Source organism: Vigna umbellata, chromosome 7, assembly GCF_029865625.1.
Source record: "Vigna umbellata cultivar VRB3 chromosome 7, Vumbellata_1.0, whole genome shotgun sequence".
In the NCBI taxonomy this organism is placed as follows: domain Eukaryota; kingdom Viridiplantae; phylum Streptophyta; class Magnoliopsida; order Fabales; family Fabaceae; genus Vigna; species Vigna umbellata.
In genome coordinates this window covers 26,415,795-26,481,180 of record NC_142171.1, presented here as the reverse complement: position 1 = coordinate 26,481,180, position 65,386 = coordinate 26,415,795, and the positions used below count along the sequence as shown (strand labels likewise).

The 65,386-nt window shown below is 31.5% G+C and overlaps 3 protein-coding genes and 2 long non-coding RNA genes across 8 annotated transcripts; 1 reads left to right on the top strand and 4 right to left on the bottom strand.

Moving 5' to 3' along the window:
- Positions 1-7,296: 7,296 nt before the first annotated feature.
- On the bottom strand, positions 7,297-9,531 carry LOC124828032 (putative RNA-binding protein C1827.05c). 2 transcript variants are annotated; one of them, XM_088094025.1, is made up of 8 exons: positions 9,344-9,529; positions 9,119-9,233; positions 8,989-9,044; positions 8,340-8,387; positions 8,160-8,257; positions 7,811-7,880; positions 7,613-7,723; positions 7,297-7,501 (listed from the first exon to the last, which is right to left on the bottom strand). In XM_088094025.1, the coding sequence occupies exons 1-8, from the start codon at positions 9,425-9,427 to the stop codon at positions 7,454-7,456; spliced, it is 630 nt and encodes a 209-aa protein (XP_087950151.1). In that variant the 5' UTR covers positions 9,428-9,529; the 3' UTR covers positions 7,297-7,453. The 2 variants fall into 2 exon arrangements, with proteins under 2 accessions (XP_087950151.1, XP_087950150.1); XM_088094024.1 differs by lacking the exon at positions 7,297-7,501 and having other exon boundaries at positions 7,512-7,723; positions 9,344-9,531.
- A 3,722-nt stretch (positions 9,532-13,253) lies between these two features.
- LOC124828025 (uncharacterized) lies at positions 13,254-14,435 on the bottom strand. Its single transcript, XR_007027977.2, has 2 exons — positions 14,232-14,435; positions 13,254-13,616 (listed from the first exon to the last, which is right to left on the bottom strand). It is a non-coding gene; the product is annotated as an uncharacterized LOC124828025 (long non-coding RNA).
- Positions 14,436-15,339: 904 nt separating this feature from the next.
- On the bottom strand, positions 15,340-22,660 carry LOC124828030 (phragmoplastin DRP1E-like). The gene is made up of 15 exons (XM_047301233.2): positions 22,314-22,660; positions 21,289-21,352; positions 20,944-21,051; positions 20,309-20,410; positions 18,771-18,821; positions 18,599-18,660; positions 18,229-18,319; positions 18,073-18,137; positions 17,742-17,936; positions 17,545-17,664; positions 17,380-17,450; positions 16,611-16,836; positions 16,468-16,518; positions 15,903-16,280; positions 15,340-15,699 (listed from the first exon to the last, which is right to left on the bottom strand). The coding sequence occupies exons 1-15, from the start codon at positions 22,458-22,460 to the stop codon at positions 15,571-15,573; spliced, it is 1,860 nt and encodes a 619-aa protein (XP_047157189.1). The 5' UTR covers positions 22,461-22,660; the 3' UTR covers positions 15,340-15,570.
- A 3,279-nt stretch (positions 22,661-25,939) lies between these two features.
- Positions 25,940-27,040, bottom strand: LOC124828024 (uncharacterized). Its single transcript, XR_007027976.2, has 3 exons — positions 26,898-27,040; positions 26,394-26,815; positions 25,940-26,302 (listed from the first exon to the last, which is right to left on the bottom strand). It is a non-coding gene; the product is annotated as an uncharacterized LOC124828024 (long non-coding RNA).
- A 957-nt stretch (positions 27,041-27,997) lies between these two features.
- Positions 27,998-59,815, top strand: NAD-ME1 (NAD-dependent malic enzyme 1). Of its 3 annotated transcripts, XR_015780742.1 has the most exons (20): positions 27,998-28,338; positions 30,039-30,135; positions 33,574-33,692; positions 36,461-36,628; positions 37,070-37,198; positions 37,628-37,688; positions 40,583-40,686; positions 40,794-40,877; positions 42,888-42,994; positions 46,603-46,714; positions 48,186-48,299; positions 48,832-48,897; positions 53,860-53,932; positions 54,028-54,114; positions 56,000-56,054; positions 56,135-56,206; positions 58,095-58,157; positions 58,251-58,365; positions 59,287-59,421; positions 59,630-59,815. XR_015780742.1 is itself a non-coding variant. In XM_047301232.2 (19 exons), exons 1-19 carry the CDS (start codon positions 28,174-28,176, stop codon positions 59,359-59,361), a joined length of 1,866 nt encoding a protein of 621 aa, XP_047157188.1. In that variant the 5' UTR covers positions 27,998-28,173; the 3' UTR covers positions 59,362-59,577. The 3 variants fall into 3 exon arrangements, 2 of the variants coding, with proteins under 2 accessions (XP_047157188.1, XP_087950360.1); XM_047301232.2 differs by lacking the exon at positions 59,630-59,815 and having other exon boundaries at positions 59,287-59,577; XM_088094234.1 differs by lacking the exons at positions 30,039-30,135; positions 59,630-59,815 and having other exon boundaries at positions 28,197-28,338; positions 59,287-59,577.
- The last annotated feature ends 5,571 nt before the right edge of the window (positions 59,816-65,386 follow it).

Sequence of the window (65,386 nt, the reverse complement as noted above, 5' to 3'; positions counted from 1 at the left end):
CAAAAGTTGCAACCGTTAGATGCTTGTAGTAGATATTGACTTTCCTACCAAACTACTTTCTGGTCTCGTAAGGAAAGGATTTTTGATATGAAAAGCTTTTGAAACTTACTTAAATTGCAACCTAAATTAAGACAAGTACAAATGAAAATGTACATTGCATGTGATCCTTCCATTTTTCACTTGTCAGACGAGTGAGAACTTCCTGAGAAGTTTAAGGAGTAACTCTAAATTATAAATGATCAACTTTTCACCAGAGACATGAATATTATTTATCATGAAAATTAATGGGAGTTGATGTTCATCTGTTTTTTTGCAGGCTGAATGAGCATGTTAACCTTGAGTCCATGGTGGAAATTTGGAGGTAAATGTTGCATCATGAATGATATATAAGCATATATTTTATATTGATGCATTTTACTGTACTACTTGACTTCATGATCATGCATCACTGAGTAGATTGAAGTTTAGATTTTAGTTTTTTAATTTTTTTTGTTTAGCATTTTAAAATTCGTGCATGTTAGTATCATCCTTCCAAAGTGGTAATGAATCAATTCTTGTTTTGCTTTTCGGATACACGATCAACCATCTTTTGGTAATGCTTTTAGATATTCTTCTTGTCGTGTGGTTAGTGAAGGGTCAAGAATATTCTCAATTGAATCATCCAACTTTAAAAAATGTTTAAACTCGTACTCGATCACAACTCCCTTTTGTGGAAGTGATGACGTTGCAGAAACTTTACAATTAAAGGCATAACCAAAAGGATCTGTATTTGATATTTTATTCGTTTTCATACATTGGATAATAGAGTTTATATAAATAGGATGCTGATTTATAATTTATGCTGTATTTGATCTTTCCATGTTTCATCATTCATTCCCCAGTCAATCACATAGGAATATAATTTATCATTAACATATGTGAATAGGATGCTGATTTACTGTCGATCTTGTTATTGTTTTCCAGGTCATATCAGTATTGGTTGCTTGTTCTGTTGTCTCACATTTTGTTACTACTTAAATAGAAAATTGTAGTTTATACCTGAGGGTTTTACCTCTGTATTCTATTGTTATAATAGTTTGTTGTCATTCATTGATTTTGCAATAAAGAATTGGGTCCTGCTTATATATACCATACACTTTAGCACTGGAAGTAGTAAAACACACAAAAATTGAATCAAGAACATCCTCACAGATGAAACCTCAAGAACATCAGCTAATAGACTTGCATGCGTCCAGAGAATCTCTAGTCAATAAATTAAAGTGGCTATAAAATTCGAAACGTACATGGAAATCGAATGACACTTTAGACACGAAGAGATATTTAAAGTGAAAATCTTCTGTTTTAAAAGTAAAATTTTGATCTACTTAAAGTTTACAATGATTTAAGACTGTTAGCATCAACTTTTAATTTCAATTGAGATCTTAATGTTTGAAGTCTCCACTCAAAAACTTTAGTTTTAGGCGGACAAATTATTTTAAAGGATAATTTATTCTTGTCGGGGATTTATTATAAAATTTAAGAAACGTGTAAGTATTAGTCATTGAAAATTCTGGAAGATGAATTTTTAAAAAAAGTTATTATTTATGTTGTATGTATTTTGTTGTATACGTGTTTCTCACCCTCGTTTATATTAACACTTTAATTTTAATTATTTATCAATTTTCTATAATAATAAAATTAAATTTTACTTTCTAATTGTATAATTAATCTCTACATTAAAGTGTTATCAAAAGTTGGAATCAACATCCCGATCCAGCTTACCATTTGAGTTTCATAGGGAAAAATATTCTTATTTCTTTTACACTATGAAGAGCTTATATTTAATTTTCCAAGAATAAATACATAAATGAATAAAAATCAAGCTAGTAAGTAAAAGATGATCATTGCCACTAATCTCATGAAAATTTAAATACCACAATTGTATTATATTTTTTATTTTTTATTAATTCATTATTTGATATCATATTTTACAACTAATTAAATTAGTAATATATAAATTATATTTTCTTGTTCAAATTAAAATATAATTAATAATTTAATATATAGACTATTCAAAATAAATATAAATGAAAATTTAAATAATGAGGCAACAACATAAAAATTACTTGTTAATTTACTCCAATCCGGTAAAATCAGAAAGAGTAGGAAAGGGTATTAAAATTGTGAACCTCTTTCATTTTAATCGTCTCACCTTTTATGAGGAGAAGGTGGGGTGAATTTAAATCGTCATTACACTGTGTTGAGATCATTGAGTAGCATGAATTTTATTTTGAATTACAATGAACTGAATCCGTTTTAATTTACTAAAAAATTAATTAAAAGTAAAATCTATATAATAAAAATTAATTTCGTATATTAACACTTTTTCATGAATAAATATTTAATATATCCAAAAATTATTTTAATATGTATTTTTGGTAAGTTAAAAATTAAAATTGTTAAACCAAATATATATATATATATATATATATATATATACATACATATATTTATTTATTTTTACAAAGATAATTTAAAAATATTAGTTGGATTAATTTTGATTTGTAAGTTTTAATCATCCATAAAATTAAATGTGTATTTGATTATTTTGAATAAATTTTCTCGAGGATGAGATAGATGGTAAATAAATAGATTGTTATTCTCATAGAAAGGGTAAGAATTCGAGTTTGAATTAAAATAAAACTTAAATTTATTACAAGGTAAAGTAAGGTGTGTGTTTTATTACAAGGTAAAGTAAGGTGGGTGTGTGGGTGTGTATATTATACTTATTTTTTAAAATTCACGTCTGCTAATACTTATTTTTAACATTTAGATTGATACAATATGCTGAGATGGTAGATACGAGTCGATTGTATAAAAGAGCGTGATATCATCTTTAATTTAAAATTATAATTCCTTTTTATGTGTGGCTTAACTCTTTTTTTGTATTATTTTTAATTTATATTTTGATTTCTAACAAAAATATATATATAAAAAACAGTAATGGTTACGCTTCATAATTCATGAAAATAAAAAGATACATAGGGCAAAAGGCATGTCTCATATTAAAATATCAAGCGAAAAAATGTGTACACCCGAAGTTTACCATGTAATTTGCGACCAGACTCTGAAACTTTCAAAGCATTCGTTCTTGACAAATTGAACGGATATTTTTTGTCCTACAAGTGAAATATCATCTTTTGTTTTTTGTATTGTTTCTTAGCAGCTCCAGATTCATACCTAATCTATCAGCTCTAGAAAATGCCAATAGGCCTTTCTATTGGTATTGAAGGGTATTAGTTAGAAAATTTATTCCTAAGCTATCTAATTTCAGCTTTTTAGCCAAAGAAGACTTGGAATTGTAGTCAAATATGAAACAATTGAATGACATCTTCATTTCTGTATAGAAATATACGTTCCGTATATCTCAAAAACTACACAGCACAGGTCTTCTCAGGGCACAAAGTCATTAAATATATATATTAAATACGTTACGATCGTGGTTATCTACGGAACCCATTTTATATACTAAGAGGGATCCACCTCTTTTGAAAGCGTAATAGCATCAGAAGTTAGCTATGTCTTGGTTCGCCGGAGATATTGCCAGTATAATAATACAACTAGGCTGTTAAAGAAAATATGTATCTTATCGGATAGGATATATATAGTGTTGAAAGGTGGGATAGGATATATATATATATATATATATATAGTGTTAAAATTGGGTAGCAAAATAATTGTTTGGAAAAAATCTAAGAAGATGAATTAATTTGTTAATAAAAATTGTACTTTTAGAAAGTTTTTCCTTTTTTAAATCAATGATCAATTAATTTTTTTTAATAATAACAGCATTTAATTTAAAGACGATAGCAAAAGAGCAAATTATACATGCATTTTATATGGTTTCGTTTCAAAAGATTTTGCGTATAGTATTAACTCAAACACTAAAATAAATTAAACTTACAATTCTTAGTGAAAAATGGTGAGTGCACATATTATATGGAACAAATAATAAATATCGTTATTTTTAGGTGGATTTGTACAATATATAACAACTTTAGCAAATTATAACTCAATTAGACAACAAATCTTACAAACACAAATAAAAAAAACTTTTTTTTTTGTATTTTATTAAATAGTTGATGTGCAAGAAAAAATTAATATAGAATATTTAAAAGTGTGAAGACTAAATTTCATCAATTTTATTCTCATGCATATACCGTCATCTCAATCTCAAATTTATGTTAAAATTAATTGACAAAATTATTCAAATCCTATTCCTAGTGACTTTGAGCCTATAATAACTCATCAAATTCCAATTTCTTAAATCTCAACAAGTAACCATACATTAAGTTGAGTCTTAAAATTACTAATAAATCATGTGTTCTATCCTAGATACAAACTTTATTGGGTATTCAATTTCAGTTCTAAGTTTAAAAGACATTTTCAAATACCTTAAGAACTAGTCATCAAGCCATGAATAATCAAGGCACAACAAGCATTAAGAATAGAAATGAAATACTAACTTTAAAATGGAAAAACATAGGTACATAGGTATTAACCTCACAAAATACATAAGATTCAGTTTATTACATCTAACATCTAATATCAACAAATAGGGTTGACTCTCCACGGTGAAAAATCTAAGGTTTATAAATTGAAGAAATAAGAAAGAAATTGAAACCAAAGAGAAATGCATGCCCAATCACACTTCCTCTTCGCATTTCCATCTCTAATTTGTAACACATCTTCCTCCTCAACGCAAAAGATGCAAAATTACCATTGATGAAGATTGAATCTCAAGGTGGAGAAGGGAGAGCTTCCTAGCACCCTAAACATCCTCTAAGGGCCTCTTCCATTCGCTCTAGAGAATAATGAAGTGTGTGAGAAAAGAATGCCCGAAAACCTTAAGGAAAACATAAATAAATAACTCATATTGACAAATGTCACTGACAGAGTAAGTAACATAATTTAGTTTGGAGATATTTTTCAATTGTTGAATTTCTAGTCCTAGTAAATAGCATAGTTTAGTTTGGACATATTTTCCCAGCTTTGAATTTTTTAGTGCAGTGCTGATTTTTAATCTTGACTAATATTTCAGTCTTTTGCTTTTGTTGCTATGAATTGGTTCATCTATTGGTGCAGTTAACTTGAGTAAACAGCTTGTGCAAGTTAGTTTCGGTGATGTGAAAATTCTTGCAATTCTAGAACAGTACAGTTGTTTGTAATCAGTAGGAAGCATTTGGAAACTGGTTGGAGCAGTTCTTGCAACTTGAAACAACCAGTTTGGGAACTCAATTGAACAGATTTTTCGTGAAGAGATGACCTGCGTTAGCCTGGCTGAAAGCTCAAAGCTGAGAGTGTTTACTTGCTACTTAGGAGTCTTGTAAACATGGTTAAACTGTTTTAGACAGTTTGTAGGCAATTTTACCTGTTATTGGCAGTTCTTGTGACTGGCTTTAGGCGGTTTTTCAGTTTTCCAGTAGTACAGACCTGATCGGCCTATATAAAGGCTTGGATGTTCTTTTAGAAACTTGTTTTACAATACAGCTCCTAGAATTATTATAGATTAGTTTTCCAATTTTCTTCACGATTCAGTTTTTCTCCATAGTTCTCCCTGAAGATTCTTGGCTGTCTTAACAAAGTTAACAAAGGCAATCAAGAACTTCAGTGCATTTTTATTATGAACCAGGTTCTATCCAATTCAAGCCATTTGTATTCTTTAAAAATTTTCAATTTCGTTTTCTTATGCATTTTACTGCTTCATGTTATGATTCTCGTTCTTCTATTGTTATTTTCTATTCATTTTAGTTTCCAATTCAATGCCATGCGTTAGTTCTTTACTTCTAAATCAGAACACGCCATTCTACTTAGGCTTTGGTTTTAACATTGAATTCTGATTTATGTTTTAAATTTTCGCAGTTCTTACTCTTTAATTAGTTTAAGTCTAATTCAATCTTACAAAATTAATTTGAACAATAAGATTTACATTCACTAATATACTATAAGTTAATCTTATCTATAATTGATGTAAGACTTCTAACACGTGTCATACTTAGTTCTAAGTATATAAACTTGTTTTAAGCATTAGTTATATGTAATTCAGTTTCTATTCATTCTGGTATTTCGTGGAACACATTGTGCATTTTCAGTTTTCACTGACTTTTATCAAGCAGTTTTAGTTTTTGTAGTTTTACATTATTTTAGTGATTTTTAGAGATTTTAATGAATTCCATTCATATTCCCCCATCATTAAGACAGATTTATACACTAGAATTACTCAAATTTTTGCCTTCCTTGGATTGACCTCCTTCTTGAGTGAGATTTCATTTATGTTGCTAGTACTACCAGAATTTGCCTTGAACTAATTGACAATACTTGTTGAAAATAGCATTATAGGTGATTTTTGTTTCTTTATCCATTTAACCAACTAAAACCTATCTTGAACTATTTTACCATTGAACCCAAATTTTGAGTCCCTTTAGTCCATTTTTGTTTATTACCTGCTCACTACACGTCCTTAGACCAGAAAATACATGTTATACCTTACTTAGATTCCTCTAGTTCTTAGAGTTGTAGATGCTTCTTCCATATCCGTAATGATATATTTGATGGCAAGTAAAGAAGGAATAGTAGTAATTCAAGGGTTTAAAGATTTAGAAGGATAATAAACGTTCTTCCTTCCTCCCTTGGGGGTTCTTTTCATTTTGAACAATGAGATTGTTGAATTCCTTATGGTGTTCACCCAATGATTATTTTGCTTACTTCACAAAAAAGCGAACAGATTATAGGAATCTGTTATATTGATCAACACACCATTTGGGTTATTACAAAATATTTTATTTCGAAATGGTTTGAGAATACTATTCCCTCAATTTGGTATTCATTTCTCTATTTCAATAAAAAAAAAAGTCCTATAATTCAAAAATTGATAACAAAAACATGAGTCTGCAAACTATTATTCTCGACCTTTTCAAATAAATGATAAAATTGTATAATTACTTTTAATATATTAAATAAAACCATGTATTACTAATAAATAGTATCAAATAATACATTAAGACCTAAAATAATTCGAAGCCTAACATCACCCTGTAAAATAATACATTTCAAAAATTTTATTATCAACATACACAATTAAAACTACTTTCCGTTTCATTGAATATTTCTGAGAAGTCAATAAATTAACAGAAATATTTTTTGCAAGATTGTCAATGTTAACAAAAATTAAAAAACGAAGCAATAAATGTGCGCAAACTCTAATTAAGAGTGCAATTGAAGACCAAAAAAGAAGTAAAACAGTAATGAGCCTGAAGGTGATCAACTGCTTAAAAAGTTTATGAATATATAAAATGGATCATGCTTCCTGTAAACATTTGACGGATACAAGGTTTCAGAACTAAGTTCCAAAACTGCGAAAATATTAAAACTAAAAATCCTAAACCAGCAGACTCCTGTGTTTCAGGTTACCAACTCAGTCATCAAACTTTATTTTCTTTGGAGCAGGCTGGATGTTACCCATCTGCAAAGAGCAATTATATATGTAAAATGAGAGCAAAACTCAAGATGCAGAATATTCTCTATTTGTGAAAAGAAATGAACCACCACAGAATGATAAAAGCAAAAGGCTCACAATCTCAGGGCTTTCGTAATCAATGCCAGCAGCCTCTATCCTTTTCCGTCGTTTTTGGTCATGTTTTAGAATCCTCTCCACCAATTTTTTGTGCTCGTCTAAGGTTCTTTCCTGGAATGACAGCATCAAGAACTTAATACTGAGAATCAGACGAGAAATATCAAGCAGATATACTTTATTATCCAATGAACTAGATACCTTGTCATGACGCTTCCGTTCAATTTGGACATAATCCAATGGCTTGTGACGATAACTGAATCCTCTCCATCTACGATGAAAAATAACACACATTCATTTGTTACCTTTGGTCATATTCAAAGAAGAAACTAAATCTTTAAACCTTAAACCAAGGTACATGTATGTTTGAGGGAATTCCTAATTCTCTATTTGTTAGTGATTTTTTTTCAATACTCTAAATAGATATCTTTCTTTTTCACACGTGTAAAAGAAGGAGGTGGAAAGAAAATTGAAGGTTAGACAGACTAAAGTCTACAAAGGGAATCCTTAGAAGGAAATAGATCCGGAAAAAATTTCATTAATAACTTACAATCTTGAATGAACATTCTCCGGAGGTACAACATGAACTTGGAGAAGGTGCTCGAAAAGGAGATAATTGTGCATAGTATCAGCTACAATTTTCGCAACCTACAAATCAAGGCACTATTAAAACAAGGAAACTGAATTTTATTACAAACACAATCAATTAATCTGCAGAAACAACAAATACCTCAGGAGATTCAAATTCTATGTACCCAAAATGTCTTGATTTTCCTGTCTGTTAAAGAACAAGAAACATATATTGTCAGTATCAATCAACTAAAACCAATATCCATCATCACTAAAAGGGCAAATATTGCAGCCCCAAAGAATTTAAAGAAACAAATATCTTGATGGTTGGTTGAAAACCCATAGTTTTTTTCAGAATGTAAGGACCAAACAAAAGCAAAATTACTACAATATTGATTGATTGCAGAGGCTTCAACTTCTCTGAGAAACTCATAACTATTAACGACACAACAGATATTCTGCATTGGAACAGTTTCTTAAATTAAGACCACTCACGAACAAATAAAGCACGAGACAAGAAAAGTAATTTTTCGCCACACAACCATACATTGCATTGTGTCAAAATTGACAACTCTTGAGGGTGCATTATCTATCCTGATGATATCGTGCACAGTCACACACCCATCCACCAGAATAAAAGATTATACAAAAATAATCACTGAAATCCACAGGTAAAATTAACTACATGAGTAAATAGATCAGAATAAACAAAGTATGCCACAATTATCAAATTGACAAAATCACACAATAATGCAAATAATAACAAGCACGGACATTAAAGCAGACTAGTTAACATGCAAGCAACTAACCTTTTTATTTCTCGCGATTCTCAACCTTTTGATGGTTCCAAATTGACCAAAATAACCTACAAAATGCAATCGTAAACACACACTCCACGAAATCCATCAAAAATCTGACAAAAGAAAAATCCATGAGCACCTTCCATCTCCTTCTCATAGAATCCATGCGGAATCCTGGATACGTACAATACCGTGGAGGTATTCTCCGGCGGCTTCTGTTCGGCGAGCTTGCGAGCAGGACCACCTTCCAAGGGCTTTACCAATTCAGAAACAAAATTAAGCACCATACTGACACAATAAATTGAAAAATAAAAGGAAAAGTTAACTGAACAGAGAGCACACAGAATCGGTATTATCAACTTACCAAAAAATCAGCACCCTCAGATGGCTTGTTAGAGGAAGCCTTTTTCATGTTCTTCTTCATAGCTTTCTTTGCCTTTGTTCCCATCTCAGTGTCTGTTATGCCTAACTACTTCTCTGCAAAGAAACCAAGATATCGTAAATGAGGGTGGCGAGGGATTGCGTTAAAACCCTAACCCAGGTCTATCAGACTCAATATTTTAAGGCTGATTATTTCACCATATAATGTTTTTTCTTAAATATTTTAATTTATTTTTAATTAAATATCACAATTTAATATTTTATTATTAAAAAATAGCTGTAATATATATATATATATATATATATATATATATATATATATATATATATATATATATACACACACACAAAAAGACCACATATATTTAATTTACCAATAAGCTATTTTATAATCAGGATATTCACCTATTTGTAAAAATATTTATTTCTTAGAATAATAATTTAATTTTCACGTTGTCACCAAATAGGTTAAAAGTTGAGGGAAATTTTTCTATTTTCAAATGCTCTGTAAATAAATTCTCACAGGAAGAATTCATAATCTAACTTTACCCCAATCCCATACTGACACATCACCAGAACAAATAATTAAATAATTATTGGAGTAAGGGAAAATTATATGTTTACTACAGTTTTCTACAACAATTTGACAGAGTTCATGTGTCAATTTGTTACTAGTTTATTGTTTATTTTTTTAATATACAGATGTGGAAATAAAAAACTACACACTTTTAATGATGTAATATATTTTTGGTTCAACTTTTAAAGTTTTAACCCAAAAAAACCTACTTCACGAGTTCTATTTTCGCATTTTAGTTGTTTCTTCTTAGTTTTGTATTATATTTTTTGTTTGTTTTTGGTAACTTTTGAGACTGAATATTGTGTATTTTTTTTTGGTGTATTAATTATTTTGATATTATTGATGAAGTAACGGTATGGTTGGTTATTATTATTTTTTTGGTTTAATGTCTCGATGAGACCTTATTTTGGTCTGAAATTTTAAATAGATATGCTTTTTGACGTCTCAATTGAGTCATTATTTTTGTAAAATTGAAACAATTAGAGGTGTGTCGTGGATGCCTTTCAGGTTAATTAATTATCCAAATTCATCAATTGAAAGCCATTAATTAAAAGCTTAAATGGTTGTTCCCACAAGTAGAGCTAGCGGAGGCGTTAAGAGACTATGCTGAGAGAGAAACACCTATGTATCACGCGGAGCGATTGCCTGATATATACTTAAAGAGAGAGGACCTCAACCATGGTGGCTCTCACAAGATGAACAACGCTCTTGCTCAAGCCATGATTGCTAAACGAATGGGTTGCAAAAGCATGGTCATGGCCACTGGCTCTGGACAACACAGCCTTGCAACAACTGCAACATGCGCAAAACTCGCTTTGGAGTGCACGGTTTTCATGGCCAATTTTGCGCTCAAAGTGATGGACAATGAATTTTTGTCGAGTCAGAAGAAAATGTTCAGGGCCCAAACTGAGAAAGATCCTTCGGATGTTGGACCATCCATTTCTTCCCACTATGTACTCCTATATTGCAACAGATAAGCTCTCTTGCTTGGTTATGGAGTATTGTCCATGAGGAGATGTGCACGTGCTCTAACAGAGGCGGTCATACAAGAAATTCTCGAAACAAGCAACTAGGTAGGAGTTGTGAACTTTTCCAATCCTTAGTGACTAGAAAACAACAATTTTGTTTTCTCCGCGTTGGAGGTTGAAGGAAGAGTGTTTCTTGTTGGAACAATCGGTACCGTTATAGAATTTTGCACAGTGGAATAACTTATAAAGCGGAAAGCGTGTTCAGTCAAACTCTTAATAAGATGGTCAGTTTTATAAATTTAATTTACTTAGAGACAAATTTCCAAACAGTTGATGTGTATAAAACAGTAAAGAGTATAGAGAGCAAGAAAATTCAACACAGAATTTTTATCCTGGTTCGATTCAAAAGAATCTACGTCCAGTTGTTAATCACTATAAAAAGTGATTAACGTTTTCACTAAAAATAGTTTCACAAGTTTACAATAGAGTGAATGAAACAGAAAACAGATAAAACCTTCCTTCGAACGAACGAACCGGAAGAACAGAAACTTTGCCAACTTGAAGAGAACCGCTCCGACCTTTGACCCACAAAGCGCGAGCTTCTCCTTTTCACAAGACCAGGCAATGTAATGAACAAGCTTTTGGAACTTCCTCAGATCACACTGTATTCTCAAAAGCTTTTTGTTCAACTGTTATTTTCTAATTTCACCAAAACAAAATATATAGCCAAGTACACTGAATGCCAAAGGTCAACTCCCAACTGCCATGAATAATCGATTATTGTAAGTGATAATCGATTATTCAAGTCCGTTACAGGGTTTTCAAAAAGTGATAATCGATTATATGAAGTGATAATCGATTATTCCTGTATGACTCTGTGATAATCGATTATTGCTATTCTATAATCGATTATTGAAGATAAAAATGCAAGCTTACAAGGTTTACAAGAATTTCCTACTACATTTAATTTCTACAAATTGCTTTTAACTAATTTTAATATCTTCTTCAACTAAACATCTTGTAGCATCATCAAAACAAATTTCTTCAAGATTTACCAATACTCCTTATTGGTAACAATCCGCGTTGGAGGTTGAAGGAAGAGTGTTTCTCTCTTTCCCTTTTCGTGCATATCTCTTAGGATTTTAGGGTTCTAAAGAAGAAAAGGGGTTTCCCCCTCCTCGCGCTTCCAATCGAAGAAGAAAAGGGGTTTGCCCAATTTGCCCTTGAGTACATCTGATTTGACCTTTGTGCAATCCAGTTTTTAATACAAAAATCAATTCAAACTCCTTTATAATGCCATGTGTGATTAGTGAATGCACTGACCACGCCACGTAACCCAAACTTAAACGACCGTTTGTCCAATTTGACGGCAGGCCTATAATTGCATCAATTTTACAAAAACAAGGACCCAATTGAGACGCCGAAAAGAAAGAGAACCTATTTGAGATTTCGAACCAAAATAGGGACCTACCGAGACATTAAACCTATTTTTTTTTATATTCTAAATTTGTTTTTAGATATAGTGTAAGGCAAAATACATTGTTGAGATGAATGAAATGCTTAAGGATATCGATTGTGTTTGGATTTGAGAGATGCCTTTCAAATGGTGTCTGTACATAAAAAGATCTATAGACATTTGTTATCTTCTATTGAAAGAGATGGTAAATCGTTAGATTTGTGTCAATGAATTGTTTCACATTAAGCAAAGATTGGTACATTTATCGTTGTTGATGTTTGTATGTGTATGGGATTGCCTATAGGTGGATTAAAGGTACAATTTGATGAAAATATATAAAGACATTAGTAAAAGGATTAAATGCATTGTATGTATTGATGAAGATTATAAGACAATGTTTGTAGTTTGTATATATTGATTTATTTTGTTGTATTGTATTTTTTGAAAAAATCTAGAGTTATAAGTAATATCTCTTGTATAACATTAAACAATATCAATAATTTGTCAAATTACATTTAGGCGAATATTGTTCATAGATTTTTGGTGAAGTAGGTTAGTTATTACAGGTAACATGTGGGTTGAATTTGTTGTATATATTTTCTTGAAGTTGTAATTCACTGTTTATTAAATAATTTAGTTTTATTTCCAAGAATTTTACAATAGCCTGGTCAACAAAAATTGAGTCTTTGTTCAAGAACAAAGAAGTAAGCAACCTCACATTGTAATTTGTCTTTATATTTGTGTTTACGATGTGGTTATGGTTATATCTTTATATTTTGTATGGTGTTGTTCACAATGCTTTTCATAATGATGAAGAAACAGTTCTGAAATAAGTGGACGATAATATTGACAAAAGTTGAAACGAAGTTATGGTGAATAAAGTGAAACCAAATGAAAGGCACAACATGAACATACTTAACAACAAGAATGTTAACAAACTAATGTATTTATACTAAACTATGTTAACAACACATAACTATTTCAGTCCCTTTTACTCTCATAACCCACAAATAAAGTTTTAACGGCACGATTCTTAAACCATTTTCATAGTTCAACCTTCATCCGCATATACATATTACTTTGGTCTCTATCAACCTCATATCTTGCACCAACATTTTTACTGACATCATCCTTAGCCAGCTGTTTCAAACCATTCTTCTAACTCAGAAATAAGAAGTTCAACTTCCCGTATAGACTGTTCAATTTCAAGACGCAAAAGGTGATTCTTTTGTGTAGTATTGTGGTTCTTAATAACCTGAAAAATGATGTAACAATTTATTCAAGGAATAAAAAAAAGAAAGAAAATTTGCATTTAACAAAAAACAATCAAAATACACAAAGCACTTCTAATAAGAGTGTCACCTACTTTGACATTTATCTAATACAACAAATGGAGAAATTTTGTTATTCGGTAATTAAACTGAGTTGCAATTGACAAAATAATCAAAAAAATCATAACTAAAACATTAACAATCATACCATTAGTCCTACATCATCTTACAATATCAACAAATTTTATTCCAATTAAAAGTATATACACATGGTTTACTCAGAACAAGTAAACACATTATGGAACTTTTTCATTCTTCAATTCCAATGAAGCACGACATAAACTCTCCTATCAAATGCTAATAAATTAAACTATCTCAATTATATTTACTCAAACACACTGAGTTGTCCAGAATGTTAAAAAGTATGTTTCATTTCGATTTGGCAGGAAAAAAAAAGTTTTTTTCTTAACAAAATATAAATGCTCAAAAAAAAGCTGAAAAAAAATGTTCTATAAAAATATCTGAATGTTCTTGTAACAGTTATGTCATTCAATTACTTTGTCACAAAAGGAAAAATTAACACGGTATTGTGAACGTACCAACTCAGATCGCTTGTTAGAGGAAACCCTTTTCATGTTCTTCTTCGTAGCTTTCTTTAGCTTTGTTCCCATCTCACTGTCTGTTATGCCTAACTACTTCTCTGTAAAGAAAGGCCTTCGCGATGAGATATAGTAAAGGGCGGCGAGGGATTGTTAAAACCCTAACGCATGCGTATCAGACTCTATTTTAAGGCTGATTCTTTCACATATAATGTTTTCTCTTAAATTATTTATTTTATATTTTAATTAAATATCACAATTTAATAATTTATTATTAAAAAACAGCTGTAATATATATATATAAACCATATTGAAATGTGAAACACTTAATGAATATTTTCCTTAGGAAATTATTCTTACAGTTATTATTATTTTATAAAACCACCATATAATTTTTTCCTTAAATAATTTAATTTATATTTTAATTAAATATCACAATTTAGTATTTTATTGTTAAAAAGCTGCTGTAATTTAGTTATTTAAAAAGGAGTTGATTCTTAAATTCATCATCTTTTCTATTTTATTTTCAAATCTATTAAATTAATTTTATATTTTTAAATTGTTAACGAGAAAGTTAAACAATTTTATTTCAAATTTATTAATCTAAATTTATATTTTAAAATTGTTAATGAAGAAGTTGAATTCATAATTTTTTTTCTTTTTTTTTTAATTTTACTACTAAGTTATAGCTCCGGATATTCATCTATTAGTAACAAGATTATTTTCTTAGAATAATGATTTATTTTTCACATAGGTTAAAAGTTGAAAAAAATTCTTCTATTTTCAAATGTTCTGTAAATAAATTCTCACGGGTGAAGAATTCATAACCTAACGGTACCCCAATCCCATACTGACACATCACGTATTGGAGTAAGGGAACAAGAGGAACTACAATTACATATAATTTAAGGATATTCATGCGTACAGTAGAGAAGGAGATTAGGATAGTTGTAATCGATAGGGGTGGTTTAGAAAAAACCTACAACAAAAAAGTGTACAGATAAGTGCAAATACAGGGTCCCAAATCAAATGAACTAGCTTGTAAACCCCTAATGTCAAAGTCTGCAACTGAATTCGTAGGATATATGCCATTCAACTAGAAAAAGTATTCAAATTAAAAAAAATGTAATTTTAATTTTTAATAAAATAATATAGTTTGTGACCTCTTTTCATGTACAAACTCCTGGGATAAGAAACAACAATTAGCTCCATCTATCCTATGATTTTGTTTTTAATGTCAATGAATATACAAAGCTTATTTTGTTTTTAATGTCAATGAATATACAAACCTGAAAACTCAAATAATATAGACTCTAAAAAAGTCCCATGGCAACCGAGATCATCGTGCCCAGGAAACAGAATCAATTTCATCCCTTGCTGCTTTATACAGTTCAAGCCTTTGGGCACATTGTTGCCTCCTCTCCATCAAGGCAGGGTCTTCATCTAACAACTGGGATAGCTGTTTAGGCTGCACCAGTAGTAATAGCAGATCAAACATCGTGAATATATTTGAAATAAAAATAACCACAGAACTTACAGTTTTGTTGTATAAAAATTAAAATTGGATACCTCACTTTGGAAGTATATCCGAAGCAAACCAAAATTCTTCCATGATTGTGTAATATTTGTTACCAGAATAAGAGAGCAATTAAAGTTAAAGCGGACTATTACCTCTTTCTTCCCTATTTGTGTGTAGAAATGGTTTAGCAATGATAGTTTTGCTTCTCTGACTTGACAAAAAACCACAGCCTTTGGAATAGTGTTCTTGAGAGTGTCTGACACCATACCAATATAGGAAGTCACATTTGATCCAATCCTCCTGTAATGTCCTTCTCCATATCGATCCTCATTGGGGGTAGCTTGATTAGCTGGATTTCCGGCTTTCTCCATTTCTTGAGGAAGTCTCCGGAAGAACTCCACAGTGAGATACGAAGCTTCCATGTCGACCAGTCGAATAGCTGTCTTCTTACTCTCTTCACGGAACTTCTCTAAAGCCTCATTTGTAGCTGCAGCTAGTTCGGCTTGAAGAGTTGGGAAACGTCTTAGTTCCTATTCAATCATAAATTCATAGTTTATTTCTAGGAACCTTAAACCAACAAAGATACTATAAAATAAAAGGACATAACTTAGACACAGTTCTTTTTAATGCTTTTGATGTTTTCCTATCAATAATGAAGTTTTACCTACTGTAGGTATGTGTCTCAAGTTATGTCCAAAAATAAATCCCAAATTTTACCTGAGTTTCAGCTATTGATTTCCTCACAAGTTCTTTCAAGACAAAGTGAACCTACATCGAAATCAAAGAAATCCCGCTTTAATTTCTATGTAAGATTTAATTAAAAAAGAAGAGGAGGAAAAAGTACAACCAGGTATACTTACTGCATCAACTGAAGCTTCAGCAGGGCCTCTAAAGTAGCTGAGAGCTCCCTCGATCAGGCGACGGTAACCTTGCTCTGGGGCAATTAAGTGAGGCTGGTAACCATCTGCCTCTGATACCACTTTCCTTACATTTTGAAGAGATAGATGACGGTCAAATGGAAGCTTCCGTAACGCAGCAGGAAGCTGATTATCAAAGACATTATAGATTTTATCTCCACCTGATCGCCTATGACAATAAACAAAAGGGTCATATGTAACCAAAGATACCTCTCAACTTGTAGACCACAAAGAAAGATTATTCATGACTATCATTCCAAATTGCTTTACCATATTCAGGTGGTACATTAAATTAGTATACAGTGCTTTTTGTCTAGAAAAGAACAAGAACCAAAACAAAACCAGATTTTAAATAGGATTTAGCTAGATGATGGTGGGGAAAAGTCATACCTAGTTTGAAGTAAGTGCATGTTTATTAACGACCTTCTAAGGGAAATAGTTGGTTTTTCTCTTTCCTTTTTTTCGTATGAAATTGCAAGAAAAAAACTATTTCACTCAAATTAAGCTAACCCAAACATACACAATAAAACCCTTGAGGATGGTTGAAAATAGTCGAGTTTCAATAACAACATGCCATCCACCCAAAAATAAAATCAAATAAACCAGTATCATATAGAGTAAAATTGAACATCTAGCAAATATTTACCCTCCGAAAAAAATTCAAATAAGATAGTTTAATAGAGTAAACGTGAATATCATAGCATATATTTACCCTCCGTCTAAATGCTCCTTGAATATCTTATCAAATGCGCGGCATAGTTCTAGGATGGTGTATAGTTGAGCCTGTACGAGAAAAAATAGTTAAAATATTCTTCTGCAGCATACTATAGAAAGAGTACGTACATTCAGGAAATAATCACAAATATAAACCACTCACCCCAGCATCAAGAGCGATTGGTCTCCCAATCTGATTCATCTCTGATTCAAGTTCTTCAATTGTTTTGTTTATCAAAGATGTTATACTGGGTATTCGTGCCCTAATTACTGACTCCAAATGCTACAATATAATTAAGATGATTAAAATAACAAATTTTTAATTAAAGAAAGGAAAGAACAACTTTCTGAAAGACAGACCTGTGAGAGAAGCTTTGCAAGGTATACGGAACCCATTTGATTGGCTAAGTGTCCATAGTCAGGACTGGTTTCAAAATACTCACTCTCCTTACGCCTAGCAACAATCATATCAACGTTTTTATTGATATCTGCTTGGGATCTATTTACTACACCAACCCAGGGGTGTTGCAGACGGTAAGATCTTCCTTCAAGGACCTTAAGGGAAAAAAATGGGTAAGGCAAACTAATTATATGGTTATACAGGGCACTGCTAAAACTTTTAGAAATTTAAAGGTATACATCATAACCACAGCGAGAGAGGGAACATGCTAGAAGGAGAAAGAAAGATTACATCCAATGCATTAGTTCCTTTGTCCATTAAATCCAGTTTTGTCAACACTCCAAATGTCCTCTCACCTGGATTATTTATAGTCAAGGATTTCAGTGACAAATAATGACCCGAGCAAAGGTAATAAACAAATCATCATTCCACAGAAAATTTATGTACCAGAGGGATCCACCTCCTTCGAAAGCTTAATAGCATCCGAAGTTGCTATGTCCTGGTTCGCCGGAGATATTGCCAGTATAATACAATTAGGCTGTCAAAGAATCAAGTATAGTACCAGTTAAAGTAAATGTGTATCTTACCACCATCACCTCTTGGTGACCAATTTATAAATAAACATTTCAACAAGGTATAAAATGGTAATCAACTACCAACACCATAGAAACGGAGAAATTGGAAATAGGCAGTTTATGTCTCCAGTCTCAGTGGTGAAAGTACAAGAGCTAAATGAAATAACAATGAATTATCCAATCAAGGTTATTCAATAGGAAGAGTGAGAAGAAATTAAGCAAAGTCAGAAAACTTCTTTTACCTTCTCAACATAAGACCGAACCATATTTTCAATGTCTTCAACAATAGTCTGAGGCTGTCCCTCTGAAAATGACAATTGCTAATCAGTATAAACTAAAAACTCTATCACATAGTCCAAAACAAAATTACAGTGATAAATTGAATGCAATTGATAAATTGAATGCAAGTCATACCTACAGCAACTTTAGTCAATCCAGGTAAATCAATCAAAGTTAGGTTGACAACTGCTCACACAAACGGAGATTGAATAAGGAAACACACATAACTGAAAAACTAGTCAAATGTTATGCCACATAATTATACATAAAAGTAATACTGGTGAAATGAACTCAACTAAGTAAAAAAATGAATGAGTATAAATCAAATATAAAATTTTACAAATGATCAGTGCTTAACATCAAATATATAGAGGCAATCAAGAGCAAAGGTCATGAGTAAACTATAACAAAGCAGCTGTAACTACCAAGATAGCAAGTGAAAGTGTAGATAAGACTGGTGAATCCGATTGCCTGACCCAGCACAACGGACTAACATTATTTTCAATTTTTTTTAATTATAGCAATTATTTTTAAAAAGAAGTTGACCCATGAGACTATGTCCTGGGTCAGGATAGTTAAGCGTGCACCAAATGGGTCGGATCAACATTGCTCCACTTCAATTTAGATCACTATTTTCCAGTCTAACCAAACCTGTATTATGAGTTATTCGGATTGTCCAATTGGTCAGTCCAATTTTGCCAGCTGCCCTTATTAAAAGATGTTCTAGTCCTGCTTTATTTAATTGGAAGCAGAGCTGGGGAAGTAGATTTCAGCAAATCAGCAAGCTTTGTACGTACAGGTGGAACAAAGGCAAAAAAAGGAGGGCAAATTCATTTTACAATTTATCGGCCTTAGTAGTTGGAAACTGAAACTACACAAATAATGGGGTAAGAAGCGCCTGAAGACCTCTGTAAATTCATGTTAGTCTAGTCTTCCCGTAAATCCATTTCTTTAGGCTATTCTTCGTCCTTATAATATAGCTTAAGGACAGGAAACGGTTCATGTAATAGGTTTTCAAAATATTCAGATTGTTGATACTTCTTTTTCTTAGTCTTTCCCTTTGCCATCACGTTATTTTTTTATGTCATCCCCTAATAGCCAGATTTATAGCATTTGCCAGTGTTCTATATTTTACCTGTATTAGATGTATAGGAAGGCTCCTGATATGTTAACATTTCTCACTTTACTTAACTCTGCCTATCTTCAAATGTAGTACACGACAGCCTAGAGCTTGAATTCCTCTGGTTCTTAGAGTTGTAATGATATTTTTGATGGCAAGTAAAGAAGGAATAATAGTAATTCAAGTGTTTAAATATTTAGAAGGATAATAGACGTTCTTCCTTCCTCCCTTGGGGGTTTCTTTCCTTTTGAACAACGAGATTGTTGAGTTCCTTATGGTATTCAGCCAATGATTATTTCGAGGGAGATTACTTCACAAAAAAGCTAACAGATAATAGGAATCTGTTATATTGATCAACACACCATTTGGGTTATTGCAAATTATTTTACTTTGAAATGGTATGGGAATACTATTACCTCAGTTTGGTATTCATTTTTCTATTTCAATAAAAAAAAAATCCTTTAATTCAAAAATAGATAACAAAAACATGAGTTTGCAGCAAATCATCCATCTAGTAGTAAGAAGTTAAAGGCAATAAACAATAAAAGTGCACCATGTGGAGAGTAAATGCTAAGGTGAATTGGAACAGGAGATATTTGCTTTGTCTTCCCCGTTACTCTATCAGTTTCATTCTGAATCTCCTGGCGAACAAAAGCTACAAAAAGAAATTAAAATTATAAAAAGGAATGAAAATATCAGTTAGATTATAAACACCACACAAATAATTGCACCAGTGAGCTAACTGTGAAGCAGTACAATTATCGCAAGATAGCAGTGTATGATAAATTGCAAGCGAACTAGTAGTTTAAGGATAATGACAAAAAAACAAATCGCTAGAATGAGTAAATCCACAGTTAATTAACGCTGGCTGTGAGTCTAACAACACGAAACCTAAAATATACTACACAATTATAGGGGAAACGCACGCAAAAACAATTGAAACACAACGGAATCAAAGAAAAAAAAACCACAAAACGGAAACAAGCTTTCAAATTGTTCTACAAGCAAGACAGAAACAGGAGAAGCAAAAAAGAACATCCTATCATATTTCTATGATTAGCAAATAATTTATTCATCACAGCACAAGTCTCAACTCGTGAAAACCATCAACTAGTAAACCATTAAATACATAACAGTAACACGAATTACACCAAGCAGCAAGCAAAATCAGTTACTGAACCACAATACCATAATCAGTGATCTTTTTCCCTGGCATGTGAAGAAACTCTGCATACTCCTTCGCTTTGCCATCAACCTTGTGAAGCTGCAAGACTAATGGACGCCTCGTCACAATTCCTGCAATTCAAACACAAACTCCAATTCAAAATCAATTAGCTAAATTAACTAAGATTTTTTTGGACAAACTTTTCAATAAGCTCAAACGAGAGTTTTCAAAAAATTAAAATGATGAAATAAGTTTAATTAATTTTATGTTTATTATTTTCCTTTTGTTAAGTTTATCAAACTGCGCCTAAATAAATATCACACTCCACAAAAATAGAAAAGGAACAGAGAGAGAGAGGGCGAGCGAACCTGATCCTCTAGGAAGAAAGTCACGTCCAACGATGCTTTCCAGAACCGAAGACTTACCCGAACTCTATTAATTTTCAATAAATAAACAAATAAATTAATTTTATTTTTTGAATGATTCTTATTTTAGAACTGAACAAAGATTTGTATTAAACGATTATGTAGATTCAATTCAAAAGTGAAGCTCAAATTTTTGCCATAAAACAACGCCTAAGAAATTGTATCTGTCTTTTCTCTTTTTATTTTTGGATGGTTGTAGTTCTGCTCCTAGCATACAGCAGAACATGTTGACGTTTTGAACAAAAACTTATGAAACAAATGTTTTGTGTTTTCTCTCCAGTTGAAGTTTTACTTCACATAACAAATATCTGTAATAAAGAATTGTACGCATTGATCATGGAGGTAAAACTCTAATTTTGACTAGGGAACGACACAAACAACATCAAAGAAATAGTATATATGCTTTCTCTTCTTATTTTTGGATTGTTTTACTTCTACTCCTATGATACAACAGAACATGTTCAAGTTTCGGACAAAACTTTACGATTCTTTACAGCTGTTGTTTGGCTATTCTCTGATTGGAGTTTCACTTAACCTAGTAAAGGTTCGTATTGAAAGATCACAGGGATTAATTATCAAGACGAAACTCTAAGCTAAACTCCAGAACAACATAAACAGCACCAAAAACACGTATGTTTTTTCTGCTTATTCTTGGATCCTTCACCTTTTACTTGCATACAAAGAACATGTTGACGTATTGGAAAAAAACTTCGATGTATTATTTCCTTCTAAGTGTGTTATTTGAGTTATTCTTCGAATCAAATTTTAATTCGCGCAATATAAAGGTTTGTATTCAAGGTTTCTACAAATTTGATTAGCGAGGTGAAACTCTAATTTGACTGGAGAACAACACAAACAAACAGAACCTAATAAATTCTACGTGAGTTTATTTTCTCCTTTTGTTTTTAGATGATTTCTACTTCTACGAACAGAGCATGTTCATGTTTAGTGATGGTGAAGGTGATGACCTGACCGCCGACGACGGCGACAGAAGGAAGAGCTTCCCATAGAGAAGAGAAGGCGTTGTTATCGGCGTCGCCGCCATAGTCGCCGAGCACGGTGCAGGCCTGCTGGATTCTGTTCACCAAACCGATCAAACTCTCCATGCTCGTCATCTCGTGAGGAAGAAGATGATGATGAAGGTGTAGAGGAAGCACAGAGGATTCAGAAACCCTAGACTTTTGCAGAGAGTGGAAGAAGAAATTCTAGAGAGAGAGAGAGAGAGAGAGAGAGAGAGAGAGGAGAGAGACTTAAAGGACAAGTTAGTTACAGACAGAGAACAACGAAAGAAGGTGAAGGAGGGAAAAGCAATGAAATTATGTGGAAGGAGTCCACCGTTACATGTTCTCTCTTACAAGTTTGAATTAATTATTTATTTATTTTATTATTATTATTTTTTTCAAGCCGCATAGTGAAAAGATGCATATTTACAGTAAATGAATTACAATATATTATTATCATCTATTAATACTTTTATTTTCATCTATTAATATTAAGAAAGTTACATAGAGAATGGTGTAATTCTTTTATCATTTTAAGAATGAAATTAATTCATAATAAAATGTTCTTTTAAATTTTGTGGTAAATGACGATTTTATTTCAAACCCTTTTAGTATATAAATGGCACTTCGTTAAAATTGTTGAAATATATTTCCTAAATGATAATTAGTCAAGTATATAGAATCAAATTTTTTAAAGTATATTTTTTAAAAACATTTCAGAAATATATTTTTTAAACAGTCTCATAACATGTATTTTTTAAAATTTTAAAAAACTAAGAAAGATTTTATTTTGAAAAAATTGATTGAACGATCTATTAAATGACGATAAATAATAGATAGATCATCAACTATCCATAAATAAGTGAAATATATCTTACAGAGATAAAAATAAAATTTAGTCGTTTTATAATCTGAGGTAAAATGTAAGGAATTTTATTTCATAGAGATAAAAACTAAAAAAAATTATTCTATAGGTACTAAGAACATGTTTAAATTTAAATTATTACAATAACTATGTATATATAGGAGAGTTCAAATGACACAAGTGTAAATCACATCAAACGACCATACTTTCGATAATATTTAACTAGATACTTTATTCTCAAAAAGTGCTATTAAATCAATACAAAATTAGAAACAAACTTAAATTTTATTCGATAGTTCATCAAAATTAACATAGTATATATAACTCATAAAATATAGACAAATATGAAATGTTTGATTTGTCAGTGTTAATAATTTGTTCTAAATTTTAATATACATGTGCTTATAATTAACAATCTGATCGTCAAAAATTAAGTTTTGAAAAATATTAAAAGATATATATGATTTTATTCTTATGGACTGAATTTTTAGAATATAATGAATACTGATTATTGTCAGTTTTAAGAAAATTCATTATCAATCAGAAATTATCAGATTATAAGTCATCATTGACTATAAAATAATTATTAAAAATAATAAAATTATTATGATTATATGAAAGTAGGAAAAGAATTTACATATGTGGAGCCAAATTTTGACAAATGTTCTGGAAAGCTTGAAAGTGTTTTTCTTTTCTTTCGCTATTACTTTTGTCCGTTAGGGATTGTTTTTTGTTTTGCTTTAAGAGAAAGTGGGAGCGACAATTGTTTGAACGTCGAAAATTCAAAGTTAATAGTCATTTGGTGATGTAATATTGTTCCTGTGTGATGACTCTTTCAAGAACAAACGAGGCGGCGTCAATATTCAACCACTTTCCAGGTTTTTTCATTGGGGTGAATGCGGTTTAGTTTATAGAATTTTTTTAATCATTTAAAAATACATTTTTATTATTATTACATTATCTAATATTAACATACAGGAATACTTTCTTCAAATATTATACTTGAGTTACTATATATTTAGTATTTTTTTAAACATTTTAACATCATTTACACTGAAAAAAAATTACTCTACAATCAATAATAACAATCATAAACATTATTATGGATCAATCACAAGATAACACGTAGATAATATTAAAATGTTATCAAAAAAATATTGTCAAAGTACCATTATTTTAATTTTAGTATGTTAAAATCATGAGATTGTTCCACATAAAAAAAAATATTTTGATACTTAAACATTGAATCATAAATATTATATTTCCTTGTTTTTTTTATGTATATAATTTCATATAGTATTGGAAAGATCCTAAATTATTTGAAATTAGGATTCTTTTCTGGGGATAAATCTTTCTCTTTTTTCAAGACTAACTAGGTCCATCTTTGTTAATATAAATTGTTTGGTATATGTATATTTTAGTATTGTTGTCGTTTTACTTTGTGTTTGAATACAAAAATTCATAGTTTTTAAGATATTCACGAGAATTTGAATTGATCTTATGTTAAATTATTTTATTTTTTGAATATTTGTTTTAATAAGATAATTCAAATTTACTGAATTTTAGTTTTCTTATTTAGATAAAATATTTCAATTATTATTAAATTTAGACAATTATTAAAATACTAAGTAGTTATTAATATTTCAAAACTATCAATATTGACTATCTGTTTTAGTCGATTTTTATTGATAATATTTTTCAATCAAAATTCATTAATATTTTATTAATTGATATTAAAAAATGTTTTTTCTTGATTAATTATAGTGAGATTGACCATAATTATTTAGGTTACCATTGAACAAAATTATTTTTATAATGTCATTTTTAGTTACAGTTATTTTTGTTGACCTTTTGGTTGATGTTGAGTGAAAAAATTTCCTAGTTAACATTGACAAAAAATAATCCAGTTAATTTTAGCCAAAAGTTTTCTTAGTTAACATTAAAAAAAAAAATCTAACAAACTATTAAAAAAGAATAATGTTATTGTCTTTGATAAGAAAATTAATCATTGCAAACATCGAGAGAAAAAATCACAACATACATCAATCGAAAAAATCTATATCAGATCTGCCAAAAAATAGTTTTCTGACATTGGTCAAGAATTTTGACTATTATTTTAGAAGAAATAGTTAGAACAAAAAAAATAATAATATAAATAAAAGATAATCTCGTATTCAAATCAATAAGAAAAAAAAAAAACTTACTCAAGGCAAAAAGTAATTATCCTAAATTTGACTAAGAAAATTATAATTATAGTTGATCCAGAAATAATTTTGACTTACATTGACTAGAAAATAAATCTAATTGATGTTGGTTGAAAAAATAAAACTTGACTAACATAATTGAAATTACCTCGTCGACATAAACTAAAAGCAATAACATTAGTAAATAAACACCATCAATATTCATAAAGGAAACTCAAATTATTGCCTGAGAAATAACTCTAGTCTAACATTAATAAAATAACCGTGATGATGTTGATTGAAAAAAAACACAGTAAACTTTAATAATGTTGAGAATATAAAAACTTAAACCTTGTCCAAGTCTATAATAATTCAGGTCAAGTCGATGACATCGTAATTAAAATGAGTTAAGGAAAAAAAATATAAAAAGAATAATATGAATTTAGGAATATAAATAATTTTAAGTTTTTACTTTTCTTCGTGAAATATGAAATTGTATAATCTCTTAAGTAACGTGTTTGAAACAAAAATGAAAAGAGTGTAGGAGAGAGGAACGAGACTAGAAGTGATATATAGAGAAGAAGATGAAAGAATAAAGATAAAAATAGACATGTCATTTCTACTTCATAAAAGGTTGAAATTTATGGAGATTTCGTGTTGTTGCTGTCACCGTGAGATTTGTTTCATCGTGTACACTGATTTTCTTTAACGCTGAGTTGACTTGAGGGTGTCATACTGTTTACGAAGATTGGAGAGCGAGGAATGAAAGGTAATTACGCGTTCACTTGAACTGAATTGCGCTGATGGAATTGAAGTGAATGGCAGGATTCATTTTTATTCTTCACTCACCCGCATATGTGAGGAGATTTAGAGGGATCAAATGCACTTTCTCTGAAATGCCCCTGTAACTGAATAAAATTCCCAGATGAATAAACGTTCTTAAATTATAATCAAATTGCATTGCATATTTAAAATACACAGCGTTCATTGTGCACTCACGATGAAGAAGAGGACTCTGCGTTCACTGGAAAAGAGGAAGAACGCTGAAACTGTATTCGGTTCGAAGACGGGCGTATCCGGTTACAGGCGATTGAAGAAAAGCATGTGAAACTGTATTCGGTTACCCTCCTGCGTATTCGGTTAGCCTCTGCGTATTCGGTCTCCATAGGTGTATTCGGGTAGCAGCGGGGGGCATACGAGGCCGATTGATTGGCGTTAACGGGGGAGGTCTAATTTTCTGCAGTCGCATGCTCTGCGGCTCCGGTGGATTGTGTGGAGGTCTAGGTGGATGATCCTGGGAGGGTGATCCAGTAAGCTGCTGAACAATATCCCGAAATTCATTCTTGCTAATGTTGTAAACCAAGTATGAGCTGTAATCTAAGCATCCTGAACTTCCAATAGACACCCAAGATTCCCAATTCCTTTCATTCCAAATAAAAACCAATATCACCAGCAGCATCAAAGTTAACCCTAGAGCCGACGAAAGAGACAAAAAAAACATACCCTTTTTAGAGCTTCGCCCGAAATTTGAAGGAGTGGAGGACCAACTTCAAATTCAGCACGGGATCAGATCGAAACTGGGAGCAGAGAATGAAAGAAAAATGGGTAATGGAAAGGATAATACCTGGAAAGGCTTTTTGAGTAAAAAAGCGAAGCTTTGAAGGAGTAAGACTAATTCTTATAGATAAACTTTTATAAATTCATTTTACTAAATTATAATTTTTTCAATTTTTAAAAATTAATTTTAATAATTATTTTATTTTTTTACTTTTTATAAACAATTTTACAATTAAATATAACATTAATAATTATTATTTTATATTACTTTAATAACTAACAATAATTTGGTAATTTTTAATTTCTATCAATTAAATAAATTTTTTAAAACTATCACATCAATCAAATCCTAGATTAATTCTTACAAACTTTATTTCTAAATTTACTCTCAATTACATCTAAATCCACTCAAATAAATACAAAAATAAAATTACCCTCAAATCTCCTCAAATTTACTTGATCACTCTCTCCAAATCATATTTCCGATCTTCCCCAGGTAAAAACACCCTAAATCATCGTTTTCAATGCCGTTGGAGCTGTTAGTTAAAGTGTGACCAAATAGTTTTATATGTTCACTTTCTAAACTCTCAACACAAATCTAAAGGAACAAAAGTAAATTAATTAATTTTAAATAAAATTAGAATAAAACTGGAACATTTAAATATAGTCAAATAACAAGATATTAAATAAAGAAAAAGTTCAGTCTTTAATAAATATGACATAATTATTCGTGTTTATATATATATATATAAAAGATTCATGATTAATAATTGATACTCCTGTGTAATAGATATTTTAATATATTAAAATTAAATTTTAATTTATATTTTATTAATTTAATTTAATTGAACTTAAAATTTAATTTATTTTATTAAGTTAAATTTTATTTATATTATATTTTGTTTTAAAAATTTATAAAATATAGTTTAAATATGGTAGATATATGTTTAAAATTTTTGAATATTTTTTCCATAGATATCTAAATAACGAGAAAAATAACATATTGAATATTTCTTTTTTTGGTTTTAGTTGCGGGTCGGATAGCAGTTACTAATCCATCACTGATCCCCACACCCAACCTCCCTCATTCAATTACGAGAAAGCGCTATTGGTCGTTTTGTCAAATTTCGCAACGCTGATCCAATTCAACGCATATAAGTGCGAGTGCGCGAGTCACTGAACTCATAGCACCATTCATCAGATCTCGTTCTTGCAGAGCCAAATGGCGATGTTGTTGAAGAATGTGAGGGCGTCGTCGTCGCTGCTGAAGCAGCACGTGACCCGTGCGCACCTGCTTTCGCGGCCGTTCACCACGACCGAGGGCCACCGTCCCTCTATCGTCCACAAACGCAGCCTCGACATCCTCCACGATCCTTGGTTCAATAAAGTATTTCTCTCTTTTTCGATTTTCTATTTATGTTTTGGAAAATCGATGAGATTATGATGATTTCGATTGTATAAGCTGTTTTGAATAGAAAATAATTTAGTTCGCACACATAGCTTCTTTTTTTTAATTTTAATAGGTGCTGAATAGTTTTGCAATTTGTTTAGGCATTGTTTGGGTGAATATCTTGAACAAATGGTAATTTGAAGGTCTAGATATTTTCATAAGCTTCAGATTGACTTTATATAAATAAACTTATCCATGAACAATTACACATAAAATAAAATAAGGAGGCAAAATGAATTGCTTTAGTGGAGTTTTTATAGGTTAAAACCATCTTATATACTTTATTTTTATGGAAGTTCTCTGGTTTGTTTTGTCCAAAAACCGAAGTACATAATTTAATTTTAGTTTATAGATGTTTAACATTTTTCTTTTTTTGTAAGTGGTTATGAAGAAGTATTAAGATTGGGTCATAGATCATGAAAATAAGCTTAAAACAGCTTACATGAGTTTTAGATATTCTTTATAAGTTCACCAAACTAGCATAAAATGCTTTACAAATGTCTATTATTATAGAGAAGTTCAAATAAGGAGAAAATAAGTATAGCCTAATGAGATCCCACTCAGGATAATCTAATTGAGGCTTCGGTGTTGCTTAGTTAATCCAAACACCATTTTTTTTTTCTAAATTTAAGAGGTGGCGAACAATTTTTCAATTTTAAGTAGTCATTGGGTGCTGAATAACTTAAATCAAGTGGCGGTTTGAAGTTAAGCTTCGATTTATGGATCATTAAAATAAAATTAAAATGTCTCATATGGTTTTAAATATTGTTTGAGTTAGACTCATTTGGATAATTTTTCTATAAACACTTATAGGAAAAAAAGAAAGAATATAAAATGAATTAAGTTTCTCTTATGAACTTAGCATAATATATGCACTTAAGCTTTTAGAGAAGTTAAATGAAATATCTTCAATAAAGATTAAGTGCATAAGTCATTTTAGGTCGTGGGAGAAACTCAATTCATTTTACTTTATTATTTACAATTTAAGTGCATATGAGAAAATGCTCTGCAAAAGCTTATTATCACAGATGAGTTCAAATAAGATGAAAATAAGTGTGCCACCCTCTTTAGTGATGATAATTTAATTAAGTCTTCACTGATTCTATTTTTCTTTCAGGTAGGTTGTTTCTCACTTTCATAATTCTGTTTGCTTATTGTGTTACTTTTATCTTAATTTGAAGTTTTCAATTTGTTTAATAAATTCTTTGGGAATGCGCTGATGCTTAGAGCAAGTTTGAAGTGATTTTATTTATTTTTGTTAGCTTGTTTTGTAATTTTGTTTATATGAAATGGGCTTTTTGTGAGCATAGTTTGAGGCATTGTGTATGTTCCTGTTCATGGGTCTTTTTAAGTGGGTTTCCTCTTTGGTATGATCTTTGATAAATAGGTAGGTTATTTAATGTAAACTAGTTTAAACTGGTAGCAGTTCTGATTGGGTTAGTAACAAGTTTGTAGGAGTGGAAGATGAACGTGGTTGATGCAGTTACTTGCTATTGCATTTGAAGCTAGGATTGATAAATTTAAGCTTTTGCTATTGAGTTTTTACATCACCTTTTCTTCCTTTCGTAGGTATTTTTTAGTTTCCTATAAACTTCTATATAATTTAGTATTATATTAACTTTGATGTTTAAAATTAGGGAACAGCTTTTTCCATGACAGAACGAGACCGTCTTGATCTACGTGGACTGCTTCCCCCAAATGTCATGTCTCCTGACCTACAGATTGAACGCTTCAGTATGTTTTTCTATTTTCTGTAGTCTCAGGTCAATGTTGAACATATCAAATCCATGTTGCTGTGCTTGGTGGTAGTTTTGTTTTCGCATAATGGTGAGGGTGGTGTTCATGATTGAGATCCATCCTTCATTTTTCCATTAAATGGGAATTAGGTAGGTCAGGTTATTTAAATCAAGGCTTCTGCCATGGTTCGTTTATCTATTGGTTCATGGTACTTTTCATAATAAATAAAATGAACTTTTACAAATAATCTAACTTTCCTCTGTGTAATAGTAACACTTTGTCCTCTTATATATTCTGTTTAGGTGTTTTTACAGTTTTAAAAAAGTCCAGGCATTTATTTTTCTATGTTCAGTGTCTTGAATGTGTGTGTTGGTTGTCTATTCTTTCCACAACGAGTTGGGTTTTTCTTGAAGATCAACTAGTGGTCAATTTCAATAGTGTGCAAGAGAAAGGGAGCATGACATGTGTTCGATAGTCCACTTTGTACATCTAGATTTAAATGTTGTACGGAGAAGGTGTTAGACATTTCATTTGTCATATAAGATAGGTTCAGCTTTCTTCTCATTGATATTCATTCACCTTGATGATACCTTGATAATAGTTTTTTCCTGATGTTGAGAGAGGGATGAACAAATTGATCTGGAATTTTCTCATCTTGTGTTTTTGGCTGTCATATTATGTAATAGTCCTTTTTAAGGTTAAGTACGCACAAATAGCTCTTAGATTTAATGAAACTACATAAACCCTCTTTCTTTTTTGAAGTTACCTTGACCACCCTTGTAAATAAAATCAAGAGTGGTTAATGTTTTCTGAAAAAAATATTATTCAAGAAGTTTTTAAATTTCTAGGAATGCTTTGGAAGTCTTATATCGATTAGAGATAAAACCAATTTATAATATATAAGTGGGTGCAAATCTCATCTTACAAGCTAGTTTTATAAATTTGTGTTAGGTTTAAAATCCACTTTTGAACATGACATCCGAGCCATGTGTTAGAGTCTATCTTAGTGAAATTTGGTTTTAGCTGGGTCTATTGTTCCGCTAGCTATCAGATCACCCATTAATGTCTAATTTTATGCTCAAGATGTATATGCCTCGACGTGAGGGATGTATTGGAGGTCCCATATCGACTAAAAATAAGACTAATTTACAATGTATAAGTCGTGAAAACCAAACCTTACAAGTTGGTTTTGTAAAGTTGAGTTAAGCTTAAAGTCCACTTTTTAACACTGAGAGGTTAGTTTGTTATATATGTTATTGTATAAAATTGTCCTTTGCTTTTATTTTGTTTCCGTGCCCCTCAATTGCTTTTTAGATAGTTTTTGTTACAGATATATAGAGATTGAATTGCTTTGTATTTTCGAAACATTGATTTGCTTTTTTTTCTGTTTTAAAACTTTAGTATATGAAATGGTCGAGAATGAGATGTTGTTGTGTTACTGCTTTGGACTGTGTGAAACAATTCAAGGAATACTCCTTTAATTGCCTGATTTTTTCTTTCTTTTTTTAATTATGTTTTAAATATTTTATTTTGATATTTCTTCTTTGAGTTTCTGCAATAAGTGATCTAGAGGCTGATGCTGACTGTAATGCATATTTTGGCCCATTTACACCGAAACTTTTTAGCATCTAGCTGACATGTAATGGTAGGCAGGTCGTGCTTGCTTACTCCCCCATTTCTTCTGTCACACATGAACTTTCCAACACACCATCTATCACCTCTGATCCATCCACTTATGAGTTTATTTCTGTCCCTGTTCCAGCGCCAGCTGCCAACAGCTATCCTATTCTGTCTCGTTCTAAATCTCGTATTCATTAGTCCGGAATTCATCTTTCCTACTTCCTTACTCATTCAAAACTTAAAACAATTAAGAAAAAACTAGAGGGTTTGCAAAGCATTGCAACAAGAAAATGATGTATTTCTGAAGCAAATTACGTGAGATTTAGTTTCTTTACCTCCTCCAAACAAACTATTGGCTGCAAATGGGTTTTTAGGGTCAAGGAAAATGCTGATTGCTCTATTAATAAATACAAAGCAAAGTTGTTAGCCAAGGGGTTTCATCAAGTGCACCATTTTGATTTTCATGAAATCTTTTCTCTAGAGGTAAAGCTCATTACCATCAAATTATTCTCACTATTCTCTCTCATGGGTGGACATTATTTCAGCTGGATATATAAATAATGTTTTTTGTGCATGGTCTATTTGAAGAAACAATTTATATGACACCACCTCTTAGAATTGGAGTCGGGGATAGATCTCCTGTTTGTAAGTTGAACAAGGCATTCCACGGGTTAGAACAAGCCCCCAAACAATGGTTTGACGAATTAAAATCCAAACTCCTTAAGTTTGGTTTTTTGGACTCTGACTCATCACGCATTATTTATAAAATCGTTCTCACGTTGTCTATTTTATAGTATACGTTAATGACATCATAATTACTGGAAGCTCTATTACTTTAATTTAGCAATTTAGAGTTAAATCCATGCAGTTTTTTTTTCTGTGAAACAATTGGCTTATTGATAGGTATTACAGACCTATACGAAACAACCTTAAAACTGTATATATTTATTCCAACAATACACTAAATTTCCTACAAATAGAGAAACTGAAACAAACATATAACTTCTGGTTATTCTTCGGTTTGCATTTCTGGCATGGCTTAAAGCCTTTTATTTTGTTGATTGAGCATCTGAAGTTGATGACTATCATTCTACTTCAGGAGCAACCATATATCTTGGTGGTTCCACAGGTAGAAAGTTACCGGTCGCTCCAATACTAAGGTTGAGTACAAAAGCTTGGTTCAAACTTCTACTGAACTGACATAGGTTTTTGCTTTGCTCTCTGGACCGAAAGTTCCATTCACTATTCCAGCTCTTCTTTGTGATGGTCAAGTGCTATGTCTATTGGTCATAATGTGGTGTTCCATAGCGACACCACATATTGAGGTTGATGTTTTTTTTGTGCGAGAAAAGTTTATGACCTAACAATTCTCTATCTATCACATTCCAATCCTGAATCAGTGGGAAATTGTGTTGACCAATCCACTTTCTTCGCCTTGTTTTGTTTTTCTTAGAGGAAGCGTAATGTGAATTCTTTTGAAAAATCTCCCCCTTGAGTTTGAGGGGGTTATGTGAATTAGTTAGAGCTGTTATTGCTAACATCTCTCTCTTGTATCAATTAAATAAAACTGTTAATCACGACTAACAACTATCTTCTTTAATGGAGCTTTGCTATAAATACTCTTGAATCTGTTGTATTTTAAAAGTTAACGAAATGTATACAATTTTGTATGTTCCTGAATTCTTTCTCATTCAGTTTCTTTTACAAGGAAAAACCAGATAAATCTGTGAAGAACTCATCAAAGACCATAAAATTATTTATTATTATGGTTTCTGTTAGTATCCTACAATTTAATTAAAATTCTTGTGTTAATAGTGGTTGATCTGAAGAGGCTTGAAGTTCAAGCAAGAGATGGACCTTCTGATCCTAATGCATTGGCTAAGTGGCGGATACTTAATCGCTTGCATGACAGGAATGAGACTATGTACTATAAGGTATGTGTACATCCATTGTTTTCTATTGCACTCCTTTGATAACCAACAATTTTATTTTGAAAATTTTGATGACGATTTAGGTGTCAATCAACCACAACCCTTAAGTGACCCTCTAACTTATAAAGTTACAACTACATAGATTATTAAGACAAAATATAGGTGCAATTGCCATGCAAGGTTTTTTACTATGACATTTCTATTTTATTTTAGGAGTTCAGTGGCAAGTAAAATTTGATTCAACCTGCATCCCTTATGAGCATTATGAGCTCTTTTTTGGAGATTTGGGTGAACCTTTGCTAGGGTAATTTGTGTTGGATATCTCATATTGACTAGAAGTAAGAACAATTTACAATATATAAGTGGGTGTAAACCTTATCTTACAAGTTGATTTTGTAGGATTGAGTTAGGTTTAAAGTTCACTTCTTAAGATGGTATCAAAGCCATTTAGATCCAATCCTAGTGAGATTTTTTGGTTTTTGGGTCTATCATGCCACTCACTATCAGGCCTCTAATGGACTGCCCACAAATATGTAGTTATACACTAAAGATGTAGATGCCTTAGCATGAGGGATACGTGTTGGAGATTCCATAATGACTAGAAATAATGATAATTTATAGTATATAAGTGGGTGCAAACCTCACTTTACAAACTGATTTTGTATAGTTTAGTTAAGTTTAAAGTCTACTTCTTAAGAGTCTGTAATAGTAATTCCTTAAAATGTATAGAGGTTTGTGCAACATTAGCAACAATAACTACTTATAATGAAAAAATAGAATAAACTAAAACCATTTTCCATTAGAAGTTTTTTTTTATGGTGTAGCTGTGCTAATTCCTACAAAATAATGGTTACGTATGGGGTTCTTGCCATGTTCAAGTTGGTCCTAGGACTTGGTGTTGCTTAAGAGAAAGGTCTTGGGAAAGGCCGAGGGAGCGGTTTTTTCTTTTTTGAACAATAATTGGAGGGACTCCTAGGTTTATTGTGTTCTTGTGTTTTTAATTTCTCTTTTCTTTGTAGTATGCTTTTGTATAATATTTTTATCCTTTGATTCTATACTTTTCTTTTCTTTGAATGAAATGTTATTATCAAGATATAAGGGTAATATAAAATAAACTTGTGTGTGTGTTCACAATTGGAAGGGAAAAGGGTTTCTTTAATGAATAGTACATATGGATTGGATAGATATTCCTAGTTTATTATTTTATCACAGAGATAGGGAAAGTAAGCAATTCTGACATTACAATGTAAGTGAAATCTTTTTGGAGAGCAAATATAAATCCACTAAAATAACTAATTTTAATGTGGCTTAGATAAACACTACTATTAAGAAGCGAACTATAAGCCTAACTCAACCTTACAAAACCACTTTGTAAGATGAAGTTTGCACCTACTTATATACTGTAAATTTGTCTTATTTTTAGTCGATGTGAGATCTCTAACACATCCCTTCATGTCGAGGCATATTGAGCGTGGGACTAGTTATTTATGGGTGGTCATATAGTGAGTGTCACAATAGGCTCAAAAAATAATTAATTTTGGTAGGATATGCTTTTAACTAAGCTTTGATACTATATTAAAGAATGAACTTTAAGCTTAATTTAATCCTACAAAAATGTCTTGGAATGTGAGTTCTACAACTATTTATACATTATAAATTTGTCTTAACTCTAGTCAATGTGATATTTACAACATTTATCATGTATGTGAAAAGATGTTTCCCATTATATTAAAAGATTGCAAGGCCTGAAATATGTTTTTGCTTCTAGCTATGAGCAAAGTTCTCAAATCCAATATTTGTATTTAGAATATGTTCTTTTATGGTGCTCATGTGGACTAGTGCTATGTCAGATAAAGATGGTCTGGTCTGATTGTTTGTGATCTTAGCACCAGTGCAGTAGAGGTGACTACTTGTGGATATTCGGATGACCAAGTTATGTACCACAAACAAAGTGTGTAAGCGAATGGGAAAATTTTCAAGGTGAAGCAGTGCACTAGTGTATGTAGGAGGTTGGTGCTTCTCCTTTGTCAGCCATTTGTCTGTTGTTAGGAGAGCTGTATTAAGAATTGTTGGTGAGTAGTTCTCACTATGTCCAATGTTGATGGGACACTATGCCCATGCGTGTCAGAAGTGAACTTGAGGGGTTAGAGAATTTGAGACTCTAATACCATATCAGAAAAAGAAAGGAAAATAAGACAAGGATAAGACAAATGAAAATTGAACTTGTATATTATTTCACTTCATGATAACAGAGAATACAAGCCTAGTATATATAGACTCTAAAACCTTCTGAACAGGTTACAGAAAACAGAAAACTAACATCCAACAAACATTCAGTTGAATCACTGAATTTTTTACATCAATATCTCTAATATGACGTGTAGCCAGATGTCAGTCAGTTTCAAGCTAGGATGCCAATGCCAAAATATGGGTAGTAGCAGGATTGTAGGTTGGGACTGGCTAGTCAAACATAGGTTATGTTCTAGAGCAGGATATTATTCTATTGATATCAATTAATGAATTATATATATAAAGAAATTTGAAATATGTAGATATTAGGACTACATTCGTGTGAAAACTAGTATTTTTGTTGGAATTCACATAACTTATGATGAGTAAGAGTTTTATACCACATCATACTTCCTTTTTGTAACCACAATTTTGTATTGTATATTTGCTTCAACTCAGGCCATGGAAAATAAAACTTATTCTATCTCTCGCCTCCCCCCAGAAAACTATGTAATTTTCAATGACATTTCTTGTATTGTTAGGTTTTGATTGCCAAAATAGAGGAATATGCACCTGTAGTGTACACTCCAACAGTGGGCCTTGTATGTCAGAACTATAGTGGACTATTTAGAAGACCGAGAGGAATGTATTTCAGTGCCGAGGATCGTGGTGAAATGATGTCTATGGTGTATAACTGGCCAGCTGAGCAGGTTGTTAACTATTTATTATTTCTGTATAAATTTTTAGATAGTACTTTTTTATCTGTATCCTAAATGTCAATACTTCACCAATTTGTATTAATGGATTTTAAATGTTTATCTTGTTGTTGCAGTGTTGCTTTATATTGTGAAAGAGGGAATTATTGAGAGAATTTGTATTAATGTTTTTTGCTAGACAAAAATATTGTTAAATAATGTACTGAAGTATAACTGTTAGTTCCTATTTTTTTTCATGTGCTAATTGCGAGATTTTGATATATAATAGATACATGTACCAATTTATTTTTTTAATAATATTGAATGACTAATATCGTTGTGAACACTTGAATATGCTTGACAATGTGACATTTTCACCTTTTATTGGATTTGTTTCCAGTTTAGGACTTTAGTCAGAGACTAATTTGTTTAAGTGTCATTTGATATTTTTTTCAGGTTGATATGATTGTAGTAACTGATGGGAGCAGAATCCTGGGACTTGGAGATCTTGGAGTTCAAGGAATTGGAATTGCCATTGGGAAGCTTGATCTATATGTTGCTGCTGCTGGGATAAATCCTCAAAGGGTACATTGATATTCAATGTTTTATTATTTCCTTACTCATGTTTTTGACAACGATGAAATCTCAGTTTTTGTTTGGTAAATGCTGTGATCAATTGTACTTAAATAGCTGTAATGGGCCACTAACTTTTTGATCCTCAAATTCTTGTCTATTGGCTATGCCTTAACATAACAAATTCTAGTAAATGGTTCTTCCATTGGAGTATTATTATTTTGTGCTTGATTGAACAATAATTTTGTCATGGCTCCTGGTAGCATTTCTTTCGCATTTTATTCTGTCTTGAAACTGTTTTTTTCTTGCTTGGCTGGCTTGTCTTCTAATAATTATGTTTCTATTTCCTTGGGAACAATACTATGTATTACACCATTTTTCGACATTGTGATAGTACACGACTGAACACTTATGAGAAACCTTTTTTTCTTCTTACAATAGGTACTTCCTGTGATGATTGATGTTGGTACTAACAATGAGAAGTTACTTGAAGATCCCTTATGTAAGTAGTGATAGCTCTACATTCACTCGATGGTAGTGTTGTATGGGACTTATATAGAAGTCACATCACTGCATTAAAATATTGTCCATGTGATGACAATTGGGATCCAACTTAGTTAATAACGGACTCATTAATAGATTGGAGTTAATTAATTGTTAGATTTAGGAGTATATATGTGATAGAAAAGAATTAGCTCTTTATTAGCAATTCTATATTAGAAAGTCTCATAATTTAGGATAGAATCTTATATTTATTATGCTGAGAATTCAATCCATATATACAAGTCTAGGAAGCTATTTTAGGAAGCATAATAATAACTCTTAGACAACCAAATCCCTATGATTCAGGGATATACCCATTATTCACAATAATTATAATTTGTTAAATAAGGAAAATATATAACTAATAAAAAACAGTGATTCTGACAAGATGATCTTCAGCCAAAGTAGTTCAGATATCCCTTATGCCATTGTCTGAATTCTGCTTCAACACTGGATCTAGCTACCACACTTTGTTTTTTACTCTTCCAAGTCACAAGATTCCCTCCAAGGAAAGTACAATGTCCCGTAGTTGACCTCCTATCCACAATCGACTCTACGTAGTATGCATTTGTATATGCTTCTAGACTTACATTCCCATTTCGTTCAAACAAAATTCCCTTGCCCGGGGTTCCTTTCAAAGAGTGTACAATTCTTAGTACAACTTGTAAGTGAACCCCCTTCGGTTGGTGCATGAATTGGCTAACTAGACTCATGGCGAATGCAACATTAGGTCTAATGTGAAATAAATAAATCAGTCTACCAACTAGCTTTAATACATTTCCTTGTCAACTGCAATTTCTTCTTCTGCATTTCCCAATTTCATGCTAGGATCAATTGGTGTACTTGTAGGCTTGCATGCTGTCTTACAAGTTTCTTTCAACAAATCAGTGATGTATTTCTGTTGAGATATGAATATTCCCTTTTTAGAATGAGCCAAATCAATTCCCAAAAAGTACTTCAATTTTTCCAAGGTCTGAATTTCAAATTCCTCAGCTAGATGTTGGCCTAACAACTTTTGCTCCTCATCATCATCACCTGTCACTATAATATCATCCACATAAACCAGTAACATTGTTACTCCCCTTGACTTAGAGTGTTTAATGAACAGAGTGTGGTCTCTTTTGAGCTTGCAAACAGTGTTGGCAGCTGTTTTTCCCTTATATCCAAGGGGAAATTCCATGTAAATCTCCTCTTCAATTTCTCCGTGAAGGAGGACATTTTTAACATCAAATTGTTGCAAGTTCCAACCACAATTAGTCGCTAGGGATAATATCACCCTAACTGTGTTCATTTTTGCAACTGGAGCAAAGGTTTCCATGTAATCCACTCCATAGGTTTGTGTGAATCCCTTAGCTACTAACCTTGCTTTGTACCTCTCAATGGACCCATCAGCCATGTATTTTATAGTATACCCTCTTACACCCTACTGGTTTTTTTCCATTTGGAAGTCCTAGATCAATTAGAGATAAGACCAATTTACATTATATAAGTGGATACAAACCTCATCTCACAAGCCGATTTTCTGGGGTTGCGTTAGGTTTAAAGTCCACTTCTTAACAAGAATGTGGAGTCAGAGGTGGCTCCCATACACGACACCATCTCAAATATTAGGGTAGATATAATTATTTTTTTGCTAAGAGTACATCAAATATATATATATATATATATATATCGTTAGAAGTGTACTTTAAGCCTAACTCAACCCTACAAAACCGGCTTGTAGGATGAGGTTTGCACCCACTTATAAACTATGAATTGGCCTTATCTCTAGTCAATGTCGGACTTCCAACACACCCCCTCATGCCAAGGTATATACATCTCGAGCGTGGGATTAGACATTTTTAATGGGTGGTCCGATAGCGGCCCGATGGGTGGAACAACATGCCAAGCAAACAAGAAATATCGCTATGATAGGCTGTAATCATGGCTCTGATACCAACTTAAAATTAGGAGAGAAACTGAAAATATTTTTATTATTACTGCTCACCTTTCCTAATACACATATTACCCTATTTAAGGGACAGTAGATCAACATAAAAAAGGAAAAATAGAAAGCTCCTGAAAAGCCCACTCTAAAAAGCCCACTCTAATAATTATTGTTTTGCTAAGAGTACATCAAATATTATATATATATATATATATATATATATATATATATATATATTATTGGAAGTCTCATATCAACTAGAGATAAGACTAATTTAAAGTATATAAGTGGGTGCAAACCTCACTTTACAAGCCGGTTTTGTGGGGTTGGGTTAGGCTTAAAGTCCACTTCTTAACATGGTATCAGAGTCAGGTTAGAGCCTATCCTAGCGATATTTGTTGTTTGTTGGATATGTTGTTCCACCTGCTATCGGGGCGTTATCGGACCACCCATTAATCTCTAGTCTCACGTTGGAGATGTATATACCTCGGCGTGAGAGGAGTGTGTTGGAAGTCCCACATCGACTAGAGATAAGATTAATTTAAAGTATGTAAGTGGGTGCAAACCTCAATTTACAAGCCGGTTTTGTAGGGTTGAGTTAGGCTTAAAATCCACTTCTTAACACACACACATATATATATATATATGTATATATATATATATGTGTATATATATATTTATATATATATGTATATATATATAGCAAGATTGGAAAACTAATTTGAAAATATAATAACACGAAATGTAATCAGATACTTATTATTTAGGCATATTTGCATTATACAATTTAATTATAATATGCTAAATATGGAATAATAAATTGTGATTGCTGACAATGTGTATAATATCAACTCTCATCTTAAACTTTCTAAATAAACTGAGTTGAGTTGACTCTACGGAACATGATTGGTTTTTTCTTTTATAAGATCTGGGATTGCAGCAACATCGTCTTGATGGTGATGACTATCTGGCTGTTGTTGATGAATTTATGGAGGCTGTCTTTACTCGCTGGCCAAATGTAATTGTGCAGGTATTCACAATAAAGTTTAAAATAAAAATAGCAACATGTTTTATTTTTACATTTTATTCACAGTGCTAATTTTTTTACAAGGCTATTAAATTTTTGTGCCAGCACAGTTTGAAGATTTCCAAAGCAAATGGGCATTTAAGTTATTACAGAGGTACAGAAATACCTACAGAATGTTCAATGATGATGTACAGGTAGGTTTTCTTTTGTATAGTGATCTTAGAAAATATTGTTAATTCTTAATTGTACTTGAGAATTTTGTGTATGATGTTTCTGAATCACTTTTCACTTCTAATAAATGTGATTATTAAAGTATTTCATTAATGCATTAAAATTTCTTAAAACCATTAATAATATTTTCAAAACAAAAGAATACATAACACAGAGTAAAGAGGCAGCTGCTTTTTTATGATATTATCTAAATTAGATGTATATCTATCAGTACGCTAAGGCTTAACATACATTTTTATTTGTTTAATCTAGTCTTATGCGCATACTAGGGACATACAGAAGATTATCCCTAGCTGCAAGCTTTTTTGGGACGATAAATTTTTTATTGAGGAATAAAGGACAACCAGTTACCTTTGAACTTGAGCTTAGGAGATAGACTTTGAAAACAAAGGGTTTCACATAAATAGGAATGAGACAATATATGCAATTTTCGCAAGAGACAAGAGGAATATGACTTGGAATTAAAAATCGGAGTAAATGTCATATCATAGGTTTCTAAGTTTAAATATTTGGGAATATAACTACAAAATAATGGATAAATTAATTAGGATGTCACATTTATGATGCGAGCATAATGGCTAAAATAAAAGAAGGCATTGAGGGTTATCTGTGATTGCAATATGTCAAGCCATAAGTTTCTGAAGTTTAAATATTGGGGACGATATCACAGAATGATGGAAAACTTATTGAGGATGTCCAAGAGAATATAAGCATGATGACTAAAATAGAGGAAGGCATCAAAGGCTATTTGTGATTGCAAATTACGTAACAAGCTTAAAGGAAAGTTTTAATGTATTGCTATTTATCTTATTATACTCTATGATAGTGGATTTGGGCTTTTAAAGGAAGAAGAGACAAAAAGTGAGAGCAGAAAAATTGAGAATGCTAAGATGAATGTGTGGTCACATAAGAAATAATAGGATATAAACTGTGTGTACGTGGAGGTATTGATGTAATGATGATTGAAGAAAAGATGACAAAAAGTTAGTTAAGGTTGTTTAGATACATACAAGGGTCGGTGATAAAAAAAAAGATACATACAAAGGTCATTGAAATGGAAGCTCTAGTGAGAGAGTAGATGTTGAAGGATGTTAACAAGTATCTCATAATGAATTATCTTTGAAGATTCATCTTTAACCAAGTTGAATGATCTTGTGTGATCCGTGTTGCCAACCTCACCTAGTGAGATAAATCTTTTGTTGTTGTAGATATATATATACATACTTGTGGTTATGTTATATCCATATATATGGAAAAATAAAATAAACGAAATGATAAGATAAATAGAACTTTCTTTTTATCATATACCCTAACTCCAAGATTTTAGTAAAACTGTAAGATGTGCCAGGTAAGAAAAAATGTTCTAAGGTGACACAATATTTACATTAACAAAGTCGCAATTATTCTATGAAGTACTTAACTCAGGTTTAAGAATGATTTAAACTCAGATGAGAAAACAAGAGAGTCTCAATAAGTTAACAGGCCATTTATCACTTGAATCTTAGAACCCTTTTGGGATCCACTCTGGACAGGAAAGGTGGTCCATCTGTTTACCTTACCCAGGAGAAAGTGTCCAAGGGATACCTAGAAGATATCAATAGAATTGTCTACAGACCAAACAATTTAGTAACAAAACTTGATGTTTTACACACTGGCCTGTATTTTAGGTATAGGCTTGCTGCAGCTTGTTTTGGCAAATGAAATCTCTTATGATCTATTTGATTGTTGATAAATTATACCATAATTTCAAATTTTTTGTAGATGATGGTCCTTTAGTATATTTTAAAGCACTATGATGATTTGATATGTAACAAGGAGAACTCTCCCTGAAAAGATAGCTGTTAAGGGGGTAGGACCAAACTTAAATGCTCTACCAAGTATCATACTACTTTATGTGGGCCTTAGACACCTCATAATATCATGTCCCTATCATGATTGTTTCATTTTCTTAATGCGCAAATTTCTCCATGCAGGGAACAGCCGGTGTTGCAATTGCTGGACTTTTAGGTGCTGTAAGGGCACAAGGAAGACCAATGATTGACTTTCCAAAGCAGAAGATTGTTGTTGCTGGTGCTGGAAGGTTAGTCTGTCATGTGAAAGGATGACCATTTATGATTTAATCTAAAAGTTTTCTGCTCACCAAATTATTCAGATATATATTGAAATGTGAAAGGTATGCTAGAGTATTTAGAAAAATATCATAATTGATATATTCTGTCACTTGAAAATGTGAAAATTGAAGTATTTTGTGGGAATTGAAGTGGTCCATTTTAAAAAGGGAATATTAATATCTCAACAGAGATACATCATTGATTTGTTGAAAGAAACTAGTAAGACAACCTGCAATCTTGCAAGTACATCAATTGATCCAAACTTGAAACTGGGAAACGCAAAAGGGGATACTACAGTTGACAAGAAAATATATCATAGGCTAGTTTTTATCTCACACTAGACCTGGTGTTTCATTTGCTATGAGTCTAGTTAGCTAGTTCATGCACCAAGCGGAGGAGGTTCACTTACAAGCTGCACTAAGAATTATGCAATATTTGAAAGGGACCCCAGGCATGGGAATTTTGTTCGAACGAAATGGGAATGTAAGTCTGGAAGCATATACAGATTCAGACTATGCAGGGTTAATTGTGGATAGGAGGTCAACAACGAGATATTGCACTTTCTTCTGAGGGAATCTTATGACTTGGAAGAGTAAAAAACAAAGTGTGGTAGCTAGATCCAATGTTGAAGTAGAGTTCAGGGCAACGACACAAGGGATATGTGAACTACTCTGGCTGAAGATCATCTTGGAAGACTTAAGAATAAAATCGGATGAACCATTGAGACTTTATTGTGATAACAAATTTATTATTAGCATAGCTCATAATCCAGTGTAGCATGATAGAACCAAACATTTTGAGGTTGACAGACATTTTATCAACGAAAAGTTAGACCGTGGTCTGATATGCTCTCCATGTCTCCTCACAAGACAACCTTGTAGATATTCTAACGAAGGGGCTGATCAACAACAACTTTGACAGGATTGTTTCAAAGCTGGGAATGGAAATGCCTATTCATCAACTTGAGGGAGAGTGTTAGAATCTGTTTTATTAGATGTATTATTTCTATTAGAATGTATATTTTATTAGTTGTATTGTTTCCTTATTTAGTAGATTAAAATTATAGTGTATGATGGGAATATCCCTGAATCATAGGGATCTGGTTGTCTAGGTACTATTATTATACTTCATAAAGTAGCTTTTTAGCCTTGTATATATGAATTGTATTCTCAGCATAATTTAATATATCAATTATTCTACCCTAAATTGTGAGATATATCGAATGTACCAAGTTTGTTACAAATATAATTAATTCTCCGTCCACTTAAAGACCTAATGAAAATATCTGCTAACTGATCATTTGACTTAAGTGAACTTAGTCTTGATGTCTCCAGATACAATCTTTTCTCGAATGAAATGACAATCAATCTCAATGTGTTTGGACCTTTCATGAAAGACAAGATTAAAACTTATATGAAGAGCCGCCTTATTATCACATATAAGTGTCATTTGAGTGACATCTTCAAATTGTAACTCTCTAAGCAATTGTTTTAACTAAACAAGTTCACAAGTGGCTGAGGGCATAGCTCTATATTCTCCTTCAGCACACTATATCTTGCCACAACACTTTATTTCTTACTCTTTAGCAAATAACTTTTGTACGGTTATTGGAACCATATAACAAACCTTTTCGAGGAGATCCTTTAATGTACTTTAATATATAGATGACTGCATTCCAATTATCTTCACTTGGGGAGTTGAGAAATTGGCTGATCACACTGACTACAAAGGAATTGTAAGGTAATTTAATTTTCCAACCAATCTTCTATACTACTCAGGATCTGAAATAAGCTCCCCCTAATTTGGTTGGAGTTTGGTATTAGGATCCATGGGTGTGCCAACGTGTTTTGAATTCATCAACCCATTTTCCTCTAAAATATCCAATGCATAGTTCTTTTGAGATATAACAATACCATTGTTGGATTGTGCTACCTCAATACCCAAGAAGTATTTGAGTTTCCTGAGATCTTTTGTTTGAAAACGGTGGCAAAGGTGTTGTTTCATCTAGGAGATGCCATGGTGGTCACTGCCTTTAAGAACAATGTCATCAACATATACTATCAAATAGACATATCGAAAGTCATACCAAATTGTTGAATTGTGCTATAAATTTGCCTCACTAGGCCCTAGAAGACCGTTTCAGGTCATACAAAGATTTGTGAATACAACATACAAATCCAAAAGACTCCCCTTGAGCAACAAATTCTGGAGGTTATTCCATATAAATTTCTTCCTGCAAATCTCCATTGAGGAAAACATTTTTGATTTTGATATCTGCAAAAATAAAATAGCGATTAAGAGGAGAGAAACACTTATATCCTTTATGTGGTCGAGTAAATCTTAAAAAAATACATTTGTGTGATCTAGGAGATAACTTATCAAGACCATGACTAAAATTATGAACAAAAATGTAGACCAAAAAACTTTAATAGGTAGGGGATGTAGAGGTGCATGAGGAAATAAAGTAGAATGAGGATTTTTGTTATTTAAAACCAAAGATGGCATGCAAATAATAAGATAATATGTAGTAAGAATAGCATCAGCCCAAATGTTTCCTCATAATCAACACCTTAAGTCTAAGTAAATCCTTTAGCAAACCTTGCTTTGTAACTTTCTAATGTGCCATCAGATTTATACTTTACATTATACACCCATTTGCATCATCTTGCCTTTTTGTCCAGTGGCCTATTAACAATATCCCATGTTAGATTTTTTTTTCTAAGGCACTCATCTCTTCAGTCATGGCTTGAACCCAATTCTTATCCTTCAATGCTTCTTGAACTGTAGTAGGACTCTAATTGAATCAATGGCAGAGAGGATTTTATGGTGCTGCATAGATAGGGTTTTAGTAGTTACAAAATGAGAAATAGGACACATGGTACAAGACCGACTTCTTTTTCTCAAAGCAATGGGTAAGTCATTAAGGTTAGGTTTACAATTATTATTCATGTAATTTTCCAAAGGTTCAAGGGTGTCAGAAGAAAAGAAGGAACACTTAACCCAAGTTAGATAATTGGTGCTGTTCTTGGATCATGTTATGTTGCTTTTGTCTCCTCTAACATTTTATATGGAAGAAATTCTATGGACGACTAATTTCTAGAGTTTTCCCTGACTCGGGGAAAAAGATGCTCTTGTTAGGAGCAGCTTCAAAAACAACTAATTTCTAGAATTGACCCTAGCTCGGAACAAAGATGCCTTTATTTGGAGCAACTTCAGGGATATTCATACGATAGGCGACACGAGAAGTATCAGGAGTACTAAGAGTAGTATGAAGCGGTTCTTGTATGAAAGGGACAAAAGATGTCTCAAGAGATTCAAAGGACACGAGAAGTATCAGGAGTACTAAGAGTAGTATGAAGTGGTTCTTATATGAAAGGGACAAAAGATGTATCAAGAGATTCAAAGGACTCGCTTCAAAAGATCTTTTCTCTCTCTATATATATGCTATGCTAATGTACTGTTTCAAATTATTTACTTCAATAATGATCTTTTCTCTCATATAGCTAAACCCTTTTGAAGTAGGACATTCATATCCAAGGCTTTTGTTGGTAATTTGGTTATATTTTTAATACTGCAGTGCTGGAATTGGGGTTCTTAATGCAGCCAGAAAAACAATGGCAAGAATGTTGGGAAATAATGAAATAGCTTTTAAGAGTGCAAAAAGTCAGTTTTGGGTTGTTGATGCAAAGGTACTGTTTATCATGACATTGATGTCCTTATTAGATGCGTTTTAGTCTTTTGTAGTAATTAAATCTTATTTTTCATGGAAAGCTAACTTATGCATTTCGAATTTTATTGCATACATAAGTATTTCTGGGTTTTGAGTTTCACAGCAGCAGTATGTGAAAAGCATTGACAGAAATGATAAAAAATGTTTTTAAAAATTTTTGAAACTACACAAAATAAGATTTGAACTCATAGTATGGAAAAATAGATTGAACTCAAACAGAAAAAAACATTTAATTCTGTTTAACTAATAATTTTTTATATGAATCTATATTGTTTAATTTTTTTAATAAAAATTTGTTTGTGCATATAATTCACAATACTTGTATCATAGATTTTCAAATCTTATCCCTTATATATCCATATGCCTTTATCATTACAACTATAGCCGCAATTTATGATAAACGGTTTGAGAAATTAGGCCATATAACTTAGAACATAATTCTTTACCCTTTATTAAACATTATAATTTATAAATCGTCAAACTATGTGTAAATGGATGAGTTAGTAAGTTGCCTGGATGGATAAGGAACCGTTCTTTGGACTCTGCATCACCAGTAGTTTATCAATGTGAGAGAAACTCAGAATTTTGTTACAAACTGAATTGTGTAGATTTCATTAACTTGTAAAAGATGAAGAATAACAAGTGTATTTATAGCTAAGCTCCAACAAGGGAGAGAGTTGTTGATAGTAACCAACGACTTCATTTAATTAATACACGATAGAGTTGTTAGTCTATGTACAAGCACTATTTACATACACAATATATAACTAAGTACATACTCTAATAATAAAAAATAGATGATCTATCATTGATTTGTGATTGTTATTGGTAACGGATTCTATCTAATTTTGTGCATCTATTGTACTGTTTAAAATCATTGTTGAAATGCTCAGCTGGGACACTGTTTCAAATCACTGTTGAATTTGATCTTCAATCATCGAATTTAGCTCCACTTCTTTCTCTTTCTGGTGGTGCATAAATGCTTATGTTGATTTGTCATATACATGGCCTTTGAACCTGCTTTTGTTGTCAATTATATGCTTCTCGATAACTATTTTGTGCTGTAAAGTCGTACTAACAACAATGTTATTGTCAATGTATGAATTTTGTTCTACATTTTCACTACAATGAAAAGGCTTCCATTCTTTTAACGAATTGTCCTTGTTCAGATTTTTGGCATGTCCATCATTCACTATTTTACCTCAATATGAACTTCATCAATTATCATCCACTAACCGTTTTTATGAACCACAACAGTTTCAAGTAAAAATAGATTTCTTATGGCTTTATTTTTATGTATAATATAATTGCTTGTTTTTGTAATTTGTGGTGACTGTCAAATTCATTGCATGAAGGTGGATTTTATGCTGCTCTAATGATATATTTTGATCATTTGATATTCAATTTTCTTATTGATTTTGCAAATATAGGGATTAATCTCTGAAGGACGTGAAAATATTGATCCAGATGCCCTTCCTTTTGCAAGAAATTTGAAAGAAATGGAGCGCCAAGGACTGAGAGAAGGAGCAAGCCTTGAGGAAGTGGTTTGTGAGAATATTGCATTAGAGAGGCTAATATGAATTATAAAAGCCATCATACAGGAAAAATCAAAATTTTAAAAAAATACAGTTATTTCTTCAGCTATTATTATCCGATTTTCCAGGACATATTCTTAGCATTTGAATATAAACTTAATGAAACTCATGAGTGGACTCTCTTTTCTGTTGTCTATAATGCTAAGCTCAACCCCTAATATAAGTTTCTATGTCTTCTCTTACATATATTTACAGAAAATTGCACACACATAACAAACATTTTTTACAGCTGTGAAGTTTTTCTTTCTTGAATAAAGGACACGGATGAATTTAAAAAATATTCTGGGATTGTGTATGATATAAACACAGCATAATATATAGAAACATTAATATAACAAAACTCTCTAGTCTCATTTTATCTATTAGGGTCTCCTAGTTTAGTATTTTATAGTCCACTATAATTCTTTGAAAATTTCCAGTTTTTAGATGAGTAACTATTGGACTGCTTGCTTCTTAGATTCTTACCGAACTTTGGTAACAGGTCAAGCAAGTGAAGCCCGATGTCCTCCTAGGATTATCAGCTGTTGGAGGATTGTTTTCAAAGGAGGTATACAATCTGAAGCTTTGATTTCATTATTCATTGCATGCTTATTTCATTAAGATTGTTGAATTAATATGGCATCTATTAATACTTGAACTATATAAAAAAATAAAGAATTACTTTATTGATAACAATAGTACCAATTACATTCCCATCATTCATATTTATAATAATGAAATCCTTTAATATAAGAGGATAAAAATATGTTGAAATGAGTACGAAGATTTTGAAGACATCGAGAATACTTTTATCCTAATAATTTACAACACTATTACATAAGTTCGTAAATGAATATTAAGTATTTTGAACATGCCTAAAAGATCCTAGAATGTGCCTTGAGGAAGTTCCTTAGTGAAAATCTTCACCATCTGAAAACCTATAGGATCATGGGTTGTAACTACCAGGCCCTGTCAGGATTATCTTTGATAAAATAGTTGTCAATTTCAATGGTTGGTCTTATCATGTTAGACTGAATCATAGGCAATGTTTGTGGTTGTTGTTATAGTATAGTTGAGGTCATCAAGTATGATCTTCATCCATAGTCCTTCATACAAACCTTGAGCAAGGACCCAAAATTCAGTTTCTGCACTATAACAAGACTATCTTCTTTTTTTTCTGTTCTCCAGATCACCAACTTTCTCCAAGGAACGTACAGTACCTAGAGCTATATTGTTTATAAGTACGTAACTTGCATAGGATACGCCAACATAAATCTTCAAGGACAAAGTGTCTTTTTTTCTTAAGATTTACCTCTTTCACGGGCTTGTCTTCAAGTATTGAAAATTTGTGTCAACTGCTTTCATTTGTCTTTTCCTGGAATCATGCATAGATTGACTTAGCACACTAATCACATAAGCAATGTTTGGTCTCATACATGATAAATAAATAAGTTTTGCTACCAATTTTTTATATTGGGTTTTTTCTTCAATAGAGCTCTCTCTTCACTTTCAATTTAATTCTTTTGTCCAAAAGGAACTTGTGAGGCTCCACATCCCAACTTTTACTTGTGTCTTTAAGGACATCAAATACATATCTTCTTTGGGATATGAAAATCATTTTCTGAATAAGCAACCTCTATTCTAATGAAATACTTTAGTTCTGCTAGGTCTTTCATTTCAAATTGGGTAGCCATTTTTTCTTTGAGAGCCAATTTGTCTATTTCATCGTCTCCTCTAATAATCAAGTCATTTGCATAGACCAATAGTGGTGTAAGTTTACCTGTAAGAGAGTGCTTTATGAATAAAATATGATCTCCTTGCTTTGGTTACATCCCAAGGAAACCATTGCTTTTGTAAATCTCCCAAACCATATTCTTGGAGATTGTTTAAGACCATATAAGGCCCTTTTTAAGAGGTATACCTTATTCCTTCCAATGTGAGTTTCCATTTTGGGTGTAATTTCAATATACATTTCTTCTTCTAAAGCTCCATGAAGAAAGACATTCTTCACATGCAACTGATGTAGGTCCCATCCAAAATGAGCTTCTAAAGTAGGAATAACTCAAATTGTATTCATCTTTGCAATGACCATTTTGCAACCAATCTAGCTTCATACTTGTCTACTAACCCATTTGCCTTATGTTTCACAATAAATATCCATCTACACCTTATTGCCATTAGGCTCTTCACCAGTCAACAATCCCTTATGTTTAGTTTCTTACTAGTGCATCCATTTCCTCTTTTATGGCTTAAGTCCAATGTTCACTTCTCATGGCTTCTTGGATTGAGGTAGGAATTTTTGTGGCAACAATAAAGCTTCAATATATTACATTGTAAGTCCAAAAATATTAATAAATAGGATATTTAATGTGCAATCTTTTTTCCTTTTTGACCACGATGGGTAAATTCTCAAGAACACTTATCTCCTCATTGTTACCTTCAAGGCTCCTCACCTCAAAGTCAAAAAACTCTTCTTTCTCTAGCATCAAAGTGGGTTGTCTTTATGTTTTTTTTCCAAAGTATTTGTCTTCTTGTTCCTCATTGTGGATTACTTTAATCCCATTTATAGTGGCTTCCTATCACTTGGATCTTGAGTATTCTGCAGATAGATATGGTAAGGATAGGCAGAAGAACTTCTCTGCTTTGAGTATTTTCTCACCCTAAAGCATTAGGCTAACAAAAAGAAAATTTCTATTTCGTGAAAGTAAACATCCATGGTAATAAAGACAAGATCTCTTAAGATGATAACATTTGTACCATTTTCTATTAAAAGTGTTGTAATTTGAGATAATATCTTTAGAATCTTCCTAATTAGAGGAAATAGATATATAATCTTTATTTTATTTTACTTTCCTAGTTTCTCTATTTCCCTTTATTTTACTTTCCTAGTTTCCCTATTTCCTTTTTTAGGAGAATTAGATTATTACAAATAGAAAGTATCAGAATGTATTTTTTATGATTGAGAATAATAAATCAGTCTTATTTTTCACAAAAAGGATAACTAATAAATACAATTTTAAATCTTTAGTATTTTAATTAATGCAAATAGGATTATGAGAGAGAACAAAATAGAACATCCAAGGACTTGACAAGGTAGACTTGGCTTTAGAGGAGTATAGGAAACAAAAAATGGAGTCTTAGGACTAATGTCATCAAACTTAATTCTTTTGATGTTTTCTCCAAATATATTTTGGACAAGACAGAAAAAGTTAACAAATATGTGAGAGGCTTCATATTTACTTTTCATAATATATGTCTGCATGACACAACTACATTTGTCAATAAAAGTATTAAACCATTTTTTTTCATAAATAAATTCAAAAAACAGGTCCTCAAACATTAGAGTGAATCAAGTCAAATGGAAAATTACTCTTCTATCAAATATGAGATAAGATCCACGGTGATGATTTAACAATTGACAAATATTACATTTGAAAGACTTAACAAAGTATTTATTGAAGAATGATTTTATAAGGTTGAATAAGTGATGTCCATATCTTTTATGATGGAGGCATATTTGGGAAATACCCCATGTTTCTGACCTTTGTATTTTTTTTATTCTTGGATTCCAACATATACAACCTATGCTACTCAGTGCTGCTCCTTAGCAATTAAAATCATATATCATGGCAAGGTCTTGAATTACACAATAAAGAAAAAGTTACTAAATAGTTCAAATCCTTTCTATAGAGATAAAAACATATTGGCCAGTTATGCGACATAGAAAACATCTTTTAATACAATACATGATTCCAAAGTTATATTCCTAGATTTGCATATGGGTACTCTCCTACCATTTGCAGTTGTAGGGAGTTATTCTCTAGTCTTTTTGACATATAAATTGAAGAAATTAGCAAATAGAGTCATGTGATCAGTTGCGCTTGAATCAAGAATCCATTGGGCTGAGGACCTGGGGCAGTCGCTACGTAATAGACTTGAAACCGAGCGGGAACATGGCTGGGAGTAGCTTTTAACACTGCTGGTCTGCCCTGATTTACCCATTGAGAGGGACTTAAAGCCTTGGTTTCGCCAGCCCTGTTTCATGAGTAGAGCTCCATTGAGAAAGACCTTGGTGATTGGCCAATTCCATCAAGATATTGTAGGTCTTTTCATGGCTTCGTTCGATAAAGCACTTAAACCTAAGCGCAAGGTAATTTAGGTAGCACCTTGAGACAAAGGGCCAAATGTATTGAATGTACTTTTATCTTTCACGGGTAGGTTATATGATGTAGGGGATTTAGTCATTGATTTAGTCATTGTTCTCATACGACCAGGTTCCTCTTTATAATCTTTCATATCAAGCATTGAAGAAACACAACAAAGTCGTAATAGAGATTCAACTCTTGTTGCTGTTATTCGTAACAAAGAGAACCAACAAATTAAGATCTACCCAAACCAAACAAAAGAGATGTCGCACCCATTGGAATGTGCAAAGGAGGTCTGGACAACATTGTCTACTATGGTGGTGATTGAGCTTTCCAAGCAAGACGCATGAGCTACGCTTGTCAATCCTAGTGGTGGCATGTGGCCGTGTACGACAACCGTGTGATGATGTATACGTCAATGTTGTGTCCGTCAGAGAGGGGTACACCTTTCTAGCCCACCACTAACCTCAACGATGAAGGCAAACAATGACAGTGGCTTTTGTTAATGAGGCAATGGAATCAAGATTCCCAAAATTGGGTTCTCTAATACCAACTTGAGCTATGTAAGAAAATAAAAGTTTATTTTATTGATAACAATCAAACCATTTACACTCTCATCATCTTTATTTATAATAATCAAATCCTTTAAAATAAGGGAATAAAAATATGTTACATTAGATAGGAGGATTCTACAAATATTTTTTCATAATTACTACATAGATATTGGGAATATTTTTCCTACTAATCTATTATTTATGCATCCATTTTCTATTGTCCTGTGTTTGTATAGAAAAATGAAGGAAATTTGAAAGGGGAAGTTCTATCCCCCACTCACGGAGAATCATGATATGTTTTATGCTGCCTCCATCAATCTATTGGCCAATGTTGTTTGGTGTTAAGAAATAGACTTTAAGCCTAACTCAACTCCATAAAATTGGCTTGTAAGGTGAGATTTGCACTCACTTGTATACTATAAACTTACCCTATCTTTAGTCAATCTGAAATCCCCAACAAATCTCCTGATAATGGTTGGCACATTAGGCCGAATAAACAACAAATCTCGCTAGGATAGACTTTAACCCGTGACTCTGATACCATGTTAAGAAGTGGATTTTGAGCCGAACTCAATCTCACTAAATCAGCTTGTAAGGTGAGGTTTGCACCCACTTATATACTGTAAACTCACCTTATCTCTAGTTGATGTGGGATCTCCAATAGTTGGTTCCTTTTACTATCTTTTAAAATCTTCATCCCTTTCATAGTAGCACAACCATTTGTATTCTTTATATAAACTGAACAAAATTTCAAGTGAAAAATGGCCAATTATTTCTTGCTTTCATAGACATAAATGTTTGTTATATTTACCAATGATGGACATCCTTCAGGTATTAGAAGCTCTCAAGGATTCAACATCAACGAGACCAGCTATATTTGCTATGTCGAATCCTACAAAGAATGGTACATGTTTTTTTTTTCCTAATTGATATTTGTGATGGAAGTGAAAAACATGGATTTTAATAGTTTGTATGCCACTTCCCTCATTTTTTTGACAGCTGAATGCACCGCTGAAGAAGCATTCTCTGTTTTGGGTGACAACATTATTTTTGCAAGTGGAAGTCCATTCAGTAATGTGGATCTTGGTATAAGTTTGTGAATCCCTTGCAGAATATTTATATATTAGATGTTTATAATCTAGTCATGGTAACATCAAAAGTGATAATAAAACTGTATGATTGTTGCTTGCTGGAAACTTAAGAACCGAGATGATTGTCTTTAAACTCTTTTCATATTGGCAGACTAGGATTCCTAGTGTTATTGGAACAATATCCTTTATTTTCTTTTTGAAGAATAGGGAGCTAAAATCCATATAATTAGGTACGCAATCAAATTATTCGTTAATGTTTATTATGGGTGATTTTTTTTTCATTTTAAAGTAAATGTACATTTAGTTTGTTTAGTTATTCATTTGGTTCCTATAGTCACCAAAAAAAAAATTCTTTTACTCTCTACACATAAAAATATCTCCTTTTAGTGCCCGCACATAACATGTTTAATCCCTTTTAGTCCCTTAGGACATCACTTTTATCCCTTTTAGTCCCTACTGTAAGGATTAAAAAGGGTATATGTAAAGAGTAAAAGGGGAAAAAGATTTAACCCAAAGGCTAGAAAGAAATCTTTTTTGTAACTGTCAAAAAAAGTGTTTCTGATATTATTCATACAGGAGCAATTGCGCTTAAAAAGAATACAAAGACTTAATAAATGAAATCCTGATTTAGGATGGATACAATCTATCCCTACAATTCAGGACCAGTGATCCTCTACAATAAATATAAAATATGCTGTCAGCCTATTAACCCTCCTCCTAATTATCCTTCTAATTATGGAATGTAATTAAATCTCCTTATTATGCAATGAAAACTGAACAAGAAAATATTAACTGCAGCATAAATCAAGGGATTCTAACACTTCCCCTCAAGTTGGTCAATGGATATCATCTATTCCCAACTTGCCAACAATAGATTGAAACGTGGCACCGCTTAGCCCTTTTGTCAATACATCCCTGAGTTGATTTCAAAAGGATACAAATGGTATACATATTGTTCCATTATCCAGTTTCTCCTTCACGATGAAGTGTCTATCTACTTCAACACATGCTTAGTTCTATGAATTGCACTCGATTATGTGCAATATTTACTGTTGATTAGTTATCACAATACAGTCTCATAGGCTTCTTCCAATCAATCTTCAGGTCTTCTAAAACCATAGTATTTCACAAATCCCTAATGCCATGGCTCTAACTATGCCTGTGCACTTGACCTTGTCACAACATTTTATTTCTTGCTTTTCCAAGTAACTAAATTTTCTCCAAAAAAATGCAATATCTAGAGCTAGTTCTTCTGTGTTTACAGAATCTGCATGATCAACGATTGTGTAGGCTTCTAAGAGCATTTCATTTTCCTTTATAAATAGAATTCCTTTTCCAGGAGTTACTTTCATGTACTGTAGAATGTGATAAACAACCCTGAAACGAGTCTCCTTTGAATTATGCATGCACTGGCTATGTGTGTGACAAGTAGATCAATTTCTCAACCAGCCTTTAAATAAGATTGTCTATCCACAGCTACATCTTCAATTGATTCACCAAGTTTGTGATTTTGTTCAATGGTTTGTATCCGAATTTACCAGTTTTCAACCAACTACTATTGGACGTAATTTTGTTGGGAGATGAAATACTATGATGGGAATGACAGTTTGACGATAAGCAAACCTAGGTGGCAAGGATTTCGTTTCTTTTTCTAACTTTTCATTACTGTTCAAATTTTGAATAAGTTTGTTTGTTTGGGTTTAAATCAAGCCTTGTACTTTATTTAAACTTACTAAATTTGATATTTGTTCTACAACGTGCATAAAGTATGTTTGTTATTGGTAAAGTAATTTTTTGGTAGAAAAAGAAATCTTTTGTTATCCTTTCTCTTGGTCTCAGTTAAGGGGAACTCAGAAAGACAATTTCTTGTAATCATGCAGGAAATGGTCATATTGGCCACTGCAACCAGGGAAACAACATGTACCTCTTTCCGGGGTTAGTTTACAATTCACAGTTTCCTATGATATTTTACAATATACAGTTAATGTTATTTTAATTATATTCTTTTGTTCCAGCATTGGTCTCGGAACTCTTCTGTCAGGTGCTAGTATAATCTCTGATGGCATGCTACAAGCTGCGGCTGAGCGGTATGTTTTACTAGATTTATTAATTTCGGACAGTACTTCTATTATTAATTACATCAACTCGAAAATGGGCTATAAGCGGGAAAAGTTTCAAAAAAAAAATTTGTCCACAAATAGAATGGGATCATCAAACTGTTGTGATGTAGTTAAATGTAATGAATGAGAGTGTGCAATAAATAATAAATATAGTTTTAGTTGTAAGAATCCATAAAATTAGGGGATTGGGATTAGGAGTTTATTTGGTAGATTTTTTACTCATTTAAAGTCTTTATTTCAGGAGATTTATTTCTTTAAATAGGATTATGTTTTCTTTTGAATACCCATGTATTGTTTCGTTTTGGAGTCAAGGAAAATAGTTCCACAATTATTTTCTACTGCCTGCACAATTTCTCACACCATTTCATGAATCATCACTTACGTTTATGATGTTGAGTGAAGACACATGACTGACATGAATGTTTTTATTTAACAACGCACCCTGCATGTAAGAGTTCTTTGGGCTTAAAGTATGAATAATATATGGCCCACCTAATCTTGCATCGTAGTTTAACTTGTATTTAGAAGAAAAAGGGGTCATCAAGGGTCTACCTCTAGACCGTGTAGTTTGAAGAGCATAGGCACGGGAATGGTTTACATATTTCTAACACCATCTTTGGAATAGAGAAACCTTCCATTCAGATGATTCTCATTGGAAGCTAAAAGCACCCTCTAAGGTTAAGTTCTGTTTATATACGACAGTGTACAAATATTCTTCAAAAGGATTAGTGAAAAAACACGCAGGATGGTATCATTTTGAGAAAGAATATGATGAATTCTGTGTTGTGTATACATGAGTATTCTTATTTATAATAAAGGAAAGATACAATTTTGAGAAACAAAATCAATATGTAATGAGGAGAAATATTTGGTAAGATATTGTTTTCCTATCAAATCATATCATATCTCCCTATCTAATGTAATCAAATCATATATATCTCCTATCTAATGTAATCAAATCATATATATCTCCTATTTAGTGTAATCAAATCATATTTCTAATATAATTGTATCATATCACCAATGACGTGTTGAGGTCATTTCTCTTCCTATGTATGTTATGAGTGGAGGTGCTAGCGTTGAATTAGTTCCTCATTTCTTTTTACATTGTTACTCTGCTGTTCCTTTATGAAATTCTTTGTTTGGCATTATATTTGACAATGTTGTCAATTTTTATGAGTAGCGTTACTAGTTGTAGAAGTACATATTTTTTGTTACAATGAACAATTTGTGCTGCTCTTACAATGCTTTTGGTGGAACATAATTCTTGCATATTTAAAGAGATTTCTTTGGATGAGTAGGTACTTTGAGAGTTGGCTTTTACTGAGTGTAAAACACATGATTTTAGGGGATTTAAAGGGTTTTCACTCCTTTTCAGTCACCATGTGCATTGGGTAGCTTTGCTTCATTAAAATGTCTTTTGCTCTCTGTTTGCTTCATTGAAATGTCCTTTGTTCTCTGTTTCATTTTTTATAATTTAAATTCGACCTTTTGTTCTCCTTCCTCATATGTCAGTGTCCCCTCTTTGTATAAATGAGTATATTATTTTTCAAAATATCAAAGCACTACACCAAAAGGTTTTGTCCCCTTTGACTGACAAAGATAAAGCAATTGATAAAGAAGATGTATATGCATATTATGTCTTTTGAAGCCCCGCCAGATTAAATTTGAGATTTAAACGATTACTTTTTCAAGCTTGAGTCTTACGTTAGAAATAATGATTTAGGCATCCTAACATTTTTCATATCATTAGTAATTATTAATTCGTGCATGAGCTTATTCATCCCTAAATGTTGAGGTCTTTCCTTGATTTTGACTCTTTTTTTGCCCTGCCTAATATCATTGGAAACTGAAGTCTGGCTACATATATGAGTGAAGAGGAGGTGCTCAAAGGGATTATTTTCCCTTCAACATCCAGGTATAAATGAGCATTTTCTTTGCTGTTTGTAGGCTATAAGAGATAGTTCTAAATGAGCAGCATATTTCTCAAAACTAATACATATTTTTGTAGAATTCGAGATATTACAGAGAAGGTAGCCGCAGCTGTTATAAAAGAGGCGTTGGAGGAGGACCTAGCTGAAGGATATCATGGAATGGATGCTAGGGAGCTAAAGAAACTTAGCGAGGTAAGTTTTTTTTGCTTGGAATATTTAACACTTCTTAGTACGAGGACATAACATTGTAATCTATAGTATAATGTGGTTGGAATTAAATTTTCATGAGAACACACTTTGCCAGGGTCCAGACAGCACTGTTAACTGTTGGCCAGATTAGGTTTACTTGTTACGAAAATAAATCAGTAACTATCTTGTTCTAGTGTATGTGAGATTGGTTTGTCTGCATTCTGATTTACCACTTTCTAGTAACAAAAGATGGGAAAATGTGACTTACCTCCTGATAAAATAAATAGGACCTTTACTAGTGTATGTGAGATTGATGTGTCTTTATTGAGGATCTTGATGTTCCACAGGTTCTGTTAGAGAATGGAGGGTCTATGAGAGAAGAAAGGGAAAACAGAGGACTTAACCGCTAGTCAGTTAAGTGGGTTGGGGAAAGAGGCCTATATAAGGACCTCTTTGTTGTATCAGTTATTCAGTTGTGTAGTTGTATCAGTTATTCAGTTGTGTAGTTTGTATGTGTTGACCGGTCTTAGCACCAGGTGGAGGAGGTTAAACTCCTACGATACAGTGATATTCTTGATTCATTGTTGTGAATATCATTCATACTATTGCTTCTTTACAAGTTCTTGATTGTTTGTGTTTGGGAGAGAGAGAGCGCTTGTTAGGAATTCTTTTCTGAATCCCTGATAAAGTGGTCCGACCTGCCGGATGATCTGAGTTTTAGTTGACTCTACTTTTTACCATTTATTTCTTTGGCTTTCATTGTTTTTCGGTAATCATCGTAGTTGTTTTATACTTTCTTCAAATGCATCAATGTTTCCTTATTATATCGTAAGAGTAGTTTTTATTCTCATCCAACATTAAATGCAAGTATTTATATATCAAAACTTCCAAGTTATGGATTTTTTCTTTTTACGGGAATTGCAGGATGAACTCGCAGAATATGTGAAGAATAACATGTGGAATCCAGAGTACCCGACATTAGTTTACAGGAAAGAATGAGTAACCTGCAGTTTTATGGTCACTACAATTTCCCTCACGATGCATCTACGCTTTAATCAGGTTAGCCGAGTCCTGCTTAGGGTGGAATCAACCATGCAGGATTAGTTGATTTAAATTCTAAAACATTATCACGTTACTTTTTCTGAAAGTCTAGCAAACTTATATTTATATATATATATATATATATATATATATATATATATATATATATATATATAAATAAGTAAATATGGGGGATAGATATTCATACAAATGAGTCTTGTGTCAGGAACCATATTTGAATGGTTGACACGAGGATTTTCAGTCCTCTGCTCTACCAATCGAGCTATCCCGACCATTCTTGAAGTTTAATACTTTGATTTTCAAAGATTTTTGAAATATATGTTAATGAATCTATATCAACTAAGTAAAAAAAAGTTTGTAAGTTAGAAAAACAAAGCTTAATATATATATATATATATATATATATATATATATATATATATATATATATATATTTATTGTATATGATACTTCTGAATTAAAATGAAAAACCAGGTTTAATTTTTAATCTACTTTTATTTCTGTCTTGTTATACTTCTGCATAACTTGCTTGGGTTTATAACTAAATTTATGGACTGACTGTTTGCTAAATTGTTCGAAGTGATTTGTATTTAGAAACCTCCATTTCAAATGTAAATTTATAGTAAAATTTAGTGTTAATTTTTTATTTAACATAAAGAGTTATATTTTATTTCCACATCTACTAAAAGAGAAATACTAACAACACATTTTTTTACCACACATTCTACCATTGATTGAAACTTATTAATTATTAAAAACTATAATAAAATGAAAAGAAAGATTGGTTAAATAAGTTTTGTTAATATCTTAACATGTTTTCACATTTAAGCACAACCATAGGAAGGTTCAACATACATATATACATAGATCTTCATACTGGTAAGATATTATTTATTTTGGTTAATTTTTACAAATTTATTTTTGGTACCACTTTAAAAAGTCTCTTATCAATGAAAATATCTCATAGATATATAAATTTCATCTCTTATTTTATTTCATGTATCTTTTATTTTATCTAATCTAAGACTTTGTTTACCCAAACGTCTGTAATGCGGAAAGAAACACGTACAGTATGATGTTTGATAGTTACTTGTTTGTAGAGTCTACAACTCTACATTTGATGTCCAATAATTCACATGTTTTGCTCGTACAATTTTGTGGAAGACACGTGAATTCCGAATTCGGTTCTACAATATATGGAAGACATGTGATCGCTGAAATTTGGTCATTCTATTACGATAGAGGAGGACGTCAACAATGGTCTACACTTTTAAGTATGGCCATAGCGCGACTCGTCCTCTTGTCACGTCAATGTCATCATGTCACCGCTCTTTTGTAGAGTCATTGGTACTATATATAAACTTGTCATTCTGTCTACTTACCTTACATGATTTTATCATCATTTTACTCTTTTCGAATAGGCTAATATCCCTCTTTACCCTTTTGGAACTTCAACTTTTATCCACATTCCAATCCTAACTTCTAATTTTAAATTCACATTATTTTGTTCTTTTATCCACTTTAATATTTATATTTCAAATAATTCTATATAAATTTATAGTCTCCCCCTTCACTTTTTTTCTTTCTCTTCCCTTTCACTTGTCTCTACCAGTTATCAATTTCGAATTACACTTTCCACAAGCATAGTTTCGGACTATGTTTTCTGGTGAGCTAAACCACACCATTTCACCCAACACAACCACAAAAAACAAACATTTCATACCATGGACCTCTCTCACTGACAACAGTCCCACAAACCACCGTCTCCATTAGTTTCAAATAAAACTCACAAGGATGAAATTTATCTTTATTAAAAAAATTATATTTTAATCTTCAAATTTTAAAAATAAATTAATATAGTTTTTTAAATTCAATTAGATTGAATTTTTTTAATGTGTTAAACATAATTTAATATAATTGGATTTAAAAAATTATATTTATTTATTTTTAAAGTTTGAAAATCAGAATTTATTTCAGATAGAAATAAATTTCAATTTTACGTTAAAAGGTGGAAGATTAAAAATATATTTAATTCAAAGGAAAATATATAAAAAGGATTTATTATAAAAGATAAACTTACTCTAAATTAAATTTTGATATAAAAATTACTAAATATATGCAATCACCTCCAAGTAAATAAGATCTATATGAGAAAATTATAAGAAATAATTCCCAAAAAATAAGTATGAAAATGTAAAAATAAAATTTTAGAAAAAATAAAAAAGATAATAAATTTTAAAATTAATAAACACATAGGTAAACTTAACCTGGAATAAAAATATTTATCAATGTAAAATTATTTCCTGTAGGCTGGTAAAAACTGGCTGTCACACTTTGTTTGAACGAGTTTCTTTACGAAAAAAAAAAATTCATGAGTAAAAATAAAAAGCATTATCAAAATTTATTTTCTTGTTAGTTAAAATTAAGTTATACACAACATAGAACCTTTATCATGTAGCTTTTTTTGAAATATATATGTTTTTATTTTATTCGTTATAACTAATTCTAACATATACATTTCAAAAAAATAGTTTCCTTTTCTTATTTTTCCCTTCCTATAACAAGTTCTTCTTGGAAAAGTTGGTACAAACATGATCACCTGCGAAATCTTCGAACGTAACAAACAAAAATCAAAACCAAAACAGATTATAACATATTTAGTAGACAAGTAAAATATTTTTTTGTACCGAAAAAATAAGGAGCTTAAGATATAAACTTTTTTCTATCTTTGATACACTCAAGTAATATCCTTTTCTTGTTCCTTCTAGAATATCTTCTATGCTCTGACTTTGGTGTTGATTTTTTTTTTCATTATCATGTTAATGCTTGTTCTCCTTTCTTTATACCAAAATATTTTTAACTTGGAAGCAAAGTTTAGATTTCAGTTGAAACTTTATGATAACATGAATGATCATGATTGTGTGCACTAAGTCAAAGCCAACCACTAACTTGTACCACTAACCTAAGCTAATAAAATCTTATTATTTAATTTTAGTTTTCTATTAAGAGTTAAGAGTATGTGTGGGATGTTAAAGTTCCTTTTTAAACTAAAAATTGGTTGTAATTTGTAAAGTTGTTAAAACTTAATTATTTGTAAAAATCATGCTATGCAATATGTTCTATGCTGTAATCGACTATTCAAATAAGTTTAATTTTATTTCTTTTTATCAAAATTTCAAATTGATCTTTCAATTTTTTTTTAATTTAAGTTTCGAAACTGTGATATAATTTAATTATTTCCATTAATAATATATTAACAACATTAAAAATAAAAATATATCACATATCGTGATTTTTTTAGTTTTAGTTTTATTTTTTATCTTTTTATTTTTTTTAATTTAAAAATAAATTGGAGGGGAAGGGGAAGGGGAGAAGGTTTCCACACAACGTGCCACGTGCTAATTAAAAGCCACCTCAGCATGCCACCTCGCTAGAAAGTTTACGCCGTTTACTAAAATTAACGGCAAGGACATTATTGATTCAATTTTACCAAAACAGGGACTCAATTGATCACTTCCAAAATTGGAGGACCCAATTAAAACTAACCTGCAAATATAGGGACTTCCGAACCTATTAAACCTAAAAGATATTAAGTGTTGAAAAAAGAAATTAAAACTATTTTATAATTTTGTAGTTTTACTCCTTTTTTTCATTTTAAATTTTTTAATTTTTATCTTTTATTTTATAATTCTTATTATATTTTTTATAACAAACGTATAAGAATAATATGTATAAATGAAAGCTACCCAGAAAACAAAACCAAAAGAAATAAAAGTAAAAACAAAAAAATAATAAAAGTGCACACTTTAAATGGTCTAATAAATAAAAGGGAAAGCATAAAGATATACAAAAGAAAAACTTAAGCTTAGGGTGTGAGACAAAACTGGACTTAAAGTGTTAGACGAAACTGGACTTAGGATGCTAGAAAAAATTTGGCTTACAGGTGCCAGATAAATTGGGTTTCGTGGCCAGGCGAACTGGACTTTCTAGGCTAGACAAGCTGGGCTTTGGGGAGTCAGATGAGTAGAGCTTCAAGGCTAGGTGTGCTAGACTTTGGGTGCCAGAAGAGCTAGGCTTTGTGGGCTAGGCGAGTTGGGCTTTGTTGGCTAGGCGAGTTGGGGTTTGTGGGTCAGAGGAACTAGGCTTTGGGGGCATACGAATTGGGCTTTGTGGGCTAGAGGAGTTGAGCTTTGGGGGCTTTGGGAGCCAGACGAGCTAGGCTTTGGAAGCTAGGCGAGTTGGGTTTTGGGGGCCAGACGAGCTAGGCTTTGTGGGCCATATGAAAATGGGCTTTCGGGGGCTAGACGAGTTGGGCTTCAGGGGCCATACGAGCTAGGATTTAGGGGCCAAATGAACTAGGCTTTGGGGGCCAAACGAGTTGGACTTCGTGGGCCAGGCGAGTTGGGCTTTGGGGGCTAGATGAAACTAAGCTTTGGAGCTAGACAAAACTGGACTTTAAGGTTTTGAATTTTTGAGAACTTGTAGATTTATGAAATATTTTTGTAATTTTTGACCAAAATTGGATTTTTAAAAAGGAATTAGTGACCATTCCTAATGAGAGGGTCCTAATATGAGGAGAAGATAAACAAGGTGTCGAGACCATGGGAGCGTGTTAAAAGCCCCACTTAAAAGCGATGAATAATTCAACTTATTACTATTTTAGATTAAACTTGCTTAATTACCATTTCATCTTAAACTTGCTTAATTATTAACTAAATAAACTGATTCATTTTAACCTATATATAATAAATATAATGTATATGTTTTTCAACTAGTTTAAATATTTGATGAATTATATTGATTTCCAAATTGTAACCCATTTTTTATACTTCCAGATAAAATTGATAAAATATTAAAGGTGAACCAAAAGTTCTAAATTTAACTCAAAAGGAAAGAAAAAGAAATCCATTATAAATCAAACTTTATGTTATCTAATCATTCTTGTACATGGTGTTAATAAACACGGCTTTGAAAGATAGTTACTAAAAGTTTTCATTTTCTTATCTTTTTCACATGCTTTCTCACATAAATTCCTTATCATCATAAAAGTTAAAGAAAAAAAAACATATTTATATTATCGAAATCTTGATTATAGATTTATAAACAAACATTTTCAAAAGATTTTTCAACATTCAAATCATTAAAAATATTTAAAATCTTTATAAACATGTGAGTATTAATAATTATGAAGTGACAATTCTTTAAAAAATCTCCCTTGTAATTATAAAATCAACCTGAATTATGAATCTATATTTTTATTAAAATAATATTTATCTCAAATATATAATAACAATATAATTAATAAATATATAATCATAATATTAAACATTAAAAGTTATAAATATCATCCAAATAGACTTAAATTTAGACGGTCTCATAAGGGAAGAAAAAAAACTTAATAAATTTTATTAAATCATATTCTTTAACATATTTATTAGATTAGATAGGAACATATATATTAAAAATAGATTAGACAGATGATTATTGAAGGTTAAAGTGCCATGAATAATCTCGTAGAAAATGATTTCTAATTAGTACTTACTAAGTTTTTAAATTAATATTAGGTTTAAATAATTTGAAGTTACTGATAAATTTATGTATTATGGATTTACAGTTTCTTTTATTGCTATTATGAATTTTTTTTTTGTCATTGTTTTTAATATTGCGGTTAATTAAAACAATAATAATCATCTAGTCATTTTACATTACTATACTATTGTTTTATATTAATCATAAAATTACTTATATCTTAAAATATGAAAAAAAAACTGATAAGATAAAATAATAATCTTATGATTTAATAAAAAAAATTAATTATATAAATTTAATTATAAATACATAACTTGTTTTTGAACATCCAATAAACTAAAAAATATTAAAAAAATCAACAAAAAATAACCAAATTCATCAAACACTTAAAACTTAAATAAAACAAAAAGAAAATATTATTATCCTAGCTATC

Excerpts from the sequence above, each read along its gene's own strand:
- LOC124828032 (XM_088094024.1), bottom strand. The coding sequence starts at position 9,427 with ATGGGAACAAAGGCAAAGAAAGCTATGAAGAAGAACATGAAAAAGGCT. Across the intron at positions 9,045-9,118 it reads CTATGAGAAGGAGATGGAAG|GTTATTTTGGTCAATTTGGA; the intron begins GTGCTCATGGAT and ends TGCATTTTGTAG. Across the intron at positions 8,258-8,339 it reads TAGAATTTGAATCTCCTGAG|GTTGCGAAAATTGTAGCTGA; the intron begins GTATTTGTTGTT and ends CTTGATTTGTAG.
- LOC124828030 (XM_047301233.2), bottom strand. The coding sequence starts at position 22,460 with ATGACGAGCATGGAGAGTTTGATCGGTTTGGTGAACAGAATCCAGCAG. Across the intron at positions 18,661-18,770 it reads ATTGACTAAAGTTGCTGTAG|AGGGACAGCCTCAGACTATT; the intron begins GTATGACTTGCA and ends TGTCATTTTCAG. Across the intron at positions 17,451-17,544 it reads CAATCGCTCTTGATGCTGGG|GCTCAACTATACACCATCCT; the intron begins GTGAGTGGTTTA and ends TTTCTCGTACAG.
- NAD-ME1 (XM_047301232.2), top strand. The coding sequence starts at position 28,174 with ATGGCGATGTTGTTGAAGAATGTGAGGGCGTCGTCGTCGCTGCTGAAG. Across the intron at positions 37,199-37,627 it reads CTGGGATAAATCCTCAAAGG|GTACTTCCTGTGATGATTGA; the intron begins GTACATTGATAT and ends TTCTTACAATAG. Across the intron at positions 58,366-59,286 it reads AGCTAAAGAAACTTAGCGAG|GATGAACTCGCAGAATATGT; the intron begins GTAAGTTTTTTT and ends CGGGAATTGCAG.